Raw genomic sequence first — 72,089 nt, 5'->3', positions numbered from 1 at the left:
TTTTGGAGGAGATTTTTGTGGGACCGACAGCTGCGAACGAAGAACGGGATGACGACAGAAGTTCCAAAAGTACTTTACAGTTTCAGACTTACGTTCATTCATTTAGAGTTTTATTTAATTACTCGCACTACATTAATTCGTTTTAATTTTAGTTCTTAATAAAATTTATTCGTTTATTTTTGTTTAGTTTGGATTTCTTGTTTATTTTCTGTATCGAGTAATAGAAGAATATTTAAAACTAGGATTTCTTCTGTTTCTTATGCAATAATTAGTGAGTAGTCGTTTAGGTAGGGTCGCGGGGTGATTAGCATACCATGACCAGTCCGGGCATTGCTCCTATTTTCAAACAATGAAAAAAAATAATTTTAGATCGGTAAAATACATCCCGTAGATGAACCCGGGCATTGTCGGAGCTTATGTGAACGGAGGAATGGGAGTTCAAAACTCATTCTCCGCTGCGCATGGGTAAACATTGACGATTAGGATTCGCATCTTACGGGATATCTTTTCAATCTATAGTTGAATGTTTTTAAGAATACTAAATGGAGTAAGTTAATCCGAACTGGTTGCGAGTGCTATAAACTCTACGACCGTACCTCATTTTAATTATTTGAAAAGAACAATCAATTTCTTAGGTTTTAGCTAATCTCAATCAAAACGACAAAGGGCAGCTACCTAAGAGCCAGTTTAAACAGTAACAATCTGAGCTTTTAGTCAGCACGCATCACCGTATTTGTGGATTCAGCTCCGGTCTTATCGGATATAGTGCTACGTCGGTTTCAACCCTACGCTTGGGACAACCCATTAATTTAGATTTAGGAATTCGTCAAGCAATGGAATTCTCCAACAGCAATTCAACGGAAACAAGAAATAAAATTTCCTAATAAACCATGCCAACATTTCTGATATTGTAATTGTAGGTTGAGCAACAACCAAGAGATGCACCCTTAATAGTTGAATGCTATATGAAACAACATAGCGTAACAGAGGATGAAGTGGTTGTTGATCTTCAAAAACTTGTTACGAATGCATGGGAAGACAACAATGCATGTGTGCCTACACCCAGTTGAAACCCCAATGCCTCTCCTCATGTGAGTTCTAAACCTTGTATATACGGGTAATAGCTGAGTTCTAAACCTTGTATATACGGGTGATAGCTGTTTTATACAAGGGCGAAGATAATTACACAAATCCCAAGACCAAGCCCTTGTGAAGATAATTACTCAAATCCCGAGACCAAGCTCAAGGGCTATATTACCTCGGTGCGTCTCAATTCTGTGCCAATTCAACTAGCTAGCAAATTGTTCTCCCTTCCTTCGACGGCTTCCAAGGATTAATTTTTTTGAAATGACCTGCAAAAATATTTTTTTTTAAGGAGAACTCAACAAGCCAACAAGGTACATCGAGGAAAGGGGAGGAGGAAATTTAACCAATAGTTGGATGACAAAAAGAAAAAAAAAAACAACGAGATAAGAGTCGAACCACACGCACATCCCAAACAAGCAAGGACAACCAATAGCAGCCGGAAGCCCAAAGCACATCCCATCCAAGGATTAATTTATCTATTATATATATTAGCTAAAAAGCATGCATAATATGAGCCATTTACTTGTACTTCCACGTGAAGATTTTATCGTATTGCACTTCATATTCCTCATAAATGAATTGACAATGTTGCTTCTTTTTCTTCGTCTTGGGGTAAGTATATTTTTTTGTTGTTGATTATTACTCATTTCGTCCCTTTTAAAGTGTTTTGTATTCCGTTTTGAGTTTTTCTAAATAAGTGTCCTTTTGTAATGTATGATAAATAAAAGTGTAATGATGATGTCTCTATAGAAGGTAAGTATAAAAAGTAGAAATATTTTGAAGGTATAATTATGTTGATTCCTAAAACTGTGTAAAAGTCAAATCGAGACATTTAAAAAGGGACGGAGGGAGTAATTAATACCTATTGGATCAACTTAATTCTCCATTTAGTCCTTTCAATTAGATAGCGCACAAGTTTAATTGCGATAGTCTGAGCAGTTGATCAGCAGTACTTTCACCTTACGAATCCAGAAAAAATGCAATGTGTATGGGAAAAAATTGATACAATGTGTATGGGAAAAATTAACTCAAGGGAACAAGTAATCAGATAACCAATAAGGGCCCGTTTGGATGCAGGATTTATGAAGGGGATAAGATAGTACGAGGTATTATGTAAGAAGAATGAACCCACATTGATGTAACGGAGGGATTAAATAGTACTTGGTTTGGATAAGAGAAAAATGAGGGGATATTGTTGTTTTGTAGTTAAAATGGAAGAGAGATGTGGTATTATGTAATAACACCCCAGGACCTCTCCATAAATAATTCCCCCGCTGGGGTATTAGGGGGTACAAGAGAATCCGGGGCTTAACTAATACCCCGACAAAATGTTTTCCCAAACCATGGCTTAACCAAGGGCCCACGGTCTTAGGAGGGGGTATTACTAATACTCCTTTGATAGCCCCCATCCAAACAGGCTCTTAGGGCTCGTTTGGATGCAGGATTAGGTTTGAGGGTATTATACAAGAAGAGGGATTAGATAGTAGGGGGTATTAGTTAATAAGGGATTGCCCACGTTTATGGAGGGGGTATTAAATAATACATGATTTGGATGAGGTATTAGAAATGGGGGTTAAAATAGTACTTGGTTTGAATGAATGATTAATTGTGAGTATAAAGAAGGGGGATTTATGTAAAAAGCTGTTAAATGACTTTTTTGCTCTTATGCAGTGTTTTATGACAAAATTTGTTAGCATCATAATAATTGGAATAAATACGTGTTTTTTTGAGCTACAAGGGACAAAGAAAAAAAGAAAAAAGCTGCAAGGCTTGGTTTGGGGGAAAGTTGAGCAAAAAAAATTAAGTGTTCAAATTTCAATTTGATTGTTTCAATGGGTGGAAAGATTTTATTTTTCTGATTATTTAATTCTAAAGGGTCATAATTAAATTTTGACTCTAGAACTCTCATTAATTAGCCCTAAGAAAATCGTACAACTAAATATCCTTAGGGCTAACCAATGAGAGCCCTAAAGCCAAAAATTAATTATGACTCTTTAGGATAAAATGATCAGAGAAATATGATCTTTGTATCGGTTCAAACGAATTAAAAATTAGAGCACTTATTTTTTTAACCATATTTTTTAGGGCTAACCAACGAGATTCCTAGAGTAAAAGTTTAATTATGACCATTTAGGATAAAATGATCAGAAAATTAAAATCTTTTCACCGATTCAAACAGATTGAAATTTGGAATACTTAATTTTTCTTGCTCGTCTCTACGAAGAACTAGTGCGGCGAAGAGTTGCGATAGGAAATGGGTTCCTTGGGGTGGGAAAGGGGGATTACGAGAGGTAGAATCGTCCGAAATACAGGAGAATTTGGGGGGATTCCACAGCAACTGGTCGAACCTTACCCATCGCTGATACCCCCTCAGCCAATATTAGCAGGTGTAGTGGAAGGCGGGGTAAAGAGAATACCCCTCCATTTTGAAATGCCAAACGGGGTCTTCGGCCGGGGCCCAGGAATTAAAAGGGAATATCACAAACCCTTCACAATACCCCATCCAAACAGGCCATCAGAGTCTTGCACTATAGAGTAAGAGAAAAAGACTGATGGTTGAAGAGTCTTGCCAGCCATGAATAATATTCAACAAAGGATGCTTACGGTGCGCACTTGATGAGAACTTTCCTCAGGCATTTTGTCCGAGCCCAAACGAGGGCGCGTACGTTGTACTTGGGTTGAAAGGTTCTCCAGGCTACTGTTGCAGAAAGAAAAATTCCACAACTCGTTCGAAAAATTAGGCCCCTTCTTTGTAGGAAATTTCATAACGTCTTACATGTCGTAGTAGGCGGTGCTGGTGCCGGTAGACTGGGATGGGGAAAGGTATCGACTTTGAGGGTAGTGCTACACAACACTTGGCGAAGTGTTTCTTTCATAATAATAGGTAATATGGAAGTCTTTTTCTTTTTCCTATCTGCTGTTTCATGTATCAATATCATGGTTTAAGTTTTTTTTTTCTTGATTTACCCGTATCATGTTTCTAATAATAGTACTAATCTTTTTGTTGATTAAAAAGAAAAGAAAAGGTAATAATAACCAATGTTTTTCAATAATAATCTGCAGTGTTATAAAACACTTTCAACAATTCATTGGAAAATAAATTCGAAAACATTTCTTAATGTCAAATTACGTACATGCATTTGTAGGTGATGGTGGTGTTGGTTGGAACGTAGGTCATTGGTTGTGATGCCGTGTTTCCCCCTTTTTTTTTAATCTTTATAACTTCGATTTTTTGATTAATGAAATTTTCTTTGCCGATAAAAAATAAAAAACAAGGCAGAGCTACACCAACGACCAAGTGAGATAAATTGGCCCCACATGGTTTACTTTTTGGGTACAAAGAGCATTTTTCTTTGAGATATTTGTAATTCTCTTCCGAAACAGCACGGAATTAATTAATTAACCATAGAATTGCCCTAGGAAAGTTATGAAATGACACTTTTCACATGCTTCTAATTTCTAAAGTACTATTTTTTATTTGCCCCACAAAAGGCTTAACATGACAACGTGACCCGTGACTTTAACAATCATGGATATCTGTACTTTCCCCTTAATTTTGTCTATGATGATGGACAAATAACGATTAGGCCTCAACTCAAATGCTGCCTCCGTCACTGCTTGTGCTTGGCATCCCCTTGTTCCCCACCCAAGATTAAGTTCCATTTCCCTGACCTTGCACCCAAATCCTTATGAGTTTACATCCCACAAAACCTGATGATTTTTTTCCATCACACCCAAAAAGAAGTAATGACCGGCTATGAATCATAAGGCCTCAACCTACGAAACACACATCATAAATAAAATACCATAAACACCCCAAGTAGAGCACCATTGGCCTTGTAACTTGTTCGAGCTTAATGGGAGGTATGCTTCTTCGCAGTGATAAAATTTGGGTAGCCCGCAAAAACGTTATTTTCAACTCTAATAAAATGTTACTTTTGTCGATTAAAAAAAATTATTTTCAATAACAAGACGCTTGAGAAGACAGAGTTTTGGGTGTTGCGGTTAAGGGTAGATGTCAAGAGTTGGACTATAGGGTTTTACGGCTAGAGGGGGTTCCCGGTGAGGTCGTCGGATGACGAAGGTGACTATTCGGTCACCACCGGATTGGGGTTGCAAGTTTGTTGGATATAGAGTCGATCGATTGGTGGCAGAGGATTTTCAGGAGCCACTGTCGGCAATGGGTTAAGGGCAGCGTGTCACAGTTCCTTGGAGGACTTGGGAGCGTGCTTTGTTTCGTTCCCATATTTGAAAATTTTATTTTTCTTTTTCACATTTCTCAATAACTTTCTGTGACCTCGGTACGCGTTGATTCATTGCCAATTTGAAATCTCTCTTGTAAAAAGTTGAGCCCGAAGTTCAAGTAATCGTTTAAACACCTATATGTATCTCTCTGTCACCAAAAACATATAGTAATAGTTAAAACATGTGTTTATCACAGATTGCTCTAGTGCTTGAAGAAATTCTTCTCAAGTATGACCTGGTTAGGAATCCTCTTTATTTATTGTGTGCAAATCAAACACATACAGCTCAAATAAACTTAAGTCTGGGCATCTTTCTCTAATCAGTCTAGCAAAGATTAATTGAGGCTAAGTTGTGATGATAGATAATGTCTAAATTTGGAAAAAAAAAGATTCCTACACCAAAACACCTCCTTTTTTTTTTTTGGCACCCCCCACCCCCCCCCTCTTGGATTTAATCTGATAACTAACTTTATGATGATGACTTTTGTAGTGCAGAATTGTGACTTGTTGATAATAGTCCTCCCGAGTCCCGATGTCTTAATGATATCAGTTGGGTTGCCTGGTGTGCTCAATTTAGTACTATTAATTCTTTGATTGTTATTCTTAGTTGGGCACCTGAGGAAGCATTGACATTGTAATGTTTCTTAGAAGTAGTGATTCAAGTGTGTTAAGCTTTTTGCCTTGTAATTCCATGCTCAATCTTTTAGTAGTATAAAGTTTTTGCTTTCTACTATGATTCGTAGGGATATAGCATTAATTGTAGACTTGGAATTGGTCAATGCGTGCATAAATTAAATTGTTAAACACAATGAAAGGGTTTTTAAGCCAGTGGTACATACTCATTTTGCTTTACATCACGTATGCCTCATGCATCACATGTTTTGTGGTGTGGGTAATTGCAACTAAATAAGCGTTGGTCTATTCTTTTCGTTCTTCTGCTGATGATGAGTGATCCAGAGCAAAACGAATCCCACAAGTCACTCAAGTGCAGTTCCCATTTGTGTTTTAATTTGGAAATTTTTGAATTTTTAGTATAGGCTTGTTTTTTTATGTATAAACAACACAGCATTTACTAATTAATAGTCTACATGCCATGAGCAACGCATAATATAAGTCATTTACTTGGACTTCCAAGTGAAGATTTTATCGTATTGCACCTCATATTCCTCATAAATGAATCGACACATAACCCTCTGAATAGTACATACAAAATCGAAATTGAAATATTATTACCAAGCGGACAATCTTGCTTCTTTTTCTTCGTCTTGGATCAACTTAATTCTCCATTTCGTCCCTTCAATTGGTTTAATTACCGATAATTTGAGCAATTTCACCTTACGAATCCAGAAAAAATACAATGTGTACGGGAAAAATTGAGTTGAGTTTTGTTCACCCTAGCCTCCACTTAAGGAGGGTCAAAATTGCACTCGGAAAAATTGGTAACTCAAGGGAACAAAGTAATCAGATAACCAAAAAGGGGTTTGGTAGGATTTTTAGAAATCAACAGGTGGATAAGAGTCTTGCACTACAGAGTATAAGAAAGAGAGTGCTCTCGTTCCTGGTCATTCTTTTGTCTTTCGATACGAATATTCATGTTTTTCATATGGTTGTTGGAAACTCGACTCCCTCAAAGTTAGGTTGAAGAGTCTTGCCAGCCATGAATACTATTCAACAAAGGATGCTTACAGTGCGCACTTGATGAGAACTTTCCTCAGGCATTTTGTCCGACCCCGAACGAGGGCGCGTACGTTGTACGTACTTGGGTTGAAATTAAGGTTCTCTAGGCTACTGTTGCAGAAACAAAGATTCCACAACTCGTTCGAAAAATTCGTCCTCTTCTTTGGAGGAAATTATATAGGTAATATGGAAGTCTTTTTCTTTTCCCTGTTACATGTATCAATATCATGGTTTAAGTTTCTTTTCCTTTTTTTTTTCTCGGCAAAAGAAATTTTATTAATCTCTAAAAAGAAAACAAAGATTAAATGAAACTAAGGCAAATAAGAGCTACCTGAGACTCAAAACAGACGTTAGCAAGAAGATGATGATTTTTTTCCATCACACCCGAAAAGGAGTAATGACCGGCTATGAATCACAAGACATCAACCTGCGAAATACACATCCTAAAAAAAATACCATAAACACCCCAAGTAGACCACCACTGGCCTTGTAACTTGTTCGAGCTTAATGGGAGGTATGCTTCTTTGCAGTGATATAATCTGCGCAGCCCGCAAAAACGTTATTTTCAACTCTAATAAAATGTTACTTTTGTCGATTTTTTTATTTTTTATTTTTTCAATAACAAGACGCTTGAGAAGACAGAGTTTTGGATGTTGCAGTTAAGGGCAGATGTCAAGGGTTCGACTACAGGGTTTTATGGGTAGAGGGGGTTCCCGGTTAGGTCATCGGATGACGAAGGTGACTATTCGGTTACGACCGAATGAGGGTTGCAAGTTTGCTCGATACAAAGTCGATTGGTGGCAGAGGGTTTTCACGAGTCGCCGTCTGCAATGCGGTCAAGGGCAGCCCGTCACAATTCCTTGGAGGACTTGGGAGAATTTTTATCTTTTCCTGTTTTTTGTTACTATTTTTGTTGGTATCTTGTCAATATGTGTCTTGTTTTGTTGTTTGGTTTTCTGTAAAAATAAATTGAGTGGCCTGGACGTATCTTTTTTTTTTGGAAGCTAGTAGCAGTAGTACTAGTCCCTATACTCTTCGAGGCTCTCTCAGTGCATTTCTTCTCCGATTGTATTGCTCCATCTTTGGATCTTGATGATCAATGGAATTTTCTACACCATTCATAAAAAAACCTGAATCACCTATAAGCAGAGGCAATATTTCCCTAGACTTGCATTGGACTCACCGCTACGGCTGGGCTACTAAACTTTGGTTTTTATGTAATCATGCTGACCAATATATAGACTTTGTTTTTGTGAATAGCAATAGTAGAAGAGTCACTATTCTCTTTTTTTTTTTTCTTGGCAAAACGAAACATATATATAAACTCGAAAGGGTACATCGAGGGGGCTCGAGTGACGAAAGCTAAACAAACTTACACAAACAATCAGCAAAAGCAGAAAAAAAAAAAAAAACCCACGCCCCTTACAATGACTTCCAACAGAAAATTGGAGGAAAAAACAAACACCTCATACACCACTGCAAACAATCTTTACAGTTTCAACATTCTAATTCCATCCAAAAAAACCTTAAAATTCTCGACCGTGTACACCTTAATGTTGAACTTTGCCTTTATCCACATAGCAACTCTAGCTTTAATCTGCTCGCCCACAACCCCAGCTCCCGATGTGGCATTGTTAAAAACATAATCATTTCTCGTCAACCACAAAAACCACAACGCCGCAAAGAAAGTAACTTCCCACAAATTTTTCTCCAAATTTCTAAATCTACTTTCCATCCACCACCTGAAATGAGCTTCCAGAGATGCGGGACACACCCATCTCAAATGCCACCAGTCTAGAATCTGTGACCAAACATCACACGAAAAGTGACAGTGCAAAAATAGGTGTTGCGGAGTTTCCAAGTGCAGCGAGCAAAAAAGGCACAGAGTAGATTGACCCTCTGGAATCAAATTTCTACCCAAAAGCACAGAACGTGTAGCCACCTTGGATTGCAAAGCCATCCAAGCGAAGATTTCCACCTTAGGAGGGCTAAGGTTCTTCCACAGAGCACCCAACACCGAATTTCTTGAGTGCTCATTGCTTTCCCACTGATTGTACACCGATTTCACCGAGAACCGATTATCCGAGGTCCATCTCCAATTCAAGAGATCACGACAAGACGAGTCCAGAAAAATTGGTTGTAACTTCTGCTTTAATTCCTCCACTTGAAAAGATTCCCAATCGCGTAAATCTCTACTAAAAAACAGATTCCATCTATCCATTCCAATACCACCTGAAATTGCACTGACAACTGCTTCTTTTTGAGTAGAAATTAGATACAGACGGGGATACTCCTCCCTAAGAGTTGTGTCCCCCAACCATACATGGTTCCAGAAAGAAATCTCCAAAAAGGAACGAATTTGGATTCGAAAACCCTCTTGGATGATACTTCCGATACACGAGGACACTTCCCCAATTGCACATATATCCCGCCAAAAATTTGAGGCCCTACCAGAGATTGGCATACTAGGAAACCAACAACCTTGCTCCAAATTGTACTTCCCTCTGATCACCCTCACCCACAACGAATTAGACTCTTTATTGAACCTCCACCACCACTTGGCTAGAAGGGACAAATTTTGCACCAACAATTTCTTCACTCCTAGACCCCCATTCTCCTTTTTCTTGCAAATCACCTCCCATTTTACCAGGTGGAGTTTCCTCTTGTCTATCGTGTCCCCCCAAAAAAATTTCCTTTGAATTTTCTCCAACGATTTTGCTACTGCCACTGGCATTTTAAAGATAGACATAAAGTAAATAGGTTGATTGACAAGAGATGAATTGATCAAGGTGAGTTTACCCCCAATAGAATTGTATCTTCCACGCCATACACTTAAACGACGTTCCATCTTTTCAACCACATGATCCCACGTCTTGAGCCTTTTAGGACTAGCACCCAAAGGCAAGCCCAAGTATTTGATTGGAAGGTGATCGACTTTACAACCCATCACTTGAGCTAGGGAAAGCACATCCTGTTGAGGAACTTTAACGCCACATAAGGAACTTCTGGAGAAGTTAATCTTTAGACCTGACATGAGCTGAAAGCATCTAAGGATTCTTTTAATATTAGACAGCTCCTCCAAGTCATTGTTGCAAAAAAGAATTGTATCATCCGCAAATTGAAGATGCGTCACCGTAACCCCATTAACCCCTGTTCTTGTTCCTTTAATAATGTTCCGTTCCTTCGCTCTCTCCAGTAAAATGTTAAGCCCCTCTACCACAATATTAAATAGGAAGGGGGATAACGGATCCCCTTGTCTAATACCTCTCTTGATCTTAAATTCCTTTGAAGCAGAGCCATTTACCAACACAGACATAGATACCGTCGAGACACATTCCTTAATCCACCCACACCATTTCACTCCAAAGCCCATTTTAGCTGAAAGATCTAGCAGAAAACCCCAATTGACACAATCGTATGCCCGTTCAAAGTCAATTTTCAAAATTAGCCCCCCTTGCGCGCAGTTTTTCCAACTGTGAATAACCTCATTTGCAATAAGAACTCCATCCAAAATTTGTTTTCCTCCTATAAAAGCAGCTTGAGATTCTCCGATTATTAAAGGTAAGTAGGCTTTGATTCTATTAGCTAACACTTTGGATAACACCTTATACACCCATCCCACCATACTAATGGGCCTATATTTTTTAAAAGATAAAGGACAATCCACCTTAGGAATCAGAGCAACAAAAGTTGAGTTTATACCTTTTGTGAGTCTGCCATTAGAATGAAAATCAGAGAAGAACTGCATAATCAAATCCTTCATAAATCCCCAACCTTGCTTCACAAAGGAGAAATTAAATCCATCCGGACCCGGAGCCTTAAGGTTGCTACATTCCTTTTGAGCAGCAAGAACCTCCTCCTCTTCAAACATCCTTTCAAGTCGGACTGAAATTTCAGTTGAAAGTCTCTTAAGAAAAACTCCCCCTAGCACTGGACGGACAGCTCTAACCTCTTTAAAATTAGTGCTAAAATGCTCGATAGCTGCTTCCTTTATCTCATTCGGATTTTCTACCAATCTACCATTAGACGTAATTGAACCCATCATATTTCTTCGGAACCTACTATTGGCAATAGCTTGAAAATACCTTGTATTTTTGTCTCCCAATTTCAACCAATTGATTCTAGACTTTTGCCTCCATAACGACTCAGTTAAGCGAGTAAGTCTCCAAAACTCCGAGTTAGCCTTGCAACGCAGAGCTCTTTCCTCCATATTTAGCTGTCTCTCCTCCGCTAACAAATCGAAACGGTGGGTTTCAGCTTCCACTACTTGCAGAGCTGAGTTAACATCGCCAAATTCCTCTTTATTCCACACCTTGAGTTTATCCTTAACAGCCCTCAATTAATATTTTGCAAGATTTTGAATCCGGCCCATCCACTTACCAGGGTGTTCTCCCATGTTTCCTTTGCAATTGTCATACACCTCGGATTCGACAACCAAATATCCATAAACCTAAAAGGTTTAGGACCCCAATCCCGGCCATCATCATGGAGCACAATCGGACAATGGTCAGATATAGGTCTGTGAAGCCCCCACTGAAGCACTCTAAATTTCTCAAGCCACTGATGGGAAATTAAGAATCTGTCCAAACGACTATGGACCGCTCGATCTTGGAAATTAGTCCAAGTAAATCTCCTTCCCAGCAGTGGGAGATCAAGAAGTTCCATTCTGTTACCAAAATCAAGAAAATCCTTCATCCCCCTCTCCATCCTCCGGCAACCTACCCTCTCACTAACCGTTTTAATTTCATTAAAATCACCACCAATACACCAAGGAACTGTCGAGTTAGCCTTCAACACAAGCAATTCCTCCCATACCCCTCTCCTTGCCACCACATCATTAGGGGCATAAATATTAACCACAGAGCAAGGAAAATCATTATTAATTACGCCATGCAACAGGATAAATGATCTGTGGCAAAAAATGCTATCAGCTTTGAAAAAACACTTTTCTCCAAATCACTAATAATCCCCCAGAAGCCCCCGAGGCACCAGAACATGCAAATTCAAAGTCCCCATCCCCCCACTATCCTCTTCGAGGCTCTCTCAATGCATTTCTTCTTCTTGTATTGTGTCATCTTTTGATCTTGATGATAAATAAAGTTTTCTTTGCCGTTTACAAAAAGACCTGAATCACCTATAGGTTGAGGCAAAATTTCCTTGGACTTTACCTCAGGTTCACCGCCGCGGCCCAGCTACTAAACTTTGGTTCTTATATACTAGTGATCATCCATATGTAGACCTCTAATTTGGAATGGATGTTACATTTTTACCACAAAATCTCATCACATGCAGAAAGCATGGAGTATGTTGTATAGCCATGAACTCTCGTAACTACAACTTTTTCATGCTTCAAACTCTCATAACTACATCACTCTCAGTTCATAACAGTTAGACTTGTCCCATATCGTCCATTTAAGCCATCCAAAGTTGGTTAATATATTCTAGAGTTTATTCCACCTATATATTGCCAATTGATTTTAAGTTGGAACCTACCAAGAATTCTAACATGGTATCAGAACTAGGTCTTGGATGGCCTCACCTCTCGTGGGAAAGTCTCTGTCATCTCTGTCACCTGAGTCAATCGCTCAGCTCCTGATTTAACAATAACATTCACCTCAAAATCATACTTTATTCTGGTATAATTGTTGGGTACGATATGTTTTTCTTCTTAAATTTGTGAACAAGAAAGCTTCTTTTATTTCTATAAATCACTAAAATTCCACAAAATGAGGGTGTAGTCCAATAAACACAACAGAAAAAGTCTCTACGAACCTCATAATCAGAGAGCCAATATTTTCCGCGGAAAAAGTTTGTACTTGAAGAAGTAAATTTGAAGTGAAAACGTAAGCAAACAACATCGATCCAGTCCAAGATTTGAACTGACCTTACATACCTAGTCAAAATTATATATATCTTGGAGACCAACTTTTCTTCGCTGACAAGAGAATGAATTGTGTAAGCACAATGTCCCTCGCAAGGAAAATATTGTTCTTCTAGATACACAGATTTGGTGATCCGCAAAAATATGTATATTAATACTAGTCCGATAGGGATACATCGAGAAAAAAGAACTTCTAGATATAAATTAATTAGTTAGAACTATAAGCAATCTGCTTTTTTTTTTTTTTAGAATAAAATAGCCGATCATCTCTGTGTTCTCTTTTGATTTGAAATGATATGGGCATTCTATATGCATTTTCTATTAATATTTTGGTTATATATTCTGAGAATCACCAATATAATAAATATACTCAAGGGGTAAAAATTCCACGATTCGTTTGGAAATTTGGCCTCTTCTTTGGAAAAACTTTCGTAATGGTAGAATTACATGTCGTAGTATGTGGTACTAGGGGTATGGTGCAGATACATCGGGCGGGGCCAGGCTTATACTAGATAACAACGAGATTTGTGCATATCCAAGACCGGCCCTCTAAAAGTTTCAATATTTCTAAGCCTGTCCAACTAGCCCATTTTTTTTTAAACTTAAAAATTGCACGTAGTTTCGTAGAAGAGTTTCCACAATTCAATTGAAAATAAGGCTTCTTGTTTGAGAATGGTTTATTACAAGAAAAGTTAATTATAGATTAACACTTCGTATTAATTAGAATTGACCTTAGAAAAGCTATGCAATGACACTCACTATGTTTGGTTTTTCTCTAAAAAATGTTCTTTCCAAATTTTTTGACTATTTCGTCATTCGTGTCTTTCGTCTTTAATAAATTTTTATCAAGTCTTTTTTCTTACTCCCTCCATCCCATTTTCTTTGGTCTTTTTTGATATTCGTGTCGTTCTTCAAATTCTTATAACTCCCAATTTATAATATTTTTCATAATTTTGAAAACTTTGTATTATTGATTTAATCGAGAACTATCAAACAAGATCCATATTGCATATTTTTGGAGATTCATATTGGAAGATATAAGAGTTTAAAGAACAACACGAATATTGAGAAAGTCCAAAGAAAATGGGACGGAGGGAGTATTTTTTTTGGATGTATATAGCACTTTAAAAAAAATTCACTAAATACGAAAATTACACAAATTTATAAAAATATTTATCAAAAAAATTTATTTCAAAACTGACAACCAAATAAAACCACTATTTCATATTCTTCTAATGTATTGTTTTATTCTCCCCATAAAAAGTGCTTAACAGTCCGACTATGAGTACGTCATTTGGTGTACACTAAATGTACACCGGATTGTGTGGTAATTTTTTCGGGATTTCACACAAATGCTAAGAGCCGCTAAATCTATTTAAAATATTTTCTTAAGAATTATTGTAAAAAATCAGCTCAATCAAAATTAAAGAAAAAATTGATTAAGCCCTTACCGATATCCGAATGAGCTGATGTTTTAACAATCATGCATATCGATGTGTATTTTTCCTCAAAACTTTCAACTCATTTAATTGACTTTATGACTTCTCCCTCTAGTGGGACTATGCCATTTTTGGCAATCGATTAAGAATCTCTCTCTTCTTTTTCTTTCCTGTGACTTGTCTTATATTGGGTATGAGACTGTGACTCCTCTGCCAATTTCCTTGTACTACGATAAAAGATAGTATAGAAAACATATTAATTTTGTGTATGATTATGGACAAATAACGTTTTGGCCCAAGAGAAATGCCACCTCTGTCATTGCTTGGCTTCCTTTTCCACATCCTAGATAAGCTTGCATATTTAGGAAACCTGTGTATATATAACATTTTTGGATAATTTTTCTTTTTTTTTATAACAACTCGGTTTCTTGCCAAATGGATTATCCAGCGACAGCCGCAAACCCATTTGTTGGACTCTCACAATTGATGGACTTATGTCTTGTATTAATTGAGTTGTTTGAACTTTGTTATGTCGCAAACTTTCACAATAATTTTTTTTGATAACCGGATCTCCGGGCTATCTTGTGCGTACTTCAACTAATTTTGGGGCCCTAAAGGTAACGACCAGACATAACCCGCAGTGGCCCCAAGGTTTGGAATGTTTTTTTTTTTATTGCTTGGCAAACGAAATTTTATTAATCTTGAAGGAGTACATTGAGGGAAAAAATGAGCGATAAAAAGTACATCTCACTAAAAATAAAATAGACGGAACATACAATAAAAGAGATAAAAAGGACATATCTCAAAGTTTGGAATGTTTGACTTCTATGAGAATAGAACTTGTGACCTTATAGAAGAGTACTTATTGCTTTCTCACAACTATTTGGCCAAACCCCTTTGACTTTCTCAATTGACCTTTCCTATCGATTGGAAAAAAAAAAAGGAAAAAAAACCATTTGTCGGATACCCCTGTTGGAGTCCGATTTTTTTAAGAATTTAGAAAAGTTCTGCTGGGAGTCATGTTTTTTTTGTAGTCTTGCGGACCCTTTGGAAAGCAAGGAATGATTTTATTTTCAACAATATCTTAAAAGATGTGGAAGAGCTCAGTGAATTGGTCAAGACTAGAATGGGTTTTTGGATAAAAGGAAAGTTTGACATCAAGGATTACTCCATTGAGGATTTCAAGAGGAGCTTGGATGGATCTGATATTATAATTGTATTTTTTGGGATACGTTCAATACTTTATTGGATGTCTTTCTTTTTGTTTCTTTCTCTAGGATTGTGATATGCACATGATAGTATTAGAACAGAGGTGTCAACCTCGTTGGGATGTATGTTTCTAGTAGTGATGCATTCTTACTTTTTCCCTTGATCAATGTACCCTTTCGAGTTTTGAATAAAATTTCTCTCGGTGAAAGTACATAAACACCCTCTCAACTATCACTCTTTTTTGTAAACACCCCCTCACATTTAAAAACGCCCATGGAGACTCCTTCAACTACTGGAAACGAAAAAAAGACAAACTCTGTTAATGGAATGGATGAATTGACGAAGATACCCTTTCTCTCTTCCGACCTAACAAACCCAGACCTCCCTCCCCAATCTCTCTCTCTCTCTGTCTCTCTCTCTCTCTCTCTCTCTCTCTCTCTCTCTCATACAAATTCCTCTTCTCTCTCTCTCTCTCTCTCTCTCTCTCTCTCTCTCTCTCTCTCTCTCTCTCTCTTCCATCCTCCTCCTCCGCCTCCTCCCCCGACGCTACCACCATGACCGCCTTCCTCTCCCTCCTCTCCCCCGCCCCCCTTTGGCTGGACCGGCATTAACCTCTGCACCTGGACCAACGTCTCCTGCGACTCCTCCGCCTGGGTCACCTCTATCAACCTCGCCTTCAAATCCCTCTCCGCCTCCTTCCCCTCCACCCTCAACCAGCTCTCCCACATCACCTCCATCTCTTTCCAAAACAACCTCCTCTCCGGCCCCCTCCATTCTCTCTCCAATCTCACCTCTCTCTAGCAGCTTGACAACTCTGTCCACGAGCAGCACCGGCATCGTGGGGTCCGTTCGAGACTTCTTCTCTTCTTTCCCCAATTTGTAGAACCTAAGGCTGTCTTACAACAACCTCACTGGGTCATTGTTGCCGTCTTTCAGTAGCTCCGATATGGTAAACCTATGGCTCAACAATCAGCTCGTTGGGTTATCTCGAACAACTGATGTGTTGAGCTCGATGACCCAATTGTACCAGGTCTGGATCCACCATAACTCGTTCACGGGTTCGATTCCGCATCTGTTGGGATGCACTGATTTGTTTGATTTGCAGCTGAGGGGCAATCAGCTTACCGGAATCGTGTCGGCCTCTCTGATGGGTCTTCTGAAATTAGCCAACGTCTCGTTGCAGAACAACGAGTTGCAGGGTCCGATGCCCGTGTTCGGCAGCGAGGTCACCTTTACTCTCGGGGGTACTAATTAATAGCTTATGCAGTATGACTCCCGAGTTAGGGTTTGATGTTGGGGTTTTCTAAAATTGGTGATTTGTGGTGACCGAGTGTGGGAGGGGGGGGTCAATGATGGTGATTGGGTGGTTGCGTGGTGGTTTGGAATTGTAGTGGTGACAGTAATGGAGGTGGTGAAGTCGGTGGTGGAGGAGGAAGAAGAAGAAGAAGAATATAGCTATCAAAGAGAGAGAAGAAGAAGATGTATATAGCTGTCAAAGGGCATTTTTGTCCAAAAAAGGCCCAAATTACTGATGTGTGACCTCTCAGCAAACGGTTCTAAGACGGAAGGGGGTCACTTACGTAAACGGAGTAGTTGAGGGGGTCTCCATGGACGCTTTTCAATATGAGGGGTGTTTACGAGAAAGAATATTAGTTGAGGGAGTGTTTATGTACTTTCACCATTTCTCTTTTGCCGACCAAAATAAATAAATACGACCAGCCATGCATGCATTGTTAATCTCTTAATTAGCTGCATGCACGAGCTTAGACAAACAAACCTAATATTTAATTTCCACAATTCAAATGATTGCGAGGGAGGAAACTTGAAGTGAAAACGTAAGCAAACAACATTGACCCGTTCATAGATTTGAATTGACCTAACATTGACCCGTTCATAGATTTGAATTGACCTAATATGTACTTAGGCTGCATTCTTATGAATTTAACTTAAATTTGAAATTTTGATCTTTTTTTTTTTTTTGCATTTGTTAGTTTTGCGCCAACATTTTGTAGATTATTAATTTGTCTCGATGAGAGGAATCGGAAAAGTAAATTTTTTTTACTTCTACCCAAGTATTTTGAGCAATAATCACTTCTTGGGCCAAAAAGTGATTTTTTTTTTGTTGCTAAAAAGTAGTTATTTGTCAAAATATTTGGCTAAAAGTAAAAAAAAAAATTTACTTTTCTGATTCCCCTCGTTGAGATGAATCAATAACTCACAAAAAATTGGCGAAAAACTAACAAATGCAAAAAAAATTCAAGTAAGGACAATTTTCAAATTTAAGTTAAGTTTAAGTTAAGTTTAAGTTAAGTTAATAAGAACACAATCTTAGTTACAAGTATATAATCAACTTTTCTTCGCTGATTAAAAAAAAGAATCTAATCAACCATTGAAATACAGTGTACCTGGCCAAGAAAAGGGTATTCTTGACCTATATTCGCAAGCAATCTTTATTATATAATTTTTTTAGAATAGGAGGACATCCAAACTCTATAAATAGCGAGTACGAGAGCTCTTCTGTCTATCCAACCAGCTAGAGAGTGAAAGCAAGGACTAAAAGAGTATTCTTTCTTGTTTAGTCAAGCTCCCCGTTCTCTTAACCGTTCATAGCCTCCAAAGCAACCCACTAGGAAAATGGAAATAAACTCTAGCCCAACTCTTACATTGACCCATGGCCAAGTACCCGAGGGCCCTCCACGTCGCTCTGCAAATTTTCATCCGAGTGTTTGGGGAGATTATTTCCTTGCCTATGCTTCTGTCGCCATGGTAAAATTGTCTAAGCTTGTCTTGAATCATATGTAGAATACTTAAATTAAATCCTTACACCCTTCCAATATGATCAACATAAATGCAATTTTTTAATATATTAATCTCGGTTTAGAATATATAGTGAAAAACAAGCATAAAAATATTCTTATTTGATTGAGTTATGTAGCAATATATATAATTTCACTATCTTCGTTTCCATCATATATACTTTCCTCGTTCTCTTCACAAAGCCAAGATTGTTAGGGATATTTGATTTCGTGGTTACAAATGTTTCGGTAATATTTTGGTGACAAGTACCGTTGTTTGAACACTATATAGTTCATAGACGTAATATGTGGCACCCATTTGTGACATGTTTAGTATCATGGAAGACAACTACATTAATTAGACTAGTTTCAAATGAGCATATTTATCATTGTTTTCATAGGAACCGGATGTTAAAACGGAGCAAAGAATTGAGCAGCTCAAAGAAAAAGTCAGAGAGATGATAGTGGCAAGTGCTGATAAACTTTCACAGAAGTTGAGCTTGATTGATGCAATTCAACGCCTAGGCGTAGGCTACCATTTCGAAACAGAGATTGAGACAACATTACAGCACATATATGAAACCTATCATGAAATGGCCAACGATGAAGATCTTTACACTGTGGCTCTCTCATTTCGAGTGCTTAGACAGCAAGGATATCCTGTCTCCTGTGGTAATTCTCTTTTACTTATTACCCATATTTATTTGGTTACATCCCCGATTTTTGTAGTATCCATATTTTGGTTAAAATCTGTTATTCTCAGCGAAAAGATATATAAACCTAGACGCACACACATTGAATGTGTACTGTGTGTGCGCGTTTCCATGCGAATGTGAGTTTGTATATGTAAGTATTTGTAATTGATCGAGAAAAATTCATCAAAAAGTAGGAAACAGGACCAATTAAGAAAAAAAAAGGGCGTATAAATGACGATAAAGGAGACCTTTGAAATCTTATATACGTTCTCGGGAAACATAGCCAAAATGTTTTTTTTTAGTGGAGCCCGGAAAGCCTTTTATTTTTTTCTTAGTGATCTTTTTGCTTGTGAAATTACCAATATTTAATTTACCTGTCGTTGACTGCAATTGTGCTAATAGGATTTTTGAATACTAAATCCTATTCAGATGGTAAACAACAATTATAGGATTGATCATACGATCCAGGGGCAAGGGAATTATGTTATTATACAAAAATAATTGCCTTTTGACTACTTTCATGAAAATTTCTAACGCCACAACTACTGGATTCTCGTTACAATTTCTTATAATTTTCATATTTCTTCAAATTGATCGTGCATGCATGTTTTTGAATGGTTTAAGCAGATGTATTCAACAAATTCAAGGATGACGAAGGAAAATTTAAGGAATCATTGATTGGTGATGTGAGAGGATTGTTGAGTTTGTACGAAGCTACACATCTGAGGGTGCATCAAGAAGATATACTAGATGAAGCACTGGAATTTACCACCACTCACCTCAATTCTGCACTACCAAACTTGAGCAATAATCCAATTGCAGCACTAGTAGTTCATGCTCTAGATCAGCCCATCCACCTGGGCTTGACAAGGCTCGAGTCAAGGCATTATATCTCCTTCTATGAAAAAGATGATTCCCACAACAAAGTTCTATTGGATTTTGCGAAATTAGATTTCAACTTATTGCAGAAATTGCACCAGAGAGAGCTAAGTGAATTCACAAGGTGACATGATATGAACTGTTCAATAAGCCTATCTAGAAGCTCTTGATTAGTTTGTTTGTTTTTTTTTTTCGGCAAAAGAATTTTATTAATCTCTGAAAAGATACAAAGGTTAAAAGGACAAGATCATCTGATGGAAAACTTACTAACCTAAGGTTGTATCGCCTGTATCGTCTTTTTTGAAGACTTTTTAGCTTTTCGTAAAAAATGCTACATCATCAGTTCATCTTCACCACGAAATCCGGGGTATTACATGTTAGACCTATGTTTTACATACAATCAATAATACGTCATTTCGCTTTTTTTAACCGTAAAATTTTTGGGTTTAGGTGGTGGAAAGATTTGGACGTTGCAGGGAAACTACCTTTCGCTAGAGACAGAGGGGTGGAGTTGTTCTTTTGGATATTGGGAGTGTACTATGAGCCCCAATATTTTCCTGCTATAAGGATTCTAACCAAATTGATTTCCTTGATTTCCATTAATGATGACTTATATGATGCTAGCAATGCGACCATCGAAGAACTTGTGCTCTACCATGATGCAATTCAAAGGTTAAAATTCCCCTCTCCGTCGTGATCTTAAACTATTTTTTATTTGACCTGTTCTCACAAGAGTATCAAAACCTTGAAATGCTTTAAGTTGAGATTCCTACACTGTGTTTGAATCTTGAATTTGTGACGGAACGTTATCAATTTATGCTAGAGTATAAATTTCGAAATCTAAAAGTAGAATGTAAAGTTATTATCTAAATTTGGTTTCCACAAATATTGCTCTACCCCTTGGTCATTTCCCATAATCTATTTGGATTTTCAGGTGGGATGTCAGTGCCCCGGATCAACTTCCTGACTACATTAAACACTTTTATCAGAAGATTTTGGATACTTACAACATGATTGAGAATGAAATGGCCAAGCAAGGAAGATCATATCGAGTCGAATATGCCAAATCTGCAGTACTTCGCCTCAAACAAACTGACTTCTTTGTTTAATTTTAACAATTTATTAGAAGTTAGAATTCCGTCCACTAGTACTTACTCATTAATTGTCCTCAAAATGAATTGCAGTTGAAAGATATGGTTAGAGTATACTTGATTGAAGCCAAATGGTATCACCAAGGCTATGTTCCAACCATGGAAGAGTATATGCCAGTTGGGAAATTGAGTGCTGGTCTCCGATCACTTGCGACCGCTTCCCTTGTTGGAATGGGAGAGGTTGCGACCAAAGAGGCCTTTGATTGGGTTATCAGTGATCCTTTAATTGTTGAAGCTTCTGGAGTGATTGGCAGGCTCATGGACGACGTCGTTTCCCACGCGGTAAGATCGATTGAGGATATAACTTGTTCTAAAGTAGCCATAGACACATAATACAGCATATATATTATTATGACATCGATCCTTTGTACTACCTCTTTTTTCTTGCTAACATTTGTGATGGTGCAACTGTAGTTTGAGCAAGAAAGAGGTCACGCAGCCTCATCAGTTGAATGCTACATGAAACAATATGGTGCGACAGAAGAAGAGGCCGTTGCTGAATTTCAGAAACAAGTTATAAGTGCATGGAAAGACAACAACTCAGAGTGCCTCCGCCCATCCGCTGTCCCAATGCCTATCCTCTTGAGAGTTTTCAATGTGGCACGAACGTTTCATATTGTGTACAAGGATGCAGATAGTTACACACATTCTGGGGCCAAGTTCAAGGAAATAGTGACCTCGGTACTTGTTGATTCTGTGCCAATTTGAAATCTCTCTTGCAAAAGGTTGAGCCCAATGATACGGTGCCAAGTAGGAATGTTGTGTGATGTTGCAATAGCCAATTTCTGTTTTCAATAAAAGATCTGTTTTTCCTTTCTGTTTTCATTTCCCAGTTGTGTAGAAAGGTGAGGTAGAGCGAGGAGGAGGGCAAGCATTTGTATGTAACGAATTAATTGGGATGAAATGCTCGATCCCATCTCTATCCCTTTCATCAATAAAATTCCCATTTCAATCTATCTCTACTTCCACTTGTATCACCCGAAGATCAAGTAATCTTATGAACACCTATTTGGATCACTATGCCGCTAAAAACAAGATGATTCCCACAACAAAACTCTACTGGAGTTTGCAAAATTGGATTTTTACCTATTGCAAAAGTTGCACCAGAGGGAGCTAATTATTATGGATTATGGGTGTGTGCTTTGAGCATCAATATTACTAACTAAAGCAATTACCTTGGCTTCAATTATGGACGACATTTATGGTGTACCTTGGAAGAACTTGTTCTCTTCACCGATGCAATTGAGAGGTTTCATTCTTTCCCCTCCCGATCTTAATTCAGATTTCATCTAATGCAAGATAAGGCATTCAAATTGGCTACTTGATTTTCAGGTGGGAAAAATGAGAGCCTTGGATCAACTTCTAGACTACATGAAGCTATATTATCAAGCCGTTTTAGATGTTTATAACGTGATCAATGATGAGATGGCTAAGAAAGGAACATCATATGCCACCGACCATGCAAAAACTGCAGTAAGCTTCAAACTGTGTGTTTGATTAATTAAGAATCAGTTTGTGTGGATATTATTTAGTAAAAAACTGATACTAATACAATATTTTCTCCGAAATCCCAGATGAAGAACTTAATTAGCAGGAACATATTTTAATAAAGCCAAATGGTTTCATGGCGGCTATGCTCCAAGTGTTAAAGAGTATAAGAGGTCTTTGAATAGGTTTTAAGTGATCCTTTAATTATTCAAGCTGCCTCAGTGATTTTTTTTTTTAAATTTTTTTTAACAGAAAAAAGAAATATTTTTAACCTTTGAAAATGTTACATAGATTAGTAGGACAAGAATAGCACAAAAATTCCAATCCGAGACCCATATCCTTGATTGGGAAGATGCCAACCAAGACAGCACCTAAGGAGAACAAAGCCCCAACACCTAAAGGCCTATAAGCCCAGAGATAACAGTTAAAACAAACGGGACGCAGCCCCATTGGTCCAAATAGCAACCCAAGAGGGGGGGTATCTCAAATATAATGCAGAATTTTAAAAACTAATTGCAATCTATTCAACCACAATTTAAATTTCAAAGATATGCTATTCTACTCATGCAATATGGATATGCAAAACTGAAAATAAATAGAGTAGGGAAGAGAGAATCAAAAGCAATAATTTATAATGGTTCGACCCGCAACTTTATGGCCTAGTCCACTCCCCAAGTGTCCAACTCGGGATATCTCCAATTATTACAATCTTCTAGCTTTGTGGGTGCTAGACAACCTTTACAATGAGCAATCTATCCCCAATCGCTCCAACTAATTTTGACTCCGGTGCTAGTCACACCTAATCCAACTAGTTTTAACTCCGGTATTAGTAACACCTAACTCTAAGTGGTTTTCTCTCCAAAACCACTCACAAAAATATTTAACTCTCACTAGAGTATGAGTATGGATGTACAATCCCTTTTACAATTTTGGCTCAAGAACAACACTCAAACTAGTATTCAAGATGCAAGCGTGGAGTCGACAAATAAAGAATGGTAAATGCAGATTTTGTTCTTCAAGCTTTTCTGTCGCCTTTCTTCTTCTCTCTTTCTTCTATTTATGCTTGGAGTGAATGATATGATTGAAGGAGGCTCCACTAGCCGTTGGAGCAAATAATGCAACCAATAAATCTTCCATTTGATTGTTTCCTTTCTTCAACTTTGAAACCAAAATTCCACTTCCTCAATGAATCCACAACTAGCCGTTAGAAACCATTTAGGTAGCCATATTTCACTTGACTTGTTCCCATCATTTAGCCGTTAGAGATAATTCTTCTAGTTAACAAAAATGTAGCCAATCAATTTCCTAGTTTCCATTTCTTTGCCACTGAAATGTGCAAGCCATTTGTAACTTGGGAAGTTCCATAAAATCATGCAACTAATAATTCCATCCAGTTGTATCAATCTCTAGCCAATTAAATCTGGAGAAGATTTGTCCTTAATCTTTCTCCTTTCAACTTATCTTGGCTATTGAAGATAGTGATTTGGTGTAACAATTCATTTATGAGGAATATGAAGTATATTAAATAATAGGGTAAATTACATTTAACCCCCTTAACTAACATCCATTAGCACTTTACCCCCTCTAATTATGAAACTCAACACTTACAGTCCCTTTGGATGGTGAGAAATGGTGAGATAAGAAATGGGAGCCATTTCTCACAAAATCTCACCATTTTTGGTATGATTGGATGAGAAAAGGGATGAGCTAATTAAAACATTTTATTTTGTACTTTCCTCACCATTTCTCACCAAAATAGTCAATTCAAATGAGTGATTTAGCTAAAAATCAAAACCCTTTCTTTTCTTTTCTCTTGCAATCACTCCATCCATAGGGGCTGTTAACCCCCTATAACTATGTGAATCCCAAATGCTTTAGACACCATTAATGAAAAATGTTAACTTCCCATTTTGCCCTCTACGAATAGGACACAATTGTCCAATTCTCAATCTTCTTTTCCCCTCCCAAGAGTCCCAACGCAACCCAAACAACCTTCTACCCCATAGCCGTCACCAAACCTAAACCACCTTCTCGGACACCATTGACGTCACTCGGCTAGAAGATGAACACATAACACCCAATTACAAGTCCAATTGAGACACCCACTCCAAATCTGAAAATAACCATCACAGTACTCACAAAACCGATCTCTGATTATTTCTCAGATCAATAATATTTCAACAAGATGAACGTGATGGAATGGAAAAAGAACCTTTATTAACTGGTTTTTGCTCTTCACAAATCTGCGTTTAACAAAAACAAATTAGAGTCCCAATAAACGAAAACCACCGCCGCCGCCAACGGCACCCCCTTACCCAAACCCACCTTCGACGCCCTCCTTCACTACGCCTCAATATTAAACCCCACCGATGACAACTGCCTCTTTGCCGCCGAGCTCAAAACCGTCATTCTCCGCCGCTACCCCAACTGCAACTTTCTCGTCTTCGGCAAACCCACAAAACCCTCCTTTGGAACTCCCTTAACCACCATGGTCGTTCCATCTTCGTAGACAAGAATGCCTACCTTGTCTTCAAACTCGAACAAACCCACCCCGAAATGATGCCTACAACATCGACGAGTCCTCCATTGCCCCTGTCGCATCCACTCAAACCGCCAAACGATGTCGTCGGAGCCCTATCGGAGAAATAGAAGATGATGAGGAGAGATAAGATGAGATAAAAAAAAGAGAGCACAAAGTTGAGTAAAGAGGAGATCTCTTTGCTGCCGTCGTATGCGAGCCCTGAAACCCTAATGAAGGCCGACGGTCAACTGGTATGTTTCTGAGTCCCAAAATCGCCATTGAAGCTTTGGTTGGAACTGTTGCCTTCCTGTGGTGGTCGGAGAGAGAGAGAGAGAGAGAGAGAGAGAGAGAGAGAGAGAGAGAGAGAAGGAACAGAGAAGTTGGGTGAGGTTTCTGTGGTGCTCCACTGTTTTGTTCTATGGAAAAGGTAAAGAGATAGACGTTGGGGTGGGGAAAGAAAGATAAAGGGAAATTCTGTCTTAAAATTGAACTAAAGATGACACGTGACTAACACATGTTGCTTTCCATCCGAAGCCATAACATAATCTAAATGGAAGGTCTACCTTTACTAGGTTTTGGTAGTTAAAGGTGGTGAATTAATTGCAAAAAAAAATAGTTAGAGGGGGTATAGTGTATTCGGGTGATAGTTAGAGGGGGCAAAATGTAATTTATCCTAAATAATACGAGTTTCTTATTAATAATATTTTTGCCATTTCAAATATATATATATTCTGGTAAAATTTGGAATGGAAGTCCATGTAAATGACTCCTATTATTATTCTGCAATGCTTCTGTAGCTAATAGATAATTAATCCTTGGAAGCCGTCCATGGAGGTGAGAACCATTTGCTAGTTGATTTGCACAGGATTGATGATCACCGAGGTAATATAACCCGTGAGCTTGGTCTCGGGATTTGTGTAATTGTCTCCATCCTTGTATAAAACATCCATCGCCCTTGCACAATTTAGAACCTGCATGAGGAGAGGCATTGGGATTTCAACTGCGTGGAGGCACGTTGCGTTTATGTCTTTCCATGCATTTGTAACAAGTTTTTAAAGTTCAACAGGTGCCTCATCCTTTGTTACACCATGCTGCTTCATATAGTAGTCAATTGCCGAGGGTGCATCCCCTCACTGTTGCTCAACCTACAATTACCATATCAGAAGTGTAGCATGAATTAGTAGAGATAGAGGTAGGAAATTTTACATCTAGTTTTTTTTTTTTGATAGGCAACAAAATTTTATTAATACTCAACAAATTTTACATCCAGTTTCGGTTGAATTGTTGGAGAATCCCATATAGATTGTGTTTTGGACAGTTTATGATGAATGTACCTATTAGACCTCTCCCTCTTGGATATTTAAACCTATCAATTTGTGTCATAATAGAGGCACAATATATAGCCATACTTATGTATGAGGCCTAATACATTTTTAGGAAACTTACGAGAAAAGAGCTTACATATGGAGATCTTTTTAGTATAACTCAACTAAATGATAAAGAAATTGATGTTGTCACTGTTACAATAGTTTGAGTGAGCTCTTTGTAGTGATAGTAGCATTCTGCAAGTACTTTCTGATACTTTTAAGACATTTATATATCTCACATTGTGGCTAACCATATCATCCATGAGTCTAGCAATCACTGCTGCAGCTTGAACAATTAAAGGATCGCTTGAAACCCATTCAAAGGCCTCTTTGGTCGCCAACTCTACCATTCCAACGAAGGAAGTGGTTGCAAGCATTTTGTAAACACTAATTGAGTGCAACACTCATATACTGATCCATAGTTGGAGCATAGCCCCCATGAAACCATTTGGCTTCATTAAAGTATGTTTTTGCTAATTTCTTTCAGCTGGGAATTCACAGGAAATCCAATAGTATCAGCTTGTGACTATGCTACCTTAATATTAGGACACGTTATAGGTTTTTTAATTATGTTTTCTGTTTAGTCGAAGTTAGTATTATTCACGTACGTTTCTTTGTTTAGAGTTCATAACCACCAAGTCATGTAGCCTAAAAAAAAGTATATTCACGTACGTTTCTTTGTTTAGATTTCATAACCACCAAGTCATGTTGCCTAAAAAAAAGTATGTTAGAGTTATGGTTTATATGTAACAATGAAAGAAAGGTGGTTGTCGATTTACATTTCTAACAGACTAAATTCTATCCACACTGACTCCTACTACCTAATCTAACTCAGTTCCAAGCTTACTGCAGATTTTGCATATGATTTTCCTTCTTTAGCCATCTCATCGTCAATCATATTGTAAACATCTAAAAGGGCTTGATAAAATAGTTTCATGTAGGCCGGTAGTTGGTCCAAGGCTCTCATTTCCCACATGCAAATCAAGTTGCCACTTTGAATGACTAGTTTTGCATTAGATGAAATCTGAATTAAGATAGGGAAGGGTAAAGAGCAAAACCTCTCAATTGCATCAGTGAAGAGCACAAGTTCTTCAATGGTACCATAGATATCATAAAATATCGTCCATAATTGGCGCCAAGGTAATCACTTTAGTTGGAAGCTTCTTAGGAAAGTAATATTGAGGCTCAAAGCACACACCCATCATCCAAAAGTAGCACTCCACCACTCTATCCCTTGCAAAAGGTAGTTTATTTGCAAAGTCTAAATCTTTCCACAACCTGTAAAAGCAAAAACAAAGATGAAAGGACCATGAAACTAAATCAATCTGTCATACTTGTAAGACCACTGCAATTCGGCTCGATTAATGAAGTCGATCATGCACCTTGTGATTTCGCCTAGCTCCCTCTGGTACAACTTCTGCAAGAGGTTGAAGTCCAATTTTGCAAAATCCAATAGAGTTTTACTTTGGGAATCATTTTGTTCGTAGAAGAGGAAGTGACATCGTGCCTTGAGCCTTGTAAAGCCCTTGTGGATGGGTTGATTCAGAGCATGAGCTACTTGTACTGTAAGAGGATTCTTGCTTAAGTTTGGTAGTGCAGAGTTGAGGTGAGTGGTGGTAAAAGTCAGTGCTTCATCTGATATATCTTCTCCATGCACCCTCAGATGTGTAGCTTCAAACAAGCTTAGCATTCCTCTTACATCACTAGCTACAGATTCTTGAAATTTTCCTTTGTTGTCCTTGTATTTGTTGAACACATCTATTTTACATGATTAAATTTCATCACCATTTTTTTTGTCAGCAAATATATTTTTTCTTGTAATTAATATGTGATTCATATGCACTTCAAAGTTTGACCGACACAAAAATAGTGATAAGGGTGAGGGGTTTAGTTAAAATTTTCCGAATTGGGAAGGGCCAAATGCTAAACTTGGACAAATTAAAAAAATACTGAAGACAGTGAAGGGTCTATGTGAACCTTTTGAGAAGTCACCAAGGTAGATGCATAATGACAAGAATGAAACAAACAATGCAACTTTGTTGACGACAAACTATTCATTTTTCTGTCTATGTTTGGAGCGGAAATAAGATTCACAATCAAACACATAGTAATTTTCTATGATGTATGCTCATTCCATTTCCAATCAAAATATTATTAAGAAACTTGGAAGTGGGGTTGCAGATTAGGGTTAGGGTTAGGGTTAGGTTATGGGATTCATGGGTTAGGCGGGCTTTGTTCATACTTTGTATGGTCTGGGCTGGTTTAATTTGGGCTTTTATTGTTTTATATTTGGGCATTTTTTAGGTCCTTTGCTCCTTATTTGAGTTGGGCTTACACCCTCAGGTGTGGTTGGGCTTGGCCCTCCTTTGGTGTTTGTCCAATCTTTGGTTGAATATTTGGATCCCCCTCCCCTCTTCCCCCACTTGATTAAGGGAAACAATGATGTGGTTTTAAGTCTAAGAATCTAGCATTGCCTCAATTTGGGAATGTTATTCTTTTCTTTTTCTTCAGTTCCAAACATAAAAATATTAGAAATATATCATCACATTCACATTCTATCCCTCTACTATCCAAACTAAGGTTGCAGTACAAATCGACAAAATCTAATAGAGATGTTGCTAGAGTATTTAAACCAATACCCACAAGACAAAGTGACTTTACCACAGGAGATGGGATGTCCATATTGTCTAAGCAATAGAAATGAGAGAGTCACAATGTAAAGATCTTCATCGTTAGCCATTTCATGATAGGTTTCACAGATGTCCGATAATGCAGTCTCAATCTCAGTTTCGAAATGGTAGGCCACACCTAGGCATTGAATTGCATCAATGAAGTTTAGCATCTGTGAAGGTTTATCAGCTCTCGTTGCAATCATCTGTCTCACTTTTTCTTTGAGTTGCTCAATTCTTTGCCCCATTTTAACGTTTATTTCCTACAAAAGCCACACAAATATAAGCTCCTTTGGTACTACCAGATGCACTAGTGAATATAGTGTCTAACATGACGATAACCACACAGCTTAATAATTTGGGAAAATTTCAAAAAAGCCTATGAACTTTCAAACAATTCGCATAAAAATACCTGGACTTTAACTAATGACAAAAAGACAACTAAACTTAGCATTCCGGTAACAATTAGACCCCCGCTGTCCAATTCTATCTAGTCCTAAAGGATGGAGCTAATGGAAGGCGTTAACTTTTTATTTTTTTATACTTTTTACATTCAAAAATTACTTTTAACTCTTTCTTTTTTTATTGGTAAAAAAATTTGCAAGAAAGTTCTTTTTTTTTTCTTACTATTTATCAAAAATTACTTTAACTCTATTTTTTACTATTTACAAAACTAACTTTAACCACCCACTTTTTTGTTTACTTTTAAATTTTTTCTTTCCCCTTCTCTCTCTCTCCCTCTTTTTTTTTTAGAACTTTGACCCCACACCACCAATCAATCCCACAATCAACTACCAAAGCTCTAACTCTAATTTCAGAAATTCAAAATCACTTTAACCTCCTTTTTTTGTAGCATTCCGGTTTTTTATATTTTTTACTTCCAAAATTACTTTTAACTCTTTATTTTTAGTAGTTAATAAATATGAAATAAAGTACTTTTTTTACTATTTATCAAAAAATATTTTAACTCTAATCTTTACTATTTATAATAATAACTTTAAGACCCATTTTTACTTCAAATACTCTCTCTCTCTCTCTCTCTCTCTCTCTCTCTCTCTCTCTCTGTAACGCCCCAAGCAAACCGCTGGCTGAGTACCTTGATTTTGATCCACAGGCCACACCACATGGCGCACAAGGTACTAGTAGTAGCCCACTAGGTTTGTTATATGCCCAAGATCATCCATGTAGACTTCCGATGTGGGACGGGGTGTTACAATCCCCCCAACTTCATAGCCTCGCGCCCTCGCGAGGGGCTGAGTACTATAATCATCATTATAAAATCAAATCAACAACCAAATCAAACCAAACTCCAAGGGCCCACACGGTCTTGTACATGGATGGCTCTGATACCACATGTAACGCCTCAAGCAAACCGCTGGCCCAGTACCCTGATTTTGATCCACAGGCCACACCACATGGCTCAAAAGCTTAAGCACAAGGTACTAGTAGTAGCCCACAAGGTTTGTTATATACCCAAGATCATCCATGTAGACTTCCGATGTGCGAGGCTATAAAGTTGGGGAGATTGTAACATCCCGTCCCACATCGGAAGTTTACATGGGTGATCTTGGGCATATAACAAACCTTGTGGGCTACTACTAGTACCTTGTGCTTAAGCTTTTGAGCCATGTGGTGTAGCCTGTGGATCAAAATCAGGGTACTGGGCTAGTGGTCTGCTGGGGGTGTTACAAGTGGTATCAAAGCCATCTATGTGCACGACCATGTGGGCCTTAGAGTTTGGTTTGATTTGGTTGTTGGTTTGATTTGTATTGGTGATTGTAATGCTCAACCCCTAGCAAGGGCTCGAGGCTATAAAGTTGGGGAGATTATAACACCCCATCCCACATTGGAAGTCTACATGGATGATCTTGGGCATATAACAAACCTTGTGGGCTACTACTAGTACCTTGTGCTTAAGCTTATGGGTCATGTGGTGTGGCCTATAGATCAAAATCAGGGTACTGGGCCAGTGGTCTGTTGGGGGTGTTACTCTCTCTCTCTCTCTCTCTCTCTCTCTCTCTCTCTCTCCACCGATCAATTCGGAGAAACCCAAAATTCCTCTATTAGTTAGTTGTGGGGTTAATTGGTGGTATGAGATCAAAATTTCTAAAAAAAGAGAGGGAGAGAGAGTGGGGGAAAGGTTAACTTTGAAAGTAAAAAGAAAATGGGGCGGGGTGGGGGGAAGCAGGGGGGTGTTAAAATAATTTTCGTAAATAGTTAAAAAACGGGGGGTGAATAAGGAAAAAAGAACTTTATTGCATATTTATTTATGACTAAAAAAGAATGAGTTAAAAGTAATTTTTGGAAGGAAAGTAAAAAAAAAAAAGAGGTTACAATAAGGAGGTTAAAAGTACTTTTGAATTTATGAAATTGTGGCTAAGGCTTTGGCGGTTAGTTGTTGGGTTAATTGGTGGTGTGGAGTCAATTCTAATAAAACAAAAAAAAAGGGAGAGAAAGAGGGGGGAAAGGTAAAATTTGAAAGTAAAAAATGGGATTAAATTAATTTTTGATAAATAATAAGAAAAGTTTTTATTGCATATTTATTTACTAATAAAAAAGAAAGAGGTAAAAGTAATTTTTGGACGTTAAAATAAAAAAAGGAAGGTTAATGCCTTCCGTTAGCTCCATCAATTACAAATTGACAGAATTGTACGGCGGGGCCCTAATTGTTAATGGAATGCAAAGTTTAGGTGTTTTTTTGTCATTAGTTAAAGTTCAGGTATTTTTTTGCGAATTGGCTGAAAGTTCAAGTGTTTTTTTGAAATTTTCTCTAATAATTTCCACATAGTACATGTGATTGGCCTGTGTAACACGTTATGTCAAGGGTGCCAGAAATGTGGTACTCAAACATGGGTACCGATATATTAGCAAATCTAGTTTTATTGGACTAAAGGTTTCATTACATAATTTCTTCGATCTTTTTGAACAGCGAAAAATATTTTATTTAAACCTTCGAAAATAGTATACAAATTAAGATGAACCAGATAAGGAGCAAATGGCTTCACACTAAGGGAAAATATCCCAACTATGTGGTTACCTAACCCCAAGATAATCATATGTCACTCCAAACCCAAACAAGAAGCCCACTTGGCAAGGTACCAAGGCAGAGCTTTCCAGCAGGAATATCATTCCAGAGGGTCAATCAGTTTCCTGCCCTTTATGCTCCTTGCATATTGAAACACCGGACCATCTGTTATTGCAATGTCAATTCTCTTGGAAGACCTGGTCTCTTATTTTGGATTGGTGGCATGTGGCATGGGTATGTCCAAAATCGTTATCAAATTTGGCTCTGTGGTGGTTTGACACCATGTTTAGGAATCTGGAGAAAAGTGTGTGGGTAGTGTCTTTCTATGCCACACTGTGGTCTCTGTGGCTGGCTCGGAATGACTATGCGTTTAACAACGCTACTACGAGTTTTGAAGAGGTGGGGGAATTGGTAAAATTTAGAGTTGCAATGTAGATGAAGACCAAGTTCGCAATCAAAATTTATTTGGTGGAGGAGTTTAAGGTGTACCTTGATGGCATTCGTAAGCTTAAGTTGTAGTTCGTGTTGGTGTTGTGTCTGTCCAACATTGTGTTGAATGGGCTAGTTATGTCTGCTTTCTTTTATTTCTCCCTCAATGTATGCTTTCGAGTTTTTATAAAATAGTTTGGTTTGCCGAGAAAAAAAAAGAAAAAAAAGGTACCAAGGCAGAGCAAAATTCTCAAGTGAGGACAAGCCCTCAAGAAGCAAAAACTTCTGTGTTAGAAGCCCGTTTTGATCTTACACTTGTCAAAGATCGAAAAGAACAATGAAAGGGGAATATATTTTTCTTAATTTCCTATACCCACCAAACATACAAAAAAATATTTGGAAAAAAGATCCAAAAAAAATATCTACCACATTTAAGTGGACTACACTACTAAAAGGCTGAAATAACTAGTCGTGTATTGTGTACGTCTATATGCATGATTTGATTAAATAAAATCTGAAACAATTTTATCATGACAGCAGAACCGTAAGCAAGGAAACGATCTTCCCAAATGCTAGGACGGTAATTTGCAGAGTGACGTCGTGTGACCTCGGGTACACTACTCTTGGTTAATGACAGAGTTGGACTAGTAGTTATTTCCATTTTTCTTGGATGGGTATGGGCTGATTGTGAAATTATTTACGGTTTCATGTAATTCTAATTAATTACACTTGTATTCTACTGCCGGTTAAAAGGGTAAAAAAAAAAAAGCTGTTTAGATGCAGGTAAAAAGTGGTACGTAACTCAAGGGAACAAATAATCCGAGAACCAATAAGGGTCTATATTTGTCTCGCACAACAGAGTAAAAGAAAATAACAATTTTACAGGCATTAGTTTAAAGACGGCAGGTTAAATATTCAACAAAGGGTTGCTGCGAGCTTCAGAGGCCAGATTAAATTAATAGCTATAATATCCACAAGTTTACACCGTGCTTTGCATGCTTCGGAACTTTCCTCTGGCTTTAATATCTACGAGTTTAATGAGGGTGTTGAAAAGTTTTAGGGCCAAAAAGAAAACTTGAAAATTTTGGCATCTTCTTTGTAGAAAATTTCACGACGTTGAATTTCTTTGTAGAAAATTTCACGACGCTGAATTACATCGTGTAGTAGGCGGTATTGTGCCGGTACAAATGGTAAAAGGGCGGGGAACGGGGGAAGGTATCTACTTGTAGGGCAATGCTACACAACATTTCGCGAGGTGGGACAGAATAAGTCTCTACGCGGGGAGAGTCCAACCATGCATTTGAGATCTCTTGGGCTCAGAATCAGAAAGCTAATAATTTCCTCAATTCAAAGGTGTACATGAAAGAGTTATTTGAATCGAAAACCTAAGCAAACAACGTCCGCCCAAAATCTCAACGTTCAGTTCTTTATAAAAGTTATTCATTTATATTTGATTAATTGAAATTTCTTGTATATTTTTCTCTCGCGTAATAGAAGTATGTTTCAAGTTAGGATTTCTTTTGTTTATTGCTTAATGATGTATGAGTAGTTTTTTTGAGGTTTGGTCGCTGGGTAAAGACGCGTCGCGACCCAATTAGGATTCGTCTCACAATTTTTCTGTACATTAGTTTAATTGAATAAATTTAGTTGGTGAAAACTACATCCGTTGGATGAATCCGAGGCATTTCCGGGACTCATGTGAGCGGGAACGGGGGACCAAAACCTGTTCGCCACTGTGTACAGGACCGGCAACCTTAGGATTCGCATCTTTCGGAGTTTTCAATTTTTCCTAAATTTAACCGTTTTAGAACCTTGAAAAGCAAGTGGATTCTGATTGGATAGCGAGCGCCGGATTCCCTACGACCGTGCCTCTCTTTTTTTTATTTGAGCAAGTTATCTGTTAGTTATAGTTAATCAACCAAAAGACAAGGGGTGGCTACTTGAGAGCCCATTTTTAATAGTAATAATCTGAGTTTTTGAGGAACACACATCACCGTCTCTGTGGATTCGACTCTGGACTTATCGGATATTGTGCTACGTGGGTCTCCGCCCTACGCTTGAGACAACCCATTAATTTAGGATTAGAAATTGTCAAGCACTAAGCTCGGTCTTAACCCTGAGGGGAGCTTTCTGCAGTCACGCTTAGCCTCTTCGTGTTAAGTGTTGACTTAAAACCATTTTCAAGAGCAAACAAAACAAAAATCAGTGATTGCACCGGAAACACTACACCGTGTGGTGCTATAATATACCGCACGATGTAGTGGAATCCAACGCGCGGTGTTATGTTTCCAGGATGTTGTTTCTTGTTTAGTCGTTTATTTGATCCTCTAGATCATATCTATTCACTCTGGTTTTGCTAATATTGCTGAGAGGTCGTGCAGTTGCATTTAAGAATGGAGCCGTTGTTTACAATCATGTTTTTGTCTCCTAAAACACTTTAAAAGAGGTTTTATTTAAAATTATTCTCAATGATCAAATGAACCAAAAAAATCTAGCGAACTTTTTTATGAAGGATCAGAATGAATAAGATGATAAGAGTTGTTTTCAGATCAATGGTTCACTTCATCTTGAGAATATAAAGCTGTTTTGAAATAGATTGGAAACTACATCTTACAGTGTCTTTAGGAACAATGTACTATGTAGTCAGTATATCGTGCGAGGCTCTGCGTAATATTAGGAGGCTATTGGTAAAAAGGTACACTACATGATGGAGTAGAACACCGCGCGAGTTATCTTATTACACTATGTGGTGTTGTATATGACCAGGGACAAATTGTTGTTGAACTATTGTTTTATTTCTGCACATCATTCATTTGTCATCCACTGTATAGTGAGCACCATGAGCACGCTAATTAAAGTGGTATATTCAATCCCATGTCCCTCTCCCGCACTTGTTTTTCTAAAAGTTTAATCTTCCAAATGATATTAAATTTTCCCCTTTTTAAAATGTTTAGTAGAGACCGGTTTTACCAAGCGAACGAGGTATTTTTTCAACAAAATCTTCCTCGTTCGTAACGTGGCTCTCGGACCCAAAATCTCAACGTCTTCACTAGGCCAAAAGCCTTCTTTTCAAACCAAACTCTAGGTTACTGAAATCATTCATCTCAAAAATTCGGGTGGCGACTCTCTATGCGCGCCGGTCAGAGAGCCCACAATCATTGATCATGATATCCATTGGCAATCCAATTGGAGTTTTAATCTGATGCGTATAACATGGCATGGGGCAGTAGGCCAGGTAAGAAATAAAAGAACGTGAGAAATCCTTTGATATCTTATTCTTCGCATAGCATCAGTCTATTGTGCTTTGGTTTTTTACTTTGTGCATTTCCATCACCATTTAGGGCCGGCTTTGGGCCTAGGCCCACCAGGCGGTGGCCTAGCTCCCGCCCCCCCCCCACCAAAAAAAAAAAGCAAAAAAACAAAAAAAGGCCTAAAATTAGGGCCCCCATCAATTATAAGTTAGTACACTACACTAGGAATTCTTAGGCCCAAAATTTGTACCCAAAGTAAAATTAACTGAGTGAGGCCTCATTATAAAACAAGGCCCAAAAGAATTTTTTAGCCCAATTTGTAAATTCCTGTGACAACTCTTAAAATGGAGAAAAAAAAAAACAATATAAACACAAAAATGGAAATGCCAAGTCGGCTTTCTTCTCCGCCTCTGGTCTCACAGAATTGAAATTTGAAAACCCACCCAACCCAACGTCGGCTTCTCCTCTCGCCTTCTCTAGTCTCTCTCTGTCTCTCAGACTCTCACCCCTCCTCTCGCCTTCTATAGTCTCTCTTTGTCTTTTACCCCCAAATTTCATCTCCTACAGGGTTATAGTCCTTCTTGTAGCCCTAACCCATGCAGCAAAGCCCCAATATACTTTTAAGGGAGAATTTTTACCAGGTCCACTATACCACTTTCCAAACCTACTAAGTCTATTTCTAAATTCTATAACCCCCTAAGTCCACTAACCTATTAGTAAAGATATAATAACCCTGGTTAGTCTAATATACCCCTGCTTTCAAAAAATCTTTTATCCAATTTTTTCCTCCATTCCCGTTTTTTTCTCCATTTTTTCCTCCATTCCCCTTTTTTCCTTAATTCTCGTTTTTTCTCCCTTTTTTCCTCCATTTATGTTTTTTTCTCAGATTCATCCATTATAAAACCCATCCTCCCCCCCCTCCTACCTACACACCCCCCCCCTTTTCCAGAAACTCCTTTTTTCCAGAAGAAGAAAACTCGGCAGAAACTCAGACGAACGAACTTCTTTGTCGTCACTTCTTGGTAGTCGGCAATCTTCATCCTCGTCGGGCTTCTTCGGCGTCAGCCCTTCTTCGTCGTCGGCCTTCTCCCACGTACGTCTCCGTTCACCCACGTTCGTCTCCGTCGCCTTTGATTCGCCCTCGCTTCAGTCGGAAGCCGTCGCCGTTGCCGTTCTTCGCCTTCGTTTCTCCATTGCCTTTGTCAGATCCTACGTCGCAATCGAAGGAAAAGAAGTTACGAGATCTCCTCTTTTTTTTCTTTTTTCTTTTTTGAGTTAGAAAGGACAGAATCTCAAGTATAAAGTTATAAGGTTATATGTTTATTTTTTGTCACACGTATTACGTTTTTTTGTGTGTATTTATTTATGTGGCAAAGTAATCGAAACACATATAAGGTTCTTTGTTTGTTTTTTCATTGTAAACATAAATAAGATTATTTATATGTTCTTGCATTATAATAAAAAAGATTTCAGAAGTTCATACATATACGGTTATCAGAAGCAAGTCAATGAGGCCGCTGCGCGGACCAATTCAATAAAGTATATAACGTTATATAACGTTATACATGTACAATGACGTTATATTGACATTATATAAGGTTAAACCTAAACAACCAAAATCATTTTAGGTTTGCATCCTTAATATCATTATATGTGGTCTTCTGTCATGAGTGAATGAGTATATAACGTTAAATGCGAGCTGATAAATGAGTATATAACGTAAAATGTAAGTATTTCACATTAAATGTGAACCGATGAACGAGTATATAACGTTATATACAGTATATCAGAAAAGGAGAATCTTCTGTCGCTCTATTGAGGCTGCTACGCGGACTAATTTAATAAATTATATAACCTTATATAACGTTATATATGTACAATGACGTTATATTGACATTATATAAGGTTATATCAAACTCTAGTCATTATATGTTCTACTTTATTGAATTGGACCGCGCAGCGGCCTTACTGACTTATTATTTATGCAGTAAAAAGATTTCAAAAACTCATATAACGTTAAATGCGAGCCGATGAATGAGTATATAACGTAAAATGTAAGTATCGCACGTTAAATGAGAACTGATGAATGAGTATATAACGTTATATATGTACAATTACGTTATATACAGTGTATCATAAAAGGAGAATATATAACGTTATATACAGTGTATCAGAAAAGGAAAATCTTCTGTCGCTTTATTCCAACGTAACTGCTGGGATTTCAAACGTAGAACGGATAATGGGCTAAAAATATGGGATTTGAATGGAAAGGGTAATCTTCTCTCTCTCTCTCTCTCTCTCTCTCTCTCTCTCTCTCTCTCTCTCTCTCGTTTGGACTCTGTTTCCCTTCTGGATATGGGAACAACGTAAATATAGGAGATTTTATAGGAGTGGGATATGGGAGATTTTATAGGAGTGAGATATAGCAGATTAACAGTTTTTAAAGGTAAGGGTATTTTAGTCTTAAACTAATTCCTTTTTTAATTGAATTGGACTTAAGGCCTCACCAAAACCTAATTAGTGGACTAGAGGGGTTATGAAATTTAGAAGTGGATTTAGTGGATTACAAATATGCTATAGTGGACTTCCTAACAATTTTTTATACTTTTAACCCCTGCTCTTGAAGTGGTAAAAACGTGAATACAAAGAATCGATTTTCGCAGCAAGAAATCAATCTACCAGGTATGGGCTTTGGGCATTTGTTTATGCTTTTGTCTTTTGCAAGTATTATTTGTTTATGTATTTGGAAAGTTGAGAACTATTTGTTTAATTGCTTGAAAATAGGGTTAAAGCCATCAGTGGTGTGATTTGTTATTTTGGGACAATTTGTATCTTTTGAAAATATTTCATTTGTAGATGTGAAGGGCCCCACATTGATTGGTCACCTAAGGCCCCAGAAAACTCAGGCCCGTCACCATTAGAATGATAATGTATAAGTTTGCTTACGGATACATCGCCTTAGATGGAGATGTGTGGTCTTCTTTATTTTCATTCACTGGATGGTGTGGTTTAAGAAAAACCGTGGGATTTGTTGCAATGGTTGATGAATTTGTGTCATTTGGGAAGTATGCAAGGCTTGGTTAAATAGCTGTCACTTGAGAAAAGACTACTTTTGGGAAATATCATGATGTTTCATGAAGGGGTTTGTAGATACCTGTCATAGGTGTTGCATTAGAAGATGGATAGACAAATCTTCGTATGTTTTTGCGGAAAACAGAGCAACACATCTGGTTTTGGCCTTTGGAGCTTCGAGTAGCTGCGATTAACACAGGATTGCGTTGGTCGGAAAACAAAAGGGAAAATTTGTTGTAGCCCTGTGGACATAACTGCCAATGTCGAAGGACACCATCGGACCAATGGTCTCCTGGTATGCTAAACGGCACAACATGTGGCTTTTAGAATGGCCATCCCTAATTCTTTTGCACCCCCGTTGGAAACCGACAGTTACTCATAGACACTTTGCTTGGTTTCCAAGTGTCTTTTGAGAACCAACACACCTTGTGAGACACATCTCATCTTCCTCCAATATTGTTTGAACGGGCGCCACATACTTTCATTTTAAAATCTTTTAGGGCTGGGAATTGGGGAATCATTTTCCACATGTGAGTTTCAAATTCCTTCCAAAGTGATGCGGCATTAGATGCGCCTCTCTAATATGTCACATTGCTCTATATGTGAAAGGTGTGTGATTCTTGGGATTAAACTGAAAGGTGTGACCTCTTGTAGTTAGACCAAAAGGTGTGACCTTTGGGTTTACGTCAAGAGACATGATTGTGAGATGTAAACCAAGAGATGTGACCGTTGCGTTTACACCAAGGGACGTGACCCTTGCTGAATTAGTCACATTTTTTTGACTTTATGAGTCACTTGGGCCAAATCTATTGGAAACGCCAAACGTATAAATTCATGTTTTGGTTCTTTTGAAATTTAGTTTCAATAGACCTAACGGATTGAATCACTACGTTTGATTTGGCATGGAAAGATATGGAATAAGTTTACACAATCTTGGGTGTTTGATGGTTATCAAACAACTATGCCCAACGTGAAACTTTTTATATGCTATAGTGACTACGGAGTGAATATGGACGGATACATAAAATGCATGTTGCACTTAGCATAATCGTCTCGGTTTGAGTATAGAGTTATTCAATATTGGGTTAGTTAACCAATGTGGGGGTTGTTTCTTGATGATGTGTTTTGAAACACGAGATGAAGAAAAAGTTTAGACATCATTTGTGTTATGTCATAAATTACAGAAATTATATTGAGAAATTTTGAATTAATTTCAGAATTGTGGGGGAAGCAATAATTATAATTTCCACAAGATTAAATGATGTGTTACACTATTGGAGATGTCCCATTATACTTGAAGAATATAGCATTGTGATATGAGTATCCAATTTGAAGTTTTAGAATCCAAAGGTGGATTTAATTGTACAATTGGAGTGCAACAGTGATTTGGAAATCCACATATGTGTATAGCAAGGTCTACGATAGAGTCTAATCAACTCATTGCGTTAGACAAAAGCTAGTAAGCAGGTGGCGGTGCCACCTCTTAGAGGATGTTCTAATAGGGTCCAATTCTGTGCCAGAGTTCTAATATGATGGCTATCAGAAGTTGAAAGGCATAGAGGACCATATAATACAGTATGTCTCAACATTTCTATTGTAGACAACTTACCATTAAACATTTGTTCTCACTTGAGAATGAAACGTCAAAAAATTATTACGAATCCGTTGAGCTGAGTTTTGACTAGAGAACAAATGATCATCGAGGGGAATGAGATTAAAGCCTATTAATTAAAAGTCTCTCTAACGGCAACCAAACCTAGCTAATGACTGGAGATCCCAAGATCTAGGTTCAACGGGACAACCAATTAAGTTGTATGAGACTTAGGAGTATCACTAAGGAGATATCTCTTCAACTCATTCCTATGGTGAAACAGTGATGCCTGCAGCGTATCAAGTTAAACTTTGTTTTTAATGATTCTTATACTGTGGTAAATCCAAGTGGGGTATAGCAAGATATTCTTAGGCTCCATTCCGGAACTCATTTTAAGTACTTATTTTTTAAGAAGGTAATTTTAAGCTAAAAAATAACGTGTCTGCGCAAATAATTTTTTTACCAATATGGATCTTGTTTGATAGATTTTTTATACGGTGTTAAATTTTTTTTTTTTTACAATATTTTTTAGTTTAAAAATGTGAAATAAGTAGTTATTTTTTAAGAAGGTGTTCTAGAACGAAGCCTTAATAAGAAATCACCTATGTGAGTGTGAAGGGTCCACTTCCGTGAGAATTTTTTGAGGCTGAATTCTCTAAAGCACTCTCTAAAACCAGTCGGTGTTCCAGGACCAAAATGGGCACAACCATACGAACCAACTTTGTTCGGAAAGATTTTGTGTGAATTCTGTTGTCTTGGTTTATACAAAACGCTGAACAGTTCAAGGTATCACGTCCATTGGTTAGCAAGTAAATCTGATAGTCTTTCCCAAGGAAATGTTCAAAGACAAAAGCTACCTATCCTGTGCAGGAAATTTTCACTTGTGCTCTCTCAATCGTTTGCATTATTTTGCATTGGTTATTGAGTCAATTTCATTCATGTGGGGGATTGTTGGAAAATATTACTGAAATATAATATTTTTATTTTGTTTGAATGTAAATTGATTTGATTTGGAGTTGTATCTTTTGGGTGACGCCTTTTCATCAGTGTTCTAAAAGGCGGGATTAATTGCCGATTAATGGGCGATTAATCGGAAATTTGGGCTGACCGATGAGATTAATGGCTAAAAGGTTGAATTAGGCGGCTAGAAGATTAATCGGACTTTGGCGGCGATTAATCGCCGCTTAATTGGTCGGCGTGTAGGCAGCGATAGGCGATTAATCGATTCATGGGCGATTAATCGGCTAATAGGCGATTAGGCAAGGTAAATCTGAATTTTTAGAAAACGAAGGGGGTAATTGTTATACTCATACCAGGTTATTTAGGGCTTCGAATTACTGTGTTAGGGCTCTCATTCGATCAGCCTCTCATCGATCTGGGTCTGGGAAGAAACCCAGTCATCGCCTACTACCGACGCCAGTACATCGACGATCGCCTCTCATCACCGACACCGGTCATCGCCGACGCTAGTCATCGCCGACGCCTTTCATCACCATTCACCGCCACTGCGCCTCATTGTTGACTGCTGTAACTCTCGATCCCTCTCTCTTGATCCCCCTCTCTCTTTGTAATCTCTCTCTCTCCCTCTTTGTGTGTAATTTCTCCCTCTCTCTCTCTCTCTCTCTCTCTCTCTCTCTGTAATTTCTTGATCCCCCCTCTCTGTAGCGAGTAGTATTTTTTTTTACAAAATTTAACCCTTGAGTCTGAGTAGCAGAGTAGTGTAATATTGTAAATTTATGGTTTGGACCGTTTAGTGTAGGCCGTAGCCGTGTAGACCGGTAGACGTGTAGTAACTAGTAAGTATTGATGGTAGAGAAGATATATCACATCAACTAGAAAAATTGTGATTATTGATGGTAGGGAGGTTGTAGAATATTTAAAAAAAAAAAACCCGACTAATTGCTAAAAGGCGATTAATGGCCGATTAATAGGTCTCGAAGCTTAAAGGTGGTCGGCCGCCCGCCTAGCGCCGAGCGCTTTTTAGAACATTGCTTTTCATTGTGAACGGACGCGTCTTTATGAACAAAAGTACCCATTTTTTTGGTGATCTTTTGTAGAGTCACCAATTAGTCTATAAATATCATTTTACTCATTCATTTGGGGCTATGGATTTTTCCCTTTCATTCGTGTCCATTCATATGAGAGAGTACAAACACAAGAACCTATCGATTGTGTTTGAAAGTGGATCCAAATTTTGAGCTGCAAATTCCATCACAGGTGGAATCTCAACTTGAACATTTGAAGGTTTTGATACTCTTGTTCGAGCAGGTCATAAAAAATAATTTACGATCATGATGGAGAGGGGGAATTTTAACCGTTGAATTGAATCGTGGGAGAGCACAAGTTCTTCGATGGTAGCATTGCTAGCAACATACAAGTCATCAAGAATGGAAATCAAGGAAATCAATTTGGTTAGAATCATTATAGCTGGAAAATATTGGGGCTCATAGTACATTCCTAATATCCAAATCTTTCCACCACCTAAACCAAAAATAGTACCATGAAAAATATGCGATTTAATATTAAATGCCCTATTTTGGATGTCTAGAAAACACTTTCTCTCAACTTTACCCATGTGATTCTCAGGTGGGAAGTCAGAATTTCTCCCAGACGATTAAAAATAAAAAAAATCAAGAAAGAATAGCTGCAAGTAGACACATAGCTCGTAAGGTAATAAGTATAAATACACCATATGATAAAATTCAAGCATAAAACTAATTCTATATGTGTATTTTTATATATAAGAACACTTTCGTAATTATGCCAATATATACAAAAATATAACAAAATTATTTTAATCTCGAATGGGGGCACGTGCCCCCACATGCTCCTACCTAAATCCGTCCTTGATCTGAACTAATACTCCATTAAGTTGTAGGAAATGGTTTGTGGGAAATAGATTTCTAGGATATGTGAAGTAAGGCGAAGGAAAGAAAAATTAAATTTATTTGCTTGTGTGCGTTCTCTTGACAAGAAAATTAAAACTTCTACTTTTTGGAAAGATAGTTTGTAAGAAAGTATTTCTTAGTGGAAAAGTTAAAGTTGTGGGACTTACAATTTTTTTTATCGGCAAAAAGTGACCTACAATTTTCATGACAACATTACATTAAAGTTAATTTTTTCATCATTTTCAGGTAACTGACCGAGGCCTAAATGCTTACTTAAAGTACCATTTCCTACAACTATTGTGTTTTAGACCACCATACATAAACTCCTCTCTTATAAAATTGAGAATAAATTATATATACCGGCGGTGTAAACATTTATTTCCTCCAAATTAATTACATTGCACCACGTCATTAAATAATTTAATGACGACGTGGTCTCAATTAATAGAACATGGCGACGTGGTACAATGTAATTGATTTGGAGGAAACAAATGTTTACACCAGCGATGTAAATAATTTAATCTCTAAAAAATTACCTACAAAATGCAATGAGTTTAAAGTCTTGCAGATTGTCACTATCATTTCTATATTAACAAATTCCATTAAGGTTCTTATTTTTTAAGTACTTATTTTTCGCTTTACAAAACAGGTCATTCTCTCACACTACATCACATTTAATTAAAAAATAAATAATTACTTGAAAAATAAGTATTTATTTTCCTTAGCGGAACAAAGCCTATTCTTCAAAATTGAAAGGTCAAATATCTCGTGGAGAGGTCTAACCTGTATATTCAACATAAACTATCCACAACACAATTGACATGGGATTCTCCAACATTAATTCAACGGAAACAAGAAGGAAAATTTGCTAATAAACCATGCCGACATTTCTGATATTGTAATTATAAGTTGAGCAACAGCTAGGGGACACACTCTCGATAATTGAATGCTATATGAAACAACATAGCGTAACAGAGGATAAGGTGCTTGTTGAACTTCAAAAACTTGTTACGAATGCATGGGAAGACAACAATGCATGTGTGCCTACACCCAGGTGAAACCACAATGCCTCTCGTCATGTGAGTTCTAAACCTTGTATATACTGGCGATAGATGTTTTATAGAAGGGTGAAGATAATTACAAAAATCCCGAGACCAAGCGCTCAAGGGCTATATTACCTCGGTGGTTGTCAATTCGGTGCCAATCAACTAGCTAGCAAACTGTTCTCCCTTCCTTGGACGGCTTCCAAGGATTAATTTTTTTGAAGTGGCCTGCAAAAATATTTTTTTTAAGGAGAACTTGACAAGATACATCGAGGAAAGGGGAGGGGAAAATCTAACCAACAGTTGGATGGAGAAAAAAGAAAAAAGAAAAAAACGAGACAAGAGTCAAACGGTGCGCACATCCCAAACTAGCAATGAAAACCAGGGCTGGCCCAACCGCAAGGCCCAAGAGGCCTGGGCCTTGGGCATCCAAAAAAACCCAAAAAATTAAGGGCACTCCTATTATTTTTACTATTAGGCTTGAGTAGGGATCTTTTTAGCCCAATGGGGAAAAAAATGGTCCAATCTGATTTTAAGAAAAGGCCTGGACAAAAAAACTTCATTCATCCTAAAGGCACAAAATAAATTACACAACATTCATTAGGCCTAAAGGCCCAATATAAGACCCATAATAAAATAAAATGGCAACTAAAATAGAAAGCTGCTCTCGTCTACATTTGAGAGGTAGCACCGTAGGAGCCTACTGGGTCTTCGTCTTCTACAATCGATTTTCTGATTGGGTTTTTCGGCAGGCTCGGGGTTTCTCAACTGGTAAGAGCCTTGCGTTGTTCAGTGTTCTCTCTCGATAATCGATTAAATGGAGGGGGAAAATGAATTGGGGTTTTTATTAATCAGCTTGTTGTTCTCTGTGTCTTTAAGGGCACACTTTTGTTTATTAAGCATTGGGCACTAAAAATCCTTGAACCAGCCTTGAGGAAAACCAATAGTAGCTGGAAGCCCAAAGCACAACCCATCCAAGGATTAATTTATCTACTAGTATGAGCCATTTACTTGGACTTCCAAGTGAAGATTTTATCGTATTCCACTTCATATTCCTCATAAATGAATTGACAATGTTGCTTCTTTTTCTTTGTCTTGGGTAAGTATTTTTTGTTAGAGATTTTCAAAATAAAAGAGTCTTCGTTTTTATTTTGTAAATTTCCTTATTTCTTTAGAATACTTGTTTTCCTCTTTCTGAGCTTTGTCCCACATTGTTTAGTTGAGAAATGTTGGAGTGATATATATTAAGAAACATTCCTAATATGATTAAATAATGATCTAGTGTGGTGCAGCCTTAAAGCTCCATACCGGTGGAACTGGTGCTTTGCACCAGTACAATCTCAAACGCGCACGCGCACGGCGTGCGTTCTGGCGCTTTAGCGGCGCACTTTGCACTTTGCACTTAGCACGTCAGCGCGCGCTAGGCGCCTTATAGGCGCCATTTTTTATTGCGAGTTGACAGTAAGGTGGCGCTGACGTGGATGCCGCATGTCACACACGGGGCGGTTCCGATCTGGTGCACTGGTTCGTGGAGTTGCAATCCTGCGAATGGGTACGATCCAACGGATTGGATCAAATCCGTTTGGGTGTGAATGAAACAATACATCAGTTCGGTGTGACAGGGTGTGACTGGTCGATCAAGACCGTAGGATCTGATCCAACGGTCAGACTAGATCGGGTGCATACCCATTCTCAATGGTGCATAGTGGCCTATAAATAGACCACTATTTATCAGAATCCATACACACACATATATGCCGAATTTCTCTCACATCTCTCTCTATATTTCCTAGCATTTATTCTGCATTCTGTTTTGCTGCAGAAAATAGAATTCAGTGATTCTCGGTTCTTATATTTGTTTAACAAGTATTTTGTCCGTGTCGTTAGTGCAAACGCAAACGGAAAGAACTTCGAGTTCGGGCTTCGATTTATCTTGAAGGCAGGTTTGCTGTAACCCTTTGCATACCATCTGGTGGGGGCAAATACTGTCTTTAGAAAAACAACATAGTCGTGACTCGAAGCGTTTTTCAACATTTGTGGAGGTTTCGCCAATAGTTCAAAATCAACATCAACCGGTTATCCAACATTTTGTTGTTGTTGATTATTACTCATTTTGTCAATTTTTAAGTGTCCTGTATTCCATTTTGGATTATCTTTAAATAAGTGTCCTTTTGTAAAGTTTGATAAGTAAAAGTGTAATGATAATTCCTCCAAAGAAGGTAAGTATAAAAAGTAATATTTTGAAGGTACAATTATGTTGACTCTTAAAACTGTGTGAAAGTCAAATTGAGACACTTAAAAATAGATGGAATGAGTAATTATATAATACCTATTGGATCAACTTAATTCTCCATTTAGTCCCTTCAATTGGATATCGCACAACTTTAATTACCGATAATCTAAGCAGTTGATCAGCAGTACTAATTTCACCTTACGAATCCAAAAAAAGTACAATGTGTATGAGAAAAATTGGTAACTCAAGGGAACAAGTGATGCAGGGCAGAACTATGAATCAAAGAACTAACATGCATTAAGGATAATCACAAACGGGATAGATATAGAGAAACTCTCTCTAGACTCTTTGTCATTCAATAATTAATCAAAAACTGACCAGCCCTAAGGCTAACAACTCTTTAAATACGAAAACAAACCCTAACCCTACTAGGAAAAGGAAAAAACACTAATTTCGGAAAGTTCCGAAACTATTACATATTTTGAAAATATAAGAAAAAATAAAACTTCTCCAACAAGAACGAACGTTATTGGACTTTCCTATCAAAACTTATAAGCAAAAAGATTATTTCCTAAAACGGCAAAATTGGCCATTCGGAGCCCTAAATGGCCGAAACAAGTTAAAAAACACGTAGCATTGGGCGGTTCCGGATCGAATCCAAGTGGACCCAAAACCAAAGGCCTCGGTCACTTATTTACGAAAATACCGACTAGTAGCAGGCTTTAGGTGGAACTCGTCCTCTGTGCGCACCGCATCAACAAGTAATCACGTAACCAATAAGAGTCTTGCATCACAGAGTAAAAGAAAAAGACTGATGGTTGAAGAGTCTCGCCAGCCATGAATACTATTCAACAAAGGATGCTAAGGATGCTTACAGTGCGCACTTGATGGGAACTTTCTTCAGGCATTTTATCCGAGCCCAAACGAGGTTGGGTTGCAAGGTTCTCCACGCCACTGTTGCAGAAAGAAAAATTCCTCAACTCGTTCGAAAAATGCGGCCTCTTCTTTGGAGGATATTTCATAATGTCAAATTACACGTCGTAGTGGGCGGTGCTGGTGCCGGTAGACTGGGATGGGGAAAGGTATCGACTTTGAGGGTAGTGCTACATAACACTTGGCAAAGTGTTTCTTTCATAATAATAGGTAATATGGAAGTCTTTTTTTTTTTCTCCCTGTCGGCTATTCCATATATCAATATCATGGTTTAGGTTTTCATTTCCTTGATATACCGGTATCAAGTTTCTAATAATATGCTAATCTTTTTGTCGATTAAAAAAAGAAAAGAAAAGGTAATAATAACCAATGTTTTTCAATAATAACCTGCAGTGTTATAAAACATGCACTTTCAACAATTCATTGGAAAATAAATTCAAAAACATTTCATAATGTCAAATTACGTACATGCATTTGTAGGTGGTGGTAGTACTGGTTGGGATGTAGGTCGCTAGTTGTGATATCGTGTTTTCCTGTTTCCTTTTAATCTTTGTAACTTCGGTTATTTGATTAATGAAATTTTCTTTACGAATAAAAAAAAAGAAAAAAAAGGCAGAGCTACACCAACGACGAAGTGTGATAAATTGGCCCCACATGGTTTACTTTTTGGTACAAAGAACATTTTTCTTTGAGATATTTGTTATTCTCTTCCAAAACAGCACGGAATTAATCATAGAATTGTTTGTGCTTGGCATCCTCTTGTTCCCCACACAAGATTAAGTTCCATTTCCCCGACCTTGCACCCAATCCTTTATGAGTTTACAATATGTATAACATACCGCACGAGACAAGTTTTTCCCTTTACTATATTGGTATCTTGCCAAAAGAATCAACTAATTTGAAGAGACCAATCCCATCGTTCACTAATAAGGATTCAATTAAAGTTAGGACAAAAGCATCGTATGGACTGACTTACAATCAGTTGGTTGCATGGTACATCCATAAACAGGAAAGGGTACATCCCACAAAACCTGATGATTTTTTTTCCATCACACCCGAAAGGACTAATAACCGGTGATGAATCACAAGGCCTAAACCTACAAAATACACATCCTAAATCAAATATCATAAACACCCCAAGTAGACCACCACTGGCCTTGTAACTTGTTCGAGCTTAATGGGAGGTATGCTTCTTTGCAGTGATATAATTTGGGTAGCCCGCAACAACGTTATTTTCAACTCTAATAAATTGTTATTTTTGTCAATTAAAAAAAGGTAAAAGTACATAAACATCCCCTCAACTATCACTTGTTCCCACGGAGACCACCTCATATTTAAAAACGCCCATACAGATCCCTTCAACTACTGAAAACTAAAAAAATGCTAACTCTGTTAACGGAATGGAGGAAATGACTAAGATACCCCTTTTTTTTATAAGATAAAAGTATATAAACACCTCATCAACTATCACTTTGTTCCACGGAGACTCCATAACATTTATATTATACATACCCTTATTCTATCAGTCGTTGCTCTAATCATTTTTTTTCGTTTTATGCAATTTCTTTTTTTCTTACATCAATCATTTTAAAGAAACCTTCTGTATATAACCATAAAAAATAGCTTGAAAACCGTGGCATGACGGCGGCAGATGCTGCGGTGGTTCTTTTGCTAATAAGAAATGAGAAGGGAAGAAGATGAGGGAAAGGAGAGAGGTGTGGGAGAAGAGAAGTCGAGGAAAATGGTGGTGGTAGTCGACAACAGCTACTACGTTGCTTTTCCCATCTCTATTTTTTTAACTTTTCTTTAGAAAGAGAGTGTGTATGTATTGGAGGAGAGAGAAAAAAAGGTCACCGGAACTAGTGGTTAGTCGGTTAGGGTATAAAGAGAGAATAGCTTAGAAGGAGAGGAAGAGATTACTTGTGATTGAGAAGAGGGAGGAGAATACAGTCCTTTTAAGTTTAATCCGACCATTGATTTAAATAGTTGAGATGAAGTGTTTTTTTTTTTTTTAAATTGTGTGGGTGGAACCGGCCACTATGTATATATATGAACCAAAGTTTTAGATCTGTTTGCTGATTTTGGGTTTTGATTGGAGGTTGTTTGTAGAGGGAAGAAAGAGAATGGTTAGAGGAGGTGTATGTGATACAATATGTATATTTTGACACTTATCATGTTGTGGTTAAGGGTAGATGTCAAGGGTTCGACTACATGATTTTACAGCTAGAGGGGGTTCTTGGTGAGGTCGTCGGATGACAAAGGTGACTATTCGGTCACCACCGGATGGGGGTTGCAAGTTTGCTAGATACAGAGTCGATTGGTGGCAGAGTGTTTTCAGGAGTCACTGTCGGCAGGGACGGAGCCATAATTTTACCCTAGCAGTGATGAAATATATACTAAAAAATACAAAGATTCATTGTAATATGAATAGCCATCGATTCTAGGAAAAATTAAAATAACATAATTAAAACTATAGTAAATAATATTTGTCATTTGCACATGGAGTACAAAAGAGACTAATTTAGTTTTGGAATACTATTTTGGGTCTCCTTTAAAGGAAAAATAGAGGATTTAAGACTCGTATATAGCAAAAAATAAAGGGAAAAAAATCTAGTGGTGGCGAGTTTATATAAATTGGGGATAATTTTTTTTACATATACTAATTATATTTTCTAAAATTCTTGCTGTGGCGACCGCTCCTACTAGACCCCTTGGTTCCATCATTGACTGTCGGCAATGGGGTCAAGGGAAGCGCGTCACAGTTCCTTGTGGGACTTGGGAGCGTCTTTATCTTTTCCGGTTTTTGTGAGTACTATTTTTGTTGGCATCTTGTTAATATGTCTTGTTTTCTTTCAAAAGAAATCGAGGGGCTTAGACGTATGTTTTATTTTTTCGAGTAGCAGGAGTACTAGTCCCTATACTCTTCAATACTCTCTCAATGCAATTCTTCTAATATTGTATTGTTCCATCTTTAATCTTGATAATCAATGGAATTTTCTTCGCCATTTAGAAAAAGGCCTGAATCACCTATAGGCAGAGGCAAAATTTCCCTAGACTTTACCTTGGACTCACCTCCGCGGCCCGGCTACTAAACTTTGGTTCTTATATACTCGTGATCATCTATATGTAGACCTCCGATTTGGAACGGGTGTTACATTTTTATGACAAAATCTCATCACAGAATTAGCTAGGAGGTATGTTGTATAGCCATGAACTCTCGTAACTACAACTATTTCACGGTTCAAACTATCATAACTACATCACTCTTAGTTCATAACTGTTTGACTTGTTCCACACTGCCCATTTAAACTATCCAAAGTTGGTTAATATACTCGATCTGGAGGTTACTTAACCTATATATTGCCAATTGATTTTAGGTTAGAACCCTCTAAGAATTCTAACATAGTATGTCTTGGGTGGCCACACCTCTCGTGAAAAAATCTCTGTCATTTCTGTCGCCTGAGTCAATCACTCAGCTCCTGGTCTCTTGGTCTGTCATCTCCACGTGTATCCGGGCTGCACGTGAGAGCAAGTATTAGACTTGTCCCACATCGCTCATTTAAACCACCCAAGCTTGGTAAATATATTTTAAAGGTTACTCCACATTTTACTAATTGGTTTTAGGTTGGAACCCTAATAATAACATTCACCTCAAAATCATGACTTTATTCTGGTAAAATAATTGTTGGGTACCATATGTTTCTCTACTTAAATTTGTAAACACGAAAGCTTCTTTTATTTCTATATATATACATCATTAGAATTCCACAAAATGAGGGTGTAGTCCAATAAACACAACAGAAAAAGTCTCTACGCACCTCATCATTAGAATTTTCCACAATAAAAGGTCGTACTCCGTCTCGACGGAGTAAATTTGATTTGTAAACCTAAGCAAATTAACAACGTGGATCCAGTCCAAGATTAATTTAAACCGACCTTACATACTTGGTAAATAATATCTTGGAGACCAACTTTTTTTCGTTGACAAGAAAATATGTATATCAATACTAGCCCGATAGGGATATATACATCGAGAATAAAGAACTTCCATGTATAAATTATTTAGAACTAAGCAATCTGCAATTTTTTTAGAATAAAATAGTCGATTATCTCTGTGTTCTCTTTTGATTTAAAATGATATGCCAAAATTTTCATTCTATATGCATTTTCTATTAATATTTTGGTTATATATATTCTGAGAATCACCAATACAATAAACTCAAGGGGTAAAAATTCCACGATTCGTTTGGAAATTTGGCCTCTTCTTTGGAAAAACTTTCGTAATGGTAGAATTACATGTCGTAGTAGGTGGTACTAGGGGTGCACATACATCTGGCGGGGCCAGGTTTATACTAGATAATAACGAGATTTCTGCATATCCAAGCCCAGCCCTCTAAAAGTTTCAATATTTCTAAGCCTGTCCAATTAGCCCATTTCTTAAAAATTATACATAATTTTGTAGTAGAGTTTCCACAATGGCTTTTTGACTTTTTTGGTCCCCAAAGTATTTCCGTCGTGCCACTTTGGTCCCCAATATTGCAATTGCTAACATTGCATCCCCAAAGTATCAATTTTGTGTTTAAATGGTCCCTGCGGCTCACGCCGTTCCTCTCCTCCGTCAAAACCAAGGGCAAAGTTGGTATTTCACCTCAAAATGGCGTCGTTTGGTTGGAAACGGCTTTTTGACTTTTTTGGTCCCCAAAGTATTTTCGTCATGCCAATTTGGTCCCCAATATTTCAATTGCTAACATTGCATCCCCAAAGTATCAATTTTGTGTTTAAATGGTCCTTGCGGCTCACGCCATTCTTTTCCTCCGTCAAAACCAAGGGCAAGGTTGGTATTTCACCTCAAAACGGTGTTGTTTGGTTGGAAACATAGATTTTTCTTTTCCATGGTTCTCTTAGGGTTCTCATTGAAAGCCTTAAAGTCAAAAAAAAATTATGATTCTTTAGGGTAAAATGATCAAAAAATGAAAATCTTCGTACAGGTTCAAACAGATTGCAAATTTGAACACTTAAATTTTTTACCATATTTTTTAATATATAAAAAGTCTAAAAAAATCAAGTATTTCAATTTTCAACCCATTTGAATCGGTACGAAGATCTTAATTTTCTGATCATTTTATCCTAAAAGATTATAATTATTTTTTTATCCTAAAGAGGTGAAATAACAATTTTTTATATTCTATGGTTCTCTAGAGTTCTCATTGAAAGCCTTAAAGTCAAAACATTAATTATGACCCTTTAGGATAAAATGATCAGAAAATTAAAATTTTCGCACCGATTCAAACGGGTTGAAAATTGAAAAACTTGATTTTTCGAGGTTGTTTATAAATTAAAAAATATGGTGAAAAAATTAAGTGTTCAAAAAATTGAAATATTGGGGACCAAATTGGCATGACGGAAATACTTTGGGGACCAAAAAAGTCAAAAAGCCGTTTCCAACCAAACGACACCGTTTTGAGGTGAAATACCAACTTTGCCCTTGGTTTTGACGGAGGAGAGGAACGGCGTGAGTCGTAGGGACCATTTAAACACAAAATTGATACTTTGGGGATGCAATGTTAGCAATTGAAATATTGGGGACCAAATTGGCATGACAAAAATACTTTGGGGACCAAAAAAGTCAAAAAGCCTTCCACAATTCATTGGAAAATAAGGCTTCTTGTTTGAGAACAGTTTATTACGGAAAAAGTTAATTATAGATTAATACTTCGTATTAATTAGAATTGGCCTTAGAAAAGTTATGCAATGACACTCACTTTGTTTGGTTCTCCTCTCAAAAATGTTCTTTCCAAATTTTTTGACTGTTTCGTCATCCGTGTTTTTTGTCTTTAATAATTTTTTATCAAGTCTTTTTCCGTTTTTTCTTTTTTTGGATGTATATAGCACTTTAAAAAAAATTCACTAGAGACGAAAATTACACAAATTTATAAAAATATTTATCTAAAATTTGTTTTTCAAAACTAACAACCAAATAAAACCATTATTTCATATTGTTCTAATGTATTTTTTTTTATTCTCCCCACAAAAAGTGCTTAACTGTCTAACTATGGGTACGCCATTTGGTGTACACTAAATGTACACCGGATTGTGTGGTAATTGTTTCAGGATTTCACACAAATGCTAAGAGCCGCTAAATCTGTTTAAAATATTTTCTTAAGAATCATTGTAAAAAATCAGTTTAGTCAAAATTGAAGAAAAAATAGATCAAACCCTTATCGATATCCAAATGAATTGATATTTTAACGATCATGCATATCGATCTGTATTTTTCCTCAAAACTTTCAACTCATTTAATTGACTTTATGACTTCTCCCTCTAGTTGAGCGAATTCTGGCTATTTATTATAGCAATGTACGGCCAGAGATTGGTTGTGTATTGTATTTTATATAACTGTTGTGTGTGTAGCACTTTTGATGCCGTTTTGGTAATCGATTAAGAATCTCTCTCTTCTTTTTCTTTCGTGTGACTTGTCTTATATTAGGTGTGAGACTGTGACTCCTCTGCCAATTTCCTTGTACTACGATGAAAGATACTCCATAGAAAACATATTAATTTTGTGTCATTGCTTGGCTTCCTTTTCCCCATCCTACATAAGTTTACATATATAGGAAACCTGTGTATATATAACATTTTGGACAATTTTTTTTTGTATAACAACTTGGTTTCTTGCCAAATGGATTATCCAACGGCAGCCGCAAACCCATTTGTTTTTTTTTTTTTTTTTGCAATTGCTAGTTTTTCGCTAAACTTTTGTATATTATTAGTAATTCGTTTCGACGAGAGGAATCGGAAAAGTAAATTCCTTTTACTTCTACCCATGTCGTTTGAGAAATAACCACTTCATAGGCCAAAAAGTGACTATTTTTTGCTAAAAAATAGTTATTTCTCAAAATACTTGGGTAACTTTTCCGATTTCCATCGTCGAGAAGAATCAATGACCCACAAAAATTTGACAAAAAACTAACAAATGCGAAAAAAATTCAAATCATGACAATTTTCAAATTTAAGTTAAGTTTAAGTTAATAAGAACACATCAAGAATTAAATACAAGTATATAAGAATTCAGCCAGAATTAAATAGCTCAAAGTTTATAATTTTTTTTAACTTTTTAGCTTACATTTTAAATAGCACTTAATTTGTTAAGCAATGTATAATATCGTTATCAAACCTACTGAATCACTTATTACTTAATTACTTCAGTTTTAAGTGTTGAATTTAGGTTGTCAAACAAATCATTAGTTACAAGTATATAATTAACTTTTCTTTGCTGATTAAAAAAATAAAAATCTAATCTACCGTTAGGCTACTCTTGACCTATATTCCCAAGCAATCTTTATTATATAATTTTTTTAGAATAGTAGGACATCCAAACTCTATAAATAGCAGGTACGAGAGCTCCTGTCTATCCAACCAGCTAGAGAGTGGAAGCAAGGACTGAAAGAGTGTTCTTTCTGGTTTAGTCGAGCTCCCCCTTCTCTTAACCGTTCATAGCCTCCAAAGCAACCCACTAGGAAAATGGAAATAAACTCTAGCCCAACTCTTACATTAACCCATGGCAAAGTACCCGAGGTCACTCCACGTCGCTCTGCCAATTTTCATCCGAGTGTTTGGGGAGATTATTTCCTTGTCTACGCTTCTGTCGCCATGGTAAAATTGTCTCAGATTGTCTTGAATCATATGTAGAATACTTAAAATTAAATCCTTACAGCCTTCCAATATGATCAACATGTGATTTTTTTATGTATTAATCTCGGTTTAGGATGTATAGTGAAAAACAAGCATAAAAATATTCTTATTCGATTGAGGTTTTTTTTTTTTTTTTGAAAGGCAAATTTTTTTTATTAATCATTGAAATTGTTACAGAGATTAATAGGAACAAGAAATGATGTCATTATATTCCTAACCTGACCCCTTCTGAGTTACAGAACTAAAAATAATCTTATGCTCATCTGAGATCCAAACCCGAGGTTAGCAAGAAGCCAACCAAGGGAATATAAATTGGGGCAAGCCCACACCTAATGAACCAAGCTCAGAAACACCTATTCGGACATGCCCATACATCTAAAGGGTCAAGCCCAAGTACAAAGGATCTATCACTGCACCCCAAATATCAAAAATCTTTCATGCGAATACTCTCATATTTTCTTTGTGCTCTAAAAAGGTCCAAACGATTCAAGAACCAAAATCGTTCGGAACCTTAACCTTTTTGGATGATTGCTTTGGAAACTGCCTCCTAATCCTTGTTTGGCTTCGCCCCTCGATTGAGTTTATGTAGTAATATATATAATTTCACTATCTTCGTTTCCATCATATATACTTTTTGCGCTCTCTTCACAAAGCCAAGATTGTTATGGACATGTGATTTAGTGGGTACAAATGTTTCGATAATATTTTGGAACCCATTTGTGACATGTTTAGTATCATGTAAGACATTGCATTAGACTAGTTCGAAATGAGCATATTTATCATTGTTTTCATAGGAAGTGGATGTTAAGACGGAGCAAAGAATTGAGCTGCTCAAAGAAAAAGTGAGGGAGATGATAGCGGCAAGTGCCGATAAACCTTCACAGAAGCTAAGCTTGATTGATGCAATTCAACGCTTGGGTGTGGGCTACCATTTCGAAACCGAAATCGAGACAAAATTACTGGACATATATGAAACCTATCATGAAATGGCCAACGATGAAGATCTTTACACTGTGGCTCAATCATTTCGAGTGCTTAGACAGCAAGGACATCCTGTCTCCTATGGTAATTCTCTTTTACTTACTACCCATATTTATGTGGTTACATCGCCAATTTTTGTAGTACCCATATTTTGGTCGAAATCTGTTATTATCAGCGAAAAGATATCTAAACCAAGTTCAATTCATACTTCACAACTTCAACATAAATCCAACAACAAACTCTTTGAAATGGATTCGATTATTACCTCTAATTGGATCATTACCATTTGCCCCCTTCAAACTCCTAACAAATTCTACCTTGGTCACTGCAAACTTATAAAAGGTTCAGTTAGACCCTTATGGGTTTGGAGTAGTTTTTAGAACATACATCATTTAGTCATTCCAACTTATGAAAATTTACCGTGCCTTCTCCTTGTTGAGGTTATTGTGTCTTGTCACTTCTTATAAAATACTATAAGAATGTGTTATGTACTTTTCTCACCTCGTTGATCATGTGTCACACAGATGTGTTTAACAAATTCAAGGACGATAAAGGAAAATTCCAAGAATATGTAAAAGGTGATGTTCGAGGATTGTTAAGCTTGTACGAAGCTACTCATTTCAGGGTTCATGGAGAAGATATTTTAGACGAAGCACTGGATTTTACGACCACACACCTCAACTCCGCGGTACCCAACTTAAACAATGCTATTGCAACACAAGTAGTTCACGCTCTAAATCAGCCCATCCAAAAGGGCCTGACAAGACTCGAGGCATGGCATTACATCCGCTTCTATGAACAAGAGGATTCCCACAACAAAACTCTACTGGATTTTGCGAAATTGGATTTCAACTTCTTGCAAAAGGTGCATCAGAAGGAGCTAAGCGAAATCACAAGGTGATTCTTCGTCATTCAAGTTGAATCATTGTGATTTAACAAGTCTGAAATGTTGATCTTGTTTCATGGCACTTCCTTTTTTGTGTTACAGTTTTTCAGGTGGTGGAAAAATTTGGACTTTGCAAATAAACTACCTTTTGCAAGAGACAGATTGGTGGAGTGCTACTTTTGGATACTGGGAGTGTACTTTGAGCCCCAATATATTCTTGTTCGGAGGATTCTAACTAAAGTGATTTCCTTGACTTCAATTATTGATGACATTTATGACGTCTATGGTACCTTGGAAGAACTTGTGCTCTTCACTGATGCAATTGAGAGGTTAAATTCATGCCCCTTTTAGTGTTTTTATTTTCTTTGAATCCCTAAAAATATCAAAATCACTTCCTAAGATTAATGGAAGGTTAGTCGTTTAAAGTATAAATGATTTTTCAGGTTGGAAAATAATGCCTTGGATCAACTGCCAGAGTACATGAAACTGTGTTATCAAGCACTGTTGGATGTTTACAACATGATTGATGAAGAAATGACCAAGGAAGGAAGATCATATCGTGTCAATTACGCAAAATCTGAAGTAAGCATCAACCCGAGTCACATTTTGTTAGTGGAAAATAAAAAATGAAATTTCTTTAAAACTAATGGCTTTTTTATTATTATTGTTAATAATTTCAGATGAAGAATTTAGTTAGAGCATACTTTGAGGAAGCCAAATGGTGTCATGAAGGCTGTGTTCCGAGTATGGAAGAGTATATGAGAGTTGCACTTGTAACTAGTGGTTACAAAATGCTTGCAACAACTTCCCTCGTTGGCATGGGGGATTTGGTGACCGAAGAAGGATTCAAATGGTTATCAAGTGATCCTTTAATTCTTGAAGCTGCAAGCATGATTGGCAGACTCATGGATGATATGGCTGGCCACCAGGTAAGATACATAAATGACTGATTAGAAAATAAAATATGGTCTAAATTAGAATACGGATGAATCCAAATTCCAAAATCATATGATTAGGGCGTGCAAATTTTGATAATTCTGATTACCTTACACATTGTTGACACTATAGGAGGTTTTTTAATTTCTTTGAGAGAGCCCGTTCACCCGTAATGCCCTAGATTATCCATCGCGCCCTATTTTAAAACCAAACAAAATATATTGAAAGTACGTTTCATTGAAAATCCAATGAAAGTTTGAGTTACCATGCATAATCAGCCTTTTAAACAAAATTTTAAAAACGTTTTCCTCCACTTTCTTAGCCACGGTGTGGGCTCTATGTTCCCAAATCTTCATGTCCTTTCGCCCCGAATGAATTATCAGCCATGCAAACAATCATAGTTTGCCTTATCATTTTTGGTGTTGCAATTGCAGCATGAGCAAGAGAGAGGCCACGTAGCCTCGGCAGTTGAATGCTACATGAAACAACATGGTGTCGCAGAAGAAGCGGTTTATGTTGAATTTCAACATAGAGTTACAAATGCATGGAAAGACATGAACGCAGAGTGCCTCTACCCGACCGTGGTCCCAATGCCTCTCCTCGCCCGGGTTTTCAACCTTGCACGAGTGATCTATCTCATATACACGGGTGAAGATGGGTACACTAACTCTGGAAAAAAGATGAAGCAATGCATAACGTCTGTGCTTATCGATTCTGTTTAGATCAATTAACAAACAGTTATCTTAATCGTATTTTCCCCTCTAGGAATATGGCCTGTTCAGTCGCCGGAATAATAAGTGTGAACTTGGCTGCGATGTGTTCCGGGGTATAAAGAATAAAGACGTCTCTCTGTTATCTATGTCCATTAATGCACCGTTGTAATCTCGGACCCTTATATTAAGGAAACTCGGTTTTATATAAGTACGATTGTGAACCTTATTGTACAATGATTCTTTGAAAAAAGTATAACTTTGCACTAGCCACGTGGCATTTGTATATATCTACCTGCGACCGACCAACGACCAAACGAACAATACTTGTACCAAGGTGGCATTTCCACTAAGTTTTTGGTGAAAAAACATAGGTCGCGCGCGTTTTGTTATCTTGTTCACACTAATGAATTTTTTTTAGCATTTTAGCTTTTTGTTCACATTAATTAACGACTTGTGAATTGCCCCGTTCGGCTAAATAAGCCAACTGGCTTATTTTTTTGTCCTTATTCAAATTTTTTTCGTATTTGTTAGTTTTTCTTCAATTTTTTGGAGATTATTGCATCGTCATGACAAGAGAAATCTAAAAAGTAAAATATCATGAATGAAATCTAATTTTTTTTGAGTAAAGACAAAAATAAGCTAATAAGCCAATTTTTTCGTCTTTATTAAAAAAAAATTAGATTTTGATCATAATTTTTTTACTTTTTATATTCCTGTTGTCATAACAATGCAATAATCCTCAAAAAATTGACGAAAACCTAACAAATACGAAAAAAAAATTTGAATAAGGACAAAAAAATAAGCCAATTAACTTATTTAGCCGAACGGAAAAAGTGAAAGGATGGATGGATGAATGCAACTACAAGGAGCTTGGATCTCCGCTCATACTTGATATTTTAGGCCTCTAGTGGTTAGTTTGGATTTTTGTTCCTTGAACTGTTTCTCTTCTCAACTTTTTGTAGGAACTGTCCACGCCGCATCCCACCCCCCGCCCCGCTTCGCTTTCTTTCTTTTCTCCCTCTTCTTTATCTATTGATGTATCCATTGTCGAGTTTTTTTTTAATAATATTTTTGCTGTTTCAAAAAAAAATAATTAACAACTTTTTAACAACAATTTCTTTCTCAACAACTTAATTACTACCAGAAATAGCTAACAATTTAATTGTAATAAATTACTTTTCAAAACTTATTCACTACCAAAAACGCCCCTAAGCGAGCGAAGTCAAATTGTTAAAATGATTTTCTTGAGGTCGAATTGTTAAAGCGATCGAAGTCAATCAGAAAATTTTCTCTACTCTCCTTTAATTTTTTTTTTCTACTTAAAAGTATTATCTCACTATATTACTATATATATTGGTATTGTCTCCTCGTATTTGAGGTTATAGAAATTCTGATGATTGCTTCCAATTGAAAGATGAATGCAGAGTGCCTCCGCCGGACCACGGTCTCAATGCCTCTCCCCACCCACGTTCTCGATCTTGCACGAGTGATCAATGTTATTACTTATTATTAGTATATACAAAGACGAAGATGGGTGCACTAATTAGGGAAAAAAGCTCAAGAAATTTGTACTCTCAGTGCTTATCGATCCTAGCTATGACAATCAATTGTTTTGATTGAAATAATTTGTCTATTTTTAAGTGTTGTAAAAGGTTGTAGAACCAACTGGGTCTAGCTCAGTTGGCTAGAACTCTTGCATCTCATTAGCAGGTCAGGAGTTTGAGTCTCTCCACTTGCGTGTGGGTATTCTTTCCTTAGAGGGCTTTTCCTTTCTTTCTTTGTTTGCATGTATACCATATATAATGAGCTTATTTCTTGTATTGATTGAGTTGTTGAGCTTGGTTTGTATTGATTGAGTTGTTGAGCTTGGTTATCTCGTGAACTCTTACAATTGATGTAGGTTCCGTTTGTTTGGGCGTAAAATATTTTACCTATTTTTCAGTGTTTGGTTGTGTAAAAATGAGGAAAATATTTTACATTTACAACATTTTTCATTAATTGGATAAAAATAACTTACCCTTTAATCTTCTGTAACTTATTTTCCGAAATAAACCCGTTGTCTTTTACTACAATTCTCACTGCTTAGTTTTCTTGACCTGACCCATGTTCAAATGAAATTTCAATATTCTCAGATTTCTCCACCGTTTAAGCCCCCTCTCTCTCTCTACACTACTTTGTCGATTTCTGAAAATATTTTTCAAGTGCCAACCAAACACCGAAAAATAAAAATTTGAAGTTTATTTTCTAAAAATTCATTTCACATGAAAAACATTTTACATAGAAACAAATGGAGCTATAGTGTCCCAAGTTTGTATTATGTACTTCATATCTGATGTAAAATGATCTCTTCTATCGATTGACAAAAAAGAAGGTTGTAGTATTTTTTTTTTTGAAGTATTTTATTATTTTCCCTCAAGGAAATTAGCCTCTTCAATTTCGTATTCTTCTCCTTTACATTCTCTCATGCATTGATTACTGAATGGGTATCTACTTAATTACTCACTCTGTTCCATATTGAAAGTCCACCATGAAAAATTGTGTCATTTTTCAAATCAAAAAATCAACTACTTCTATGTATAATTTTTTGAATTTTTTTGTACCAAATGAAAATACTAATCAAGATTTTTAGTATGGTGCGAAAAAATTTGAAAAATTATGCACGAAAATAGTTGATTTTTTTATTTGAAAATGGTAAGAGAGAAAAAGTGGGACTCTCAATATGGAACGAAGAGAGTATTAAATATTTACATATTAGAGATGCAATTTTTCCCTTGTAAATTAAAACAACGTAGAAAATTGCAGTGCGAGCACGTCTCGATCTCACTTGACTATGCGCCCTTCGCCCATCGTGGCGATCACGACATGACGGGGGACCATTTAAACCCATAGTTAGGGGCCGAAATGCCATAATTGAGGTATTGGGATCAAAATGACGCCTCAAGTATATTTCATTACATTAGCGGAGCCGTTTTTCTTGGATTTGACTCTGTATAGCCTCTCTCAAAAAACTAGAGAACCTTAGCCCTAGCTGCCGCAGCTCGGGGAGGAGGCCCTCCGCATCCCTCTCCCTCTTCCTCCCTTCGTTTGTTTCCCCTCCCCCTCCTCGCCTCGTAGTCTCTCATCTTTTTTCTGGCTTCCTGTGCTCCTAGTTTGGGGCGTTCGTGGCATGGTCCCCGCTTGCTGGTGGTGTCCCACAGTCCGTTGTCTCACACGGCGGTTCCAGATTTGCTGCTCAAGGCCAGCGTCGAGGTAATAAGGTGTGCAGTTGGGGGTGGTTTTCCGTTTTTCTTTTTCCGGCTATTTTTGGCTTGGTTTCTACCGACTGGTCTCCCAAGTCGACCGGTCTAGTGCCCATTATCCGGTGGGTGTTAGGTGATGGGTGAATAATTCTAATTAGGGTTTTGGAGATCTGGCTGGAGTAGTGCATGTGATTCGGAGGTTCGGCGACAGTAGTGGTGGTGTTCTGGGTTCTTCCCGACAACGGCAGAGTGGTTGGCTATGTTGGGTTTTCCGAGAGTAGTACTGGTGGTGTGTGTTGGCTACGTTTCTCTCTATTTTGGTTGGTGGTCATCAGCAATTCTGGCGGGTTGGTGTGTTTGTTCTGTTGGGATGGTTCAAATTCCAATTAAATCAAAAGTATTAATGTATTGCACAAGGTTGTTGGCCTCTGGAATTACAGAAGTGCTAGCTAGGCTAGCTGATTTTCTCTTTTGCCGTAGGTGACCTTTCAACTCCTTTGCTGGGAACATGTAAAAGGTTATTAATGCAGGGGTTATTTGGTAGGTGGTTATCTGGTTATATATTGGCATGAGAGAAAGTATTTTTCGGTGTAGAGAGTGAGGTGAAAACAGTATGTGTGCAAGTGTAAAAGTCAAGTCTTGTACTTGGTGTGAGATTGAGTTCTTGGTGAGAGTGGGTGTATAAGGGGTTGGGTTTGGGTTTTCAAACTCAGGTGTTCTCTTGTACTAGTTCTCTCATAAAGAACGGGATCCTCTCCGTAGAGAAGGCGCATTATTGCCAAACCACGTAATTCTTGCGTGTCTCTCTATTTTATATTTTCATCGTACTTCTATTGGTTGCGATTGTAGTTGTGTTTCGAATCTCGGTTCTTTGGTGCTTCCGCGTTTAATCCCAACAAGTGGTATCAGAGCCAACTTGGTTCTTGACCGGTGTTTGAGATTTGGGTTTCGCTACATCCACAATGAAGGCAACGATCAACTCTCAGTTTTCTCTTGAGCAATTTAATGGAAGCGGCAGCTTTACCCTATGGCAAAAAAGGGTGAAGGATATCCTTGTTCAACAAGGGTTGGCTAGGGGGTTGAAGGGAAAGGATGCGAAGCAGGAGACAATGAAAGATTATGATTGGGAAGAGTTGGAGTCGAAGTGTGTGAGCACTATTCGGCTTTGTATTGCTGATAATATTATTAACCATATTATGGATGAGGATTCGGCATCGGCCTTGTGAGAGAAGTTGGAAAAGCTCTACCTTGCGAAGAGCTTGACTAACAAGTTGCATCTGAAGAGGCAGTTGTACAGCTGGAGGAAGGCGGGAACCTCATGGAGCACATGAACGTGTTCAATGGTTATTTGGATCAGCTTCGAAAAATTGATGCAAAGATAGAAGAGGAAGACAAGGCCCTTTTGCTTCTTACTTCGCTTCCAACTTCCTATGATACTTTGGTGACGACTCTCTTGTATGGGAAAGATACAGTGAGTTTGGAGCAGGTGTAGTCGGTGTTGGTTTCTCATTTTACTCAGAAAAAATCAAGTTCTGAGGGTGGAGAAAATTCAGCACTTGCGGTTCAAAGTGAGAATCGAGGAAGGACATCTGATAGTAGATCCAAAGGGAACAACAGGTTCAGGTCTAGTTCCAAAGGAAAGGGTGTACAATGCTACAGTTGCAAAGAATTTGGCCATGTGAAGCTCGATTGTCCTTTGCGCAAGAACAAAGGGAAGAAATTTGATGATGCTTCGAGTGGTAATTCTTTGGTGGCATGGTAGCGGATGATGGAGATCTTCTCACAGTCTCCGAATGTATAAACACTTCTTCTTGTGATATTGGATAAACTCTGTTAAAGTATATCATCTTATTGTCATCGATCCTCTTTGTATTTCAATTGTATTCTTATCTTGTATCATGTAAATCCTATCTTGTAATCAGTTTATAAATGGAGAAACCACTCTCATGTTCAGTGTGTGAGAGCCATTATCAAATCAATCAATTTGATGATGTCTTCCGCAAGTACATACTCTTCTTCTTCTTCTCCATCTAAAACTGTTGAAGTTACCTCTACCAACAAATCTGCAATGGCCCCATCATCTTCTTCATTTCTGAATGCTCATCACTTTCTCTCTCTCGAACTTACTCACACAAATTATTTGTTCTGGAAGACACAAATCACTCCTTATCTCCGCCGACAGCATTTGCTAGGCATCTCCGTCCAACACACGAATTCTTCAACTCCATCTTCATCTTCAAAACATCAAGCAAGGCGAGCTCTCCGTTACCCAATATCTTCAGAAAGCAAAGGGCTTTTTTGATGAGTTGAATGTTGCCGGTCATCCTATCTCTTTACAAGACTTCAACCTTTATATTTTCAAAGGCCTCAATTCAACATTCCAGAATCTGATCCCGACACTTGCAAATTGTCCATCACTTCCTTACTCCGAATTTCATAGCATGCTTCTTAGTCACGAGCTCATGCACTCAATTGGCTTTGCCTCTCTTTCGGTCTCCGATAGCACCGAACCATCTCCCCAGGCTAATTTTGTGCAACGCAATGCTTCTTCTAATGGTGGATATCGAGGGCGTGGTCGCAATGGTCGTGGTCGTGGTCACGGTCGTAACCAGGGCTACCGACCCAATGATTCTCGTGGCGATGCTCGTCCCTTTTCCCATGAGTCCGCAGTTATCACTCTCCTGACTCCCATCAGCGGTGTCAAATTTGCAATGGCACCAATCATATTGCTCTCTCCTGCAACCAGCGCTACAACCATACTAGGCCTGTCAATGGACCGGATCCGATCCGAATCCGACAGATTCGAATCCGGATCCGATAAGACCCAATCCGATCCGGATCCGATAAGACTCAAATCCGATAGTGGTAATCCGGATCCGAATTCGAATACGATCCGGAAACTTTTTTTACTTCCAAAATTTTAGCAAAAAATATATATATATATATTTTTCAAAAAAATATAATTTTTTTTTGAAAAAAAAATATTTTCTGAAAAAAATTAAAAAAATTAAAAAATAAAAATAAAAATACAACTTCTTAGACATTTTTTTTTTTCAAAAAAAAAAATTTACTATTTTTTTTAAAAAAATTTTAAAAATTTTAAAAAATAAAGTTCGGATTCGGATTGATAACGGATTTAATCCGATCCGATCCAGATCCGTATTGAATTACCGGATTCGGATTATCAAATCGACTTTATCGGATCCGGATTCGAATCTGATTTTTCGAATCGGATCCGGATTAGATCCGGTCCATTGACAGGCCTAAACCATACCACGCCGCCTGCAGCTCACTTGGCTTCATACAACTCCACTCCTGCCCATTTTGCGGATTGGTTTCCCGACAGTACTGGTGCAACTCATCATGCTACACAAGACCTTTTGTCTCTCTCTCATCATGAGAATTATGTTGGCACTGATCAACTTCAAGTAGGGAATGGTACACTACAACACGAACGGCCTATTGCGAGAAAAAATTGTGAGGAAATTCATTTCCCTCGCAAATAGTGCACAATTAGCAAGAAAAAATATTTTCGTCGCCTTTAATAACAAATTTGGCGAGGAAAATGCTTTTCGTCACAAAATATATCCATTTAGCGAGGAAACATAAGTTTTGTCGCCTATAGATCTTTTTTCCTCGCATATTATTCTTCTCTGGCTTGGAAAATACATTTCCTCGCTATTCATATCCTATAGCGACAAAATGAACTTTTCCTCGCTAATTGTATCCTACAGACGACAAAATGCAATTTTTCGCCAATTGTATCCTATTGGCTCGCCCCTCTAGTAAGTGTGAGGCATGATTTTCCTTAATTTTATCATTAAATGAGGGTAATTGACACTACAAGAAAAATTTAATTGGGTGACGAATGAAAATCGTCACAAATTGCATGTTTTTCGTCACAAATAATATAGGTGACGAAAAAAAAGTTATCGACTAAAGGTTGTCGAGGATTCCTACCTGGTGACGAAATCTATTTTTCGTCACCTATAGTGCCTTTTGATGACGAAATATTTCGTCACCAAAAAGTGAATAATTGGTGACGAAATTTTTTTCCTCACTTATTGTGCTTTTTGACGACGAAAAAATTCGTCACCGATGGGTCACATTGGTGACGAAATTTTTTGTCACTAATATAAAAAATTGGTGACGAAATTTTTCGTTGCGAAAGATGTTTTTCATATGGGAAAAGAAATCCATCTTTCTTGCTCTTGCTGGGTTTCGAACCCGAGTCCCTTGAGTTTTTCGCGCAAGCTCCAACCAACTGCACTACACACACTTTTCAGTAAATATTTGAAATATCTAATATATAACACATATGTTTAACATGAAAATATATTTCGAATGTAATTTTGGACCTTTAAACATTAAAATTAGCAATTTTGATAAACATGAAAGTTGTAGGCAATTGAGTTATTGTTCAAACCCAATTTGAATTATCTCAATCGGAGATTTTAGTAAAGAGTTATGTCCGAAATACATTTAGTGACAAAGCGCAATTCATAAATTTCGTCACGAAAGGTACCCATTTGACAACGAAATATATTTTTTGTCGCTGAAAGCGTTAAAATTGTGACGAAATTATTTTTCGTCACCAAAGTTAAGCATTTGGTGACGAAAAAAATATTTCGTTACTAAATTGCTCACATTTGGCGACGAAATATATTTTTTGTCACCAAATGATTATCTTTGGCGACAAAAAATAATTTTGTCACATTTTTTAAGCTTTCGGCGACGAAAAATGTATTTTATCGCCAAATGGGTACCTTTAGTGACGAAAATATTTTTTTCGTCGCTAAACAGGCATAATTGGTGACGAAATTATTTCGTCACGAAAGTTATCAAAATAGTGACGAATTTATTTTTTCGTCGCCAAATATACTCATTTGGTGACAAAATTAAATTTCGTCGCCACTTTTTCGTCACTAATTTTCATTTTTCTTGTAGTGTGATACAATTAAATAGTGAATGAGACCATATTATTAAATGGATCACGAGTTGGTATGTTCAAAGATATTCAAATTTACCCTCATTTTTAGAGAGATTATTTTATCACTTATTAATTTTAAAGAGGTTATTCAATCTACTTATAATTTTAATAGTTTTGTTTAATGATAATATACTCATCTAATATAATTTTTGCTATTTCGGGTGGGTGATTATCAGTGACAAACTGGCCATAATATATTGACCAACGAGATTACTACGAGGCAGCTTTAATGCAATTCTAGATCTGCCTTTCAATATATATATATACTACTATTAGGGTGATTGTTATATGCTTTCATATATATGTATGTATTTATATACTCACTCCATCTCATAATTTTGGTCCCTTAGCTACGAAATTACGTGCAATTTTTGAACTTAAAAATAGTGTACTTGTCGAAATAATATTTGTGCAATATAAATCTTATTTCATAGATTTCGATAAGGTCTTTTGAACTGTGTAAAAATAAATAAAAAATTATTTTAGAAAATATATTATTTTTAAGTTTGAAGATTACTCCTAGATTATTTTTTTCTAGGTTCATAGGGACCAAGATTATGTCATAGAGGTAGTGTATATACACACACAAAAAAAGGAACAAGAAGTAAAAAATATTACCAAAACAGTTTCAGACTTATAAGTTTACAAAAACGCAATCCAAAATATATCTCAAGCTTATGGTTGCAAAAAACGCATTCGATCCATAAAAGCTACTCCCTCTATCCCTTTTTAAGTGTCCACTATGGTTTTGCGTGTCATTTTCAATGGCTTAAATCTCTCGACGTATATTATATTTATGTTTTTAAAGTCATTGTCTTATAGAAATAATTGAGATCTATATTATAAATTTTTATCAATATACATTAAAGGATATAGACAATTAAAAATAACATGCAAAACTGTAATGGACGTTTAAAAAGGGATGGAGGGAGTACGATAATCCCATCAAAAAAATAGATAACAAATATTATTAGTCCTACCAAAATTGCTGTCAGATATACCAATAGAACATGTTTCAATAAAAAAAATGTTGTTAGCAAAAGATTAGACTTTGCTCAAACAAAGTTCAGACACTATACAAAAAGTCGGAAGACCATTAATGTTGGAAAGCAAATCTGTAGAGGTGAAAGACAAGATTAAACAATGATATATAATAAAAAATTCACATTTTATCCAGAAGTACAAAGTGGTGCGGTTGATAAGTGTCGCGTCTCACAAAGCAGAGGTCCAAGGTTTGAGAACAGAAAGTCTACACACACATACAATCTGTGCACAGATTGTGCACAGATTTTGTTGTGAGGCCTACCACGGGTCCCACACAAATCATCCGAGCCGTTCATTAAATGTAAAATATTTTTTCAGGGGTTCCCGTAAAAAATAATCTCAATCCGATACCTATAGATGCTCGATCCAATCGTATAACTTTTCATTATCCGAAAATATGAATCAAAAGTTAGATGGTTGGATGAAGCACCTATAGGTATTGGATTGAGCTTATTTTTTACGGGAACCCTTGAAAAATGTTTTACATTTAATGAACGGCTTGGATGATTTGTGTGGGACCCGTGGTGGGCCCCACAACGAAATCTGTGCACAAAAATCTGTACCGGTAGCAGGACTCGTTTGAGAATGAGTACGTGCAAAAGATGCAGAGCAGTTGCATTTGTTTTGGATTTAAATTTGTTTAGCGAGGATAAAAATTCCTCGCATATTGTTGTTGGTAGTAGTGAATTCTTAGCCTTTTGCGACAAAATGGACAGATTTGGTGACTAATTTTTTTTAAAATAGCGAGGAAATAATTTGTCGCCTATTGTATAAAATAGGTGAGGAAAACTAATTTCCTCGTGAATTGTTTTAGCGACAAGGTTTAGGTGAGGAAAATAGGCGACTGATAAAATATTTCCTCGCAAATACCATTAGCAAAGGAACATTATCAACCCAATGTGGGTAAGGCTTCCTAAACATAGGTTTCTTTACTCTACGTAGCCCTGGTCCGTACACATCTTGGATGACCTCCAATATTTGCGCCCTATTAATTCCCATGGGATCTTGAGCCCTATTAATATTTATGGGGTTCGGGGCTCTAAGGACATTTGGTACATGAGGTTGTGCGAAAGGGACATTCTGACCGTTACCATTGCCCGTATTTGGCAGATTGTGAACGTATTGGCCATTATTTTCATTATTTGACACAACTAGCATAGTATGATACGTGTAATTGCCATGATTTGGCAAGGTTTGTGTTGTACTGTATATATGCTGACCATTGTTCATAACATGGACTCCTGTGAAACAATTCCGAGGACTCTGACCAGGATTTACATTACTATTTTGGGCATACCCACTACTGTTTCTAACTTCATATATAGATGAAACATTCTGATAAAAATTGGTTGGCTTTACTGTGGATCGTAGAGTAGTTAGGCCTACGAATGGCCGACTATGCACATTCATACTTGATTCAAATGTTGGGTTTGAGTATACCTGTTGAGGGGCCTACCTAGGCAAATCACCAGAATGCAACTGTTCATGGACTACTCCATTTGCATCAACATCTACGATAGATGGAGGTGTAACCACCCTTCTCATTAGGGTAATCAATTCTTGTGCCGCTTCGTCTTTTGGGTTAGACAAAACCTGTGCCAATTGCCTAAAAAGGCTTTGTATATCTGTCGGTGTGCTCGAGCCATTTCCTTGGCTATTCTTTGGCAATCCTTTGTTCAGGATGTATCACATCGTTTTGGGTTTCCAAGCCTTCATTCTGAGGCTCTGTTGGTCGGTCGCCTTACTTTCTTGTTGTTGGTGCTATTACTTCCAAATTAGTAAGAGCCCTCTTTCTAGTACCAAAATTGTTTGTCTATTTTTCACTTATAGTCGACGAATCGACTAATGGTTGTTATGTGTGTGTGTGTGCTGGAATGTGGGTGTTTATAATGGTGGAGTTTGGTTCCTTGCCGTATTTCAGGACTTCTGCTTGACGATTTCCTAATCCTAAATTAATGGGTTGCCCCAAGCGTAAGGCGGAGACCGACGTAGCACAATATCCGGTAAGACCGGAGTCGAATCCACAAAGACGGTGATGTGTGCTGACTAAAAACTCGGGTTGTTAGAATTTAAACGGGCTCTTAGGTAGCCACCCTTTTGACGATTGATTGATATTAACTAAATCCTACTAATTGATTGAACTTTTCAAATAATTAAAAGAAGGTATGGTCGTAGGGTTCATAGCACTCGTAACCAGTCCGGATTAACCTGCTCTGTTTGAAGTTCTTAAAAACGTTTAATTTTAGATTAAAAAAGATACCCCGCAAGATGCGAAACCCTATGGTCGCCGTATACCCATGCGCAGCGAAGAATGAGTTTTGGACCCCCATTCCCCCGTTCACATGGGCTCCGACGATGCCCGGGTTCGTCCGCGGGAAGTATTTTCCAATCTAAAATAATTCTTTCATTGTTGATAAAAGGAGCAGTAGCCAAACTAGCCACGGTGTGCTAATCACCCCGCGACCCTACCTATATGACTACTCACACATTATGCAATAAACAAAAAAAACCCTAAATTGAAACATGATTCTATTACGTAGAAGAGAAAATAAACAAAAGATTAATACCAATATAACTCAAACGAATAACTTTAATAAAGAACATAAATTAAAACGGATTACTAAAATGCGAGTAACTGAACAAAATTTCAAATAATTTAAAAGGAATAAAACTCCGAAGAAAATCTACAGGAACAGAAAGAGATCTCGGCAGCCACCGTTCCTCCTTTTTCGTCCGTAACCTTTTTCTTTCTTTTCCAAAAAGCTGCTGAAGACCGGTAGGGTAAAAAGTGGTTTTTATAGGAATTGAAAGGAAGAATTACATAAAGGCCCTTGGATTTCATCTACTTCGCGCTTTGGCCCAAAATTTTTGCTAACTTCTGTCTTTACCCCAAAATCTTGAAAATCGAGCTCGAGCAACCTTTATACATAACAACAAATAATAACAATCAGTTAACAAAAATAAAAGACTAATAAATATAGATTGGAGGGCCAAAATATACATATTTTGACACTTATCACACCCCCCAACTTATATTTTGCTAGTCCTCGAGCAAAGAGAATAAAAATAAATAAATTCTAACTATGTCACTTTCGTAGGACTCACGATTGCACTTAGCATGTGCAACAAGCCTTTTAAACCCCTAAGTGATCCCCAACAAGTCTTACAGCCCTGTTCTCTATTTACTTCCGTCCGAAACTTATCTTGTACGAAGTTTTTTTCTCTGTTTCGTCCGTGATAAAACAGATCTCGACAGCAGCAGCAGCTTCCGTTCTTTTCCTTTCGTGTAAAAAGTGATGCTCCAGAAAAAGAGATCCCCGCAGCCCACTGTTTTTCGTCCTTTTATAAGGGAAAGTACGACCTAAAAACCCTTCTTGTACGTGTAAAACTGTGGGCCATGCTTCCACCCCAGTCAAACAACTCTATTCCAATCCCTTAGTTAACCAATTAATTTGGGCCCACCTCAATTGCACTGCTTCCTACTAATCCAACTTTCAAGACCACGTTGTACTAATGGCCAATATTAAAAGGCCCAATCCAGTACATTGGATATTATGCTACTTGTCTCGATATTCCTTGTGATTTGATCGGTCCGTAATCAATGCGTCCATTACCGCGTTATAAACTTGAAATACCTACAACACATAAATTACGCATTAAGCTCCGAGTAACAATATAAATGGACTTAACAAAGATAAATTAAGGGGCGCTAATGTGAACATTTACGCGCTTATCAACTTCTCTGAAAGCAAATTTAATGAAGTGAATGGAGATAAAAGAAGAACAAAATGGACTTTATTATTCTTCAGAATAGAAGTCGATCGACGGTGAGAACACAATCGAATAGACAATTACGTTATAAGCTACTCCTAGAGCAAGAAATATAAATTACAGATAAAAGTAGAAGCCTTTGGGAGATTGATTGGGGGTTGTAACTGTCTTCAATTCTTGTATTTATAGTGTGTAGCTTCGACTTGAAATTCAAACCAAATGAAATTCCCTCCTCTGGTTTGAATTGGGCGGTTACTTCCTTATTTTGCTC

The 72,089-nt window shown here is 37.4% G+C and overlaps 2 protein-coding genes and 1 pseudogene across 3 annotated transcripts; 2 read left to right on the top strand and 1 right to left on the bottom strand.

The window, feature by feature from the left end:
- The first annotated feature begins 18,030 nt into the window (after positions 1-18,030).
- On the top strand, positions 18,031-22,012 carry LOC131330927 ((-)-germacrene D synthase-like). 2 transcript variants are annotated; one of them, XM_058364690.1, is made up of 7 exons: positions 18,031-18,302; positions 18,733-19,003; positions 19,651-20,029; positions 20,356-20,577; positions 20,840-20,978; positions 21,090-21,338; positions 21,471-22,012. In XM_058364690.1, exons 1-7 carry the CDS (start codon positions 18,171-18,173, stop codon positions 21,762-21,764), a joined length of 1,686 nt encoding a protein of 561 aa, XP_058220673.1. In that variant the 5' UTR covers positions 18,031-18,170; the 3' UTR covers positions 21,765-22,012. The 2 variants fall into 2 exon arrangements, with proteins under 2 accessions (XP_058220673.1, XP_058220675.1); XM_058364692.1 differs by having other exon boundaries at positions 18,032-18,302; positions 19,654-20,029.
- Positions 22,013-25,745: 3,733 nt separating this feature from the next.
- LOC131328739 ((-)-germacrene D synthase-like) lies at positions 25,746-29,555 on the bottom strand (annotated as a pseudogene).
- A 25,428-nt stretch (positions 29,556-54,983) lies between these two features.
- On the top strand, positions 54,984-58,867 carry LOC131330930 ((-)-germacrene D synthase-like). Its single transcript, XM_058364694.1, has 7 exons — positions 54,984-55,219; positions 56,053-56,323; positions 56,764-57,136; positions 57,236-57,454; positions 57,569-57,707; positions 57,806-58,054; positions 58,496-58,867. Exons 1-7 carry the CDS (start codon positions 55,088-55,090, stop codon positions 58,781-58,783), a joined length of 1,671 nt encoding a protein of 556 aa, XP_058220677.1. The 5' UTR covers positions 54,984-55,087; the 3' UTR covers positions 58,784-58,867.
- Positions 58,868-72,089: the final 13,222 nt, after the last annotated feature.

The sequence above is a fragment of the Rhododendron vialii genome, chromosome 6a (genome assembly GCF_030253575.1).
Source record: "Rhododendron vialii isolate Sample 1 chromosome 6a, ASM3025357v1".
Lineage (NCBI taxonomy): Eukaryota > Viridiplantae > Streptophyta > Magnoliopsida > Ericales > Ericaceae > Rhododendron > Rhododendron vialii.
The sequence above is the reverse complement of the archived record's forward strand: the minus strand, read 5'-3'. Positions and strand labels throughout refer to the sequence as shown.

Bases quoted from the DNA above. Each gene is read 5' to 3' on its own strand.
- LOC131330927 (XM_058364690.1), top strand. From the start codon at position 18,171: ATGGAAATAAACTCTAGCCCAACTCTTACATTGACCCATGGCCAAGTA. The intron at 19,004-19,650 runs GTAATTCTCTTT...GAATGGTTTAAG, and splicing joins AGGATATCCTGTCTCCTGTG to CAGATGTATTCAACAAATTC. The intron at 21,339-21,470 runs GTAAGATCGATT...GTGCAACTGTAG, and splicing joins ACGACGTCGTTTCCCACGCG to TTTGAGCAAGAAAGAGGTCA.
- LOC131330930 (XM_058364694.1), top strand. From the start codon at position 55,088: ATGGAAATAAACTCTAGCCCAACTCTTACATTAACCCATGGCAAAGTA. The intron at 55,220-56,052 runs GTAAAATTGTCT...TTGTTTTCATAG, and splicing joins TCTACGCTTCTGTCGCCATG to GAAGTGGATGTTAAGACGGA. The intron at 56,324-56,763 runs GTAATTCTCTTT...TGTGTCACACAG, and splicing joins AGGACATCCTGTCTCCTATG to ATGTGTTTAACAAATTCAAG.